Below are 72,089 nucleotides of genomic sequence, written 5' to 3'. Positions count from 1 at the left end.
TGCCTAATCATGATTTGGTGGTAAATATTTCAGCTTTAAGTCTAACTGATGAACAACTAGATGTACTCTCTAAGGGGCTTTCTTTTTGCCCTGTGGAGAGTGTAGACTGGTTTAGATTAGATCTGGACTTGCATAGTTTTTTCAGGAAATTGAAACTAAAAGTGTTCTTTACTGAGAATAATAGGGTTTGTACTGGTACCAATAATGCGATTGTACATGATATGTTTTGTCTAAAGGATTTTGGTCTATCAAATACTAGCACCTTTCAGCCACACATACAGAATCATTGTGTAGAAGCATACATTCAGCTTGTACAGAAGGAAATTGAGGATCTTAGACATTCTGAACAGAGGGGCATGATACGGCATAATTTGACACTTAATGAGAGGAAGGTGTTGGACGATCTAGCAAAAGATGAGCGTGTCACTATTAAGCCCGCCGACAAAGGCGGGGCTTTAGTAGTGATGGATTCGGAAGCATACAAGAATGAGGTCTATAGACAGGTCTATGATCAGGAGGTGTACGTTAGGCTGTCTGGCAATCCCACAGACGCCTTTCAGAAGGAGCTGGTGGGATTGGTGACACGGGCTAAAGAAGCTGAGTTGATTGACGAGAAGTTGGCAGATTTTTTGATAGCCGACCACCCGATAGTTCCTGTCATTTATATGTTGCCCAAAATTCACAAATCTCTTATGTCACCACCAGGTCGTCCAATAGTATCTGGCCGAGGATCGATTTTTGCCAACACAGCGATCTTCTTGGATCGTGCACTACGCCCTTTTGCTATTAATGCCCGCTCTTATGTAAAGGATACAGCTGATTTTTTATCTAAAATTGCCAATATTTCTCTGACGGACACTTGTATGTTGGTTTCATTTGATGTGGTTTCACTGTACACATCGATTTCACATGACAGGGGCTTGGAGGCCATCAGACGTACCTTGGCCGGCTCCGATCTGTCTCCTCTGCGTGCCGACTTCCTCCTGACGCTGCTGGAGTTCATCCTACGCAGGAATTATTTTGCGTTTGGTGATGAATTTTTCCTGCAGCGTCGCGGGACCGCCATGGGGTCCAATGTGGCCCCTACGTATGCCAACATCTATATGGCGGCCCTGGAGGAGGAGGTCGTATATACATCCACGCATTGGAGACATGTTCGGAGCCTACTAAGGTACATCGATGACATTTTTTTGATTTGGGATGGGACCGTTGACGAGTTGCAGTTTTTCCTGACAGAACTTAACACAGTACATGATGACCTGAAATTTACTATGGTCTGGTCATTTGAACAGATCCAGTTTTTGGACACCAGTATTAGCATTAGGCATGGGGGCTTGGAATCAGATCTTTATGTTAAGCCCACTGATAAAAATAACATATTGCATTATCAGTCTAATCACCCAAAACGGATGGTGGATTCGCTTCCGTGGAGTCAGCTATTACGAGTACGGCGGGTGGTGGCTAATGAAGAATTAGTTGATGCTAGGTTAGATGAAATGTGTAAAAAATTTATTGAACGTGGTTACCCAGTGAAATTGGTGGATGCCCACTGTGAGAAAGTTAAACAGACTGATAGGAGCACATTGTTTACACGTAAGCACAGAGCAGAGTCCCCGCGTATTCCATTTGTCTCCACATATGGTCCATTAAGCATGCGTGTTGGTTCCATATTGAGGAGACATTGGAATATTTTGAGTAAAGGCTGTCCTAAAGTGGTTGAATTTAATTCTCCACCAATCATGTCCTACAAACGTACCCGCAATATTAGAGACAGACTAGTGAGATCGGACATAGGTGTCACTAAGGGCCCCATACAATCTACACTTAGGGCTGTAAGAAATGGTTGCTTTCCATGCCTAAATTGTTCATGTTGTAGTGGCCTATTGAAAGGAGACAAGTTCTGTCATCCACACACTGCAGAAGAGTATAGGATAAGACAGAGGTTTACATGTAGATCTAGCTATGTGGTGTATATTATAGTCTGTCCGTGTGGACTATATTACGTGGGAGAGACAACGCAGGAGGTGAGACTGAGGATACAACAACATAAAAGTACCATCAGAACTCAGAAAGTAGACCTTCCTATACCACGCCACTTTACAGATGCAAGACATTCAGTCAGTCAATTAAGATTTCGGGTCATTGACCATGTGCCACCTTTAATTAGGGGGGGAAACAGAGAACTAAGATTAAAAAAGTTGGAACTGAAATGGATCTTTGTGCTCGATACACTGAGTCCTAAGGGCCTCAATATGGAGTACAAAGTCCTACCGGGTATGTGATGGTCCGAATCTGTATTTTATTGATATGGTTTTAATGGGGTATGAACTTAAGTGAATGATTTTAATTTTATATTTTTCTTATTTTTTCAGATCCTCTGGATGTGTGCACTCCATGGCTTTCCTTGAGACTTTTGATTGGTCACCGGCAACGGAGGAGGCAGTGGTAGCAATCTTGTTCATTGTGTTTTTATTTTTTAAGTATATATATGATGGCTATGGACTTGATTTGAGCATTTTTTCTGAACATTTTTTCAAAACCATGATGATGAATCTATTGCATGATAAATTTACAAGAACACTGTGCTAACATCCACAGGAGATTGGAATTTCAGCGTGATGTGTTGACATTATCTCATGGACAGATCTATACTATAACTGCATTGTCAGACTGCCATATGGCCCCACTAGCTGATGGAGTGAGATATAAGGTGGTGTGGATACAACTTTGCTTCTACTACGTCTGAGTGGAAAGTCCCTAGAGCCGCGACGAGTGATGAAGGTCCGGAATGGATCGGTGTTCGGTTCGGGACTAAGACGTAACTTTGCCCATACGTGATGGAACTGTGAATGTGATACACCACACCAGTGTGATATCGGAAGAATGGATGTCGCCCGCGTGACCAGCAGTGGCAGATGTACTATGCGGGTGACATGACATCTTGGGAGTGGAGGCCACTTCTATGAGCGGCAGAGACTGATGGACAATGCGGTATCTGAAATTTATACAGGACAGGTCTGCTACTACGGTGATGAGATTGTTGAGCGGTATTTCTGCTCCGCTGAGAGATCGCCTATGTGCACATGGATTGGAACTCATTTCATGCACTGTCATAGATGGACTGGACTTGTTAACATATCATGCTCGCAATCTTTATAACAACTTGATTATCATTATTACATTAAGTACAGTGATCTATAATGTAGTTGTCTTTTTTATAGATGATGTAGTCTTTTTTCTTTTTTTTCATTTGATTGCTTTTTTAGATTGCTCCCGCCTCCTCCCTTGCCGGTCTTTGGCGTTCTGGTTGCCATGACGGCGGTCACATGACCGCCGCCGTGTCAGCTGATTGCCAGTTGATTGGGTGGACCTTGCGCTTGCGCACAGACATCGGGAAGACGCCGATGGAGGTGCACGTGTGTCTCGCATTTAGCCGGGAGGACGCAATATCTGGTATTGGATCTGAGTTCTGGTTTTATATGTTTAATATCTTTTTTCACTATGTTGGTGTAAAGAGGGTTAATAAATGATTAAGGGGTGGATACTTTGTAATTGGACATACTATTGTGATTGGTTACTGATGATATATATATATACCCTGCTATATGCCATGTTAAATCAGCTTGAAAAAGACCATGTAGGTCGAAACGTCGCTGTTACTGTTTGTATGTACCATGAGGTAATAAAAAGCACTTTTTTGCTATTTGCACATTGAAACCGCCTGGATGCTGTTACTTTTTCTTTTTTCTATTGACTGTATTGTTTTTATACATTTAAATAAGTGCTGCGGAATTTGTTGGCGCTATACAAGTAAATATTATTATTATTATTATTATTATTATTATTATTATTATTATTATTATTATTATTATTATTATTATATCTTCTATACAGGGGGGCAGTGGGATCAAACTACCACATAAGGGCACAGAGGGATTATCTCTGTATGGTATAGAGAGCCATAATTTCTATATGGAGGCATGCCTACTGTATTGATACACAGATGGGCCAAAGTAAGGCACTGGAGGAAGGAGAGGTCTATCTTCTAGTGATGATTAAAGAGTAAAATGTTCGATTTCGAGCCTAACCTCGAACAGTAGTGAAGATCGGTTCGACTCAAACCCCATTAAAGTCAATGGGAGATGTTGGGGTTAATTTTGACACCTATATGTAGTAGGAGAAACTGTAATTATCATCCAGAAGAGTAAACTGGAAACATGGAACAACTTATAGCCTGAAATTTGGCTTTAACCCCTTAACTATGCATGACGGGTATACCCGTCATGCCGCTGTTAAGGGAGATCAGAGAGGGCTCCCGACGTGGGCCCTTTCTGCAGCCCGCGGTCCCCTGTTGCTATGTGCCGGCTATTGCCGATTACCGCGGCCGGCAAATTAACTATTCAAATGCAGCTGTCAAAGCTGACAGCTGCATTTGATTAGTATCTGTGTTCCCTGTCCCTGGTGTCTAGTGGGGGATCTCCCCCCGCAATGCGATTGCGGAGGGGAGATCCGTTTTAATGAGCCGGCCGGGGCTCAGCGTCGGAATGACGCTGATCCCGGCTCGGCAATCCATTCAGATGGTCTGCAGCAGACCATTATAATAGAGCCATGATCTGATGGATCAATGGGAGATCAGTCCTGTGTATATAGAAGTCCCCCAGGGAGATCAGTGCTGTGTATATAGAAGTCCCCCAGGGGGATCAGTGCTGTGTTTATAGAAGTCCCCCAGGGGGATCAGTGCTGTGTTTATAGAAGTCCCCCAGGGGGCTTCATATTACTGTAAGTGAAAACAAAATAAAGTGTTTTTATTAATAAATAACCCCCTCCCCTAATAAAAGTCCAAATCACCCCCCTTTTTCCTTTTTATAAATAAAGATAAATAAATAAACAAACATGTTTGCTATCGCTGCGTGTGTAATCGCCCAAAATAATAATTAATCACATTCCTGATCTCGCACGGTAAACGGCGTAAGCGCAAAAAAATCCCAAAGTGCAAAATTGCGCATTTTTGGTCGCATCAAATCCAGAAAAATTGTAATAAAAAGAGAACAAAAAGTCGCATATGTGCAACCAAGGTACCGATAGAAAAATCACATCATGGCGCAAAAAATTACACCTCACACAGCCCCATATACTAAAGGATTAAAGCGCTATAATCATAGGAATGGAGCGATTTTAAGGAACGTTTATTTTCTGTAAAAGGTTTTATTTTTTTACGAGCCATCAGTTAATATAAAAGTTATACATGTTACATATCGTTTTAATCGTACTGACTTGAGGAACGTATATAACATGTAATTTTTTTCATAGTACACACGGCGTAAAAACGAAGCCCCCCCAAAGAAAATGAATTGCGTTTTTTTTTTTTTTTTTTCAATTTCACTGCGCATATAATTTTTTTCTTGTTTTACAGCATATTTTATGCAAAAATTCAGCCTGTCATTGCAAAGTACAATTAGTGACGCAAAGAATAAGAGCTTATGTGGCTCCCTAGGTGTAAAAATGTAACTGCTATGGCCTTATATACACAAGGAGGAAAAAACGAAAACTCAAAAATAAAAATTAGCCAATACTGCGAGAGATAAGCGAACAGTGAAATATTTGATAATCCAAAATTCGATTCGAATAGCTCCCGATATTCGGATGTATTTGAACAAATATCGAATCCCATTATAGTCTATGGTAGAAAAATACTTGGGAACTCCTCTGTACGAAACATCGATACATCACCAGATGAAGAGATTGATTATTTTTAAAGGGTTTATCCAGCGCTACAAAAACATGGCCAATTTCCCCCTACTGTTGTCTCCAGATTTGGTGGGGTTTTGAAACTCAGTTCTATTGAAGTAAATGGAGCTTAATTGCAAACCACACCTGACCTGGAGACAACAGTAGGGGGAAAAGTGGCCATGTTTTTGTAGCGCTGGGTAACCCCTTTAAAATTATTCAGCAATGTAAACAGACCAAAATGGGCTTTTTACCCACGCAGGAAAAATTTGACCACCAACTCTTCTGTACCAAAGATTGATTTATCTAACAGACTATTATATTCCAGACTATCGGACTGATATTAAATACTACATGATTGATGTTCCAGACTACAGGACTCATTTTCCACACTATCAGACTGATATGCCAGACTACAGGAGTCATATTCCAGACCATTGGACTGATATTTCAGACTACAGGACTGATATTCCAGACTATAGGACACTAGTGATGAGCGAGCATGCTCGTCCGAGCTTGGTACTCGTTTCAGTATTAAGGTACACGATGGTACTTGTTACTCGGACGAGCATCTTGCGATACTCGAGAAAATCTCATCATCCGTTTCCTGTAAGTTTGGGCGCTATTTCTCATATATCTAATTGGGTTTTCTGTGGAATTCGCGCTATTTCTCAGCCAATAAACATGCAGGAGACTCTTTGGTACATCCTGCGATCACGTGGGACCCATACATGTCGATAGCAGAGATTGGTTGGCCAGATCAGATGACCCTGCCATATGACGTATGCTGGAAGAGATTAGGGACAGAGCTGCTGCTGGTCAGGGAGAGCGTTAGGAAGGGAATTAGTGTTCCAGTAGGCAGGGAATACTAGAGAAACAACCAAACAGCCCTTGTAAGGGCTTCAAATCGTTATTTAATAGTATTACTACAGATTGCTGGCTGGGACTTGCAGTGCAGCGACCACGATTTCAGCAGCACACTGTGGTGACCGGCTAGTGGCAGAAAGGGGACATTAGGTGTTGCATACAGACCCCTAAGAGGTGCTCAGTACTATTTTATGATTTTGTGGCTGGTGGTGCTGCTGTACTACATTGTATTGCTGTGATTTGTAGTACACCTGCATAGAAGTTCACTGTTTCACTGCTCATTGTAAGGGGGTGTCACAGAGTGTATTGGTGCAGCCATCACCAGATTGTATCTCACAGCCCCCCAAAAACTAGTAGGACCACTAGTATATTTCCAGATTTCTGTCTTTCTTTCTCAAGCCATATTTAAGTTCACTACTTCTTGCAGAGTGTAAAGGGGGTGACAAAGAGTGTGTATACTGTAGGTGCAGCCACCAACAAATTGATTCCCACAGCCCCCCAAAAACTAGTGGGACCACTAGTATATATTTTTTTTATTTCTGTATTTCTTACTAAAGGTCTATAGAAAGGCTAGAGCTTGTTTAGTGCAGGTGTAGGGACCATCTTGGAGGCCTTGTCCAATATAGAACTGTACTTTGCTGGGATTAGGGTGAAGAATAGTGGAGTAGTTGAAGAAGAACAATGTACAGATAGTTGTCTATCTGACCGCCTTCTGCCCATCCAGATCAGTGCCATGTTGGGTAATACTAACTATCAACACTAAGCAACAACCTTTTCATTTTCTCCATCCGTCCTGACCCCCCTCCCCCTGCCCATCTATTTGCTGCACGCTGGAACGCATGCTATGTCTGCAATAAACTTACATTCGTACACTATCTCTTTATTTACCACAACCTCTTCTTTTAGGCCTAACTGAGACATGGCTGTCCCCAACTGACACTGCTTCCCCAGCTGCATCTTCCTTTTTCTCCTCCCGCTTTGTAAAGCTCATCGTGGACAAAACAGAACTAATCGTCTGTTCCCCATATTTGTTACCCCTATCGCTTGTATAGTACTCTGGAATTAAGGGCACTTTATAAATAAATGAATAGATAAAATAATAATAATAATAATAATAATAATAATAATAATAGTGAAGAAGGATGCCTAGCATGGACACGGTGTTCCCTAGAGGACAGTACCCCTCCTGTGGGTTTAGCACAGTATCATAAGGAAAGCCTCTCTTATAAGAAGAAGATCTTTCTTGGCTGTGTCTCTAGTCCCTGACAAGGTCCCTGTCCTGGGCCAGCCCCGGCTTTACTGCAGGAGGAACTCTCTCTTGCCTGACAAAAGACCGCCCGCCAGGGACTACCTGAGCTTAAGAAGGGATATCTGGGTCTAACCTCCTATTGGTGGAGAGATAAGAAGTGGAGTTGGCTGTTAGCCATGCATGGCACCTGCACCTGTAATTGGCCTAAACAGTAGTCAAAACAGTGTAACAATTAACCCTTCACCTACAGCTGTGCTTGTGCAGGCAGTTTAGGAAAGAGTGAGACATCTAGTGCTGAAAGTGCAAACAACATCTTCATCCACTTTGTCTGACACCAGACAAATATAATTTACCCAGGTGGTATAAAACTTAGAGGACCACCAGCACCCGGACACTACAATAAGATTTTAACATACTAGCCTATATACCCATCTGTGTGTGTATACCCCCACCTGCATACATTTTTTTTCTAGAGTTTACCTTAAGCAACAGAGGGGCTTGATTCACCTCTGTTAACATATGTGAGTTATTGAGTATTAACCCATTAAGGACCGAGCCAACTTTCCTTTTTTCCTCCTCATGTTTAAAAGATCAAAAAATCTTCAGTTTCGATGTTCACAAATTTTTGCATCACAATTTGCAAACGTCTCGAACCAAACTTCTAAAATCTTACATGTCCGTGTTCCCCGGTGTCCTCTTCTGTATGTTCAGATACCTTCCGCCTGCCCAGGCAATCCATGACTGAGGGACAGAGCCATGGCCAGTGACTGGCTAAGGGGGACAGCCAACTCAGCCAATCACTGGCAAGGGTGCTGTCCCCTCTCAGTCAGTCAACGATTAGCTTAGCGGGCTATCACTCTCCGATCACTGCCAATCACTGACTTATTGAGAATGGACAGCGTCATGGCCAGTGATTGACTGGGTGTGCTATCACTCTTGTTTCTTGAGAGTGACAGCCTGCTCAGATAATCCCTGGCCTTGTCCCTTCTCAGTCAGTCGGTGATTGGCTGAGTTGGCTGTTACTCTCCATTCAGCCATTCACTGATTGACTGAGATGGGACAGCGCTGAGGCCAGTGATTGGCTGAATGGGAGGACACCAGGGGAGCGCAGACAGGTGAATAAACTTTTGTTTTGTCAAATTTTGTTAGCAAATTTAGCAAAAATTCACTTCATCATCAAAGCAAATTTTTGCTAAACTCCCTGCAAACACAGCTTTACTGGATTCACTTCCCTCTTCTCTCATTCTAACTTCATGCTTATAGATCAGTTATAGAGCACAGAATCCTCTTCTCAGCAACAGAAATCTATATCCAAACTTTTTTCGAACTCTCCAGAACTATGAGGCACATAATTTAGCAACTGCAAAGTTAGTGAAAAGTTTTGGATGGAACTGGGTCGGAATTATAACCTCAGCCGATGACCCAGGAGAACGAGAAGCTGAACATCTGAACCAAACTCTCGGTAAATATGGGATTTGTACTGAATTTACACAAAAAATTTCTGCAACAAATTTCCAAGATATAAAATCTTCATTTTGTGAGATTTTTATTATTTGTGGAACATCAGCAGTCAATTTTATGAAGTCTGTTGTTTCTATAGCAGATATTCTGAAGGAAAGAACAATTATCCTCCCGACATCATGGGCAGGTGCTGTAGAAATCCTACACCCTGAGCATAATGGTATGTTTGATCGTAGTTTGGTGTTTACTCCCCCATCACTTTACATTCCTGAATTACAGGAACGTTTATCTACTTTTCGTCCATCCAACCGACCAGATGATAAGATACTGGAGGACATCTGGATTTACTGGCATTCCTGCCTCTCAGAAAATATTGAAAAAAATAAACTCTTTTTTTTCATTTCATCATTCACCCCTTCAAAACTGTACTGGGAGGGAGACATATTCACTGCCCTCAAAATACTCTGGAGAACCAGTGACCTACAAAGTCTACATGTCAGTTATAAGTATGGCATATGCTCTCCATGATTTACTTACCTTCTTTAAGATAACTGGAGCAAAACAATCCAAAGCATTTAAGTTTCAACGTAAAGTAAGTAAAAATCCAAATCTAGAAGTAAGCCAAAAAACAAACCAAGGTCAGATTCTATTGAAAAAACACTCAGGGGGATACAGAGAACAAACAGTAGTGATGAAGCTAAGGACTCACAATAAAGGGCATCTATGGGACATTAGCTGCCCGCGTAGCTTTCCCACCAGATGTCACTCCAGGTCACAGGTCCACATGTGATTTACTGATGCTTCAGAGCTCCTCATGGGCCACCGGCTACCACATCACTTGGCCCGTCCAGCCTAGTACTCCCCTTAGTACTGACTGGATGCCAGGCCAACGTTCGAGATGTTTTCATGTTTGCAGTCAATTTCCATACAGGTCCGACAGAAAACAAATGTAGACATGCACTAGCTGCTGCCATATCCCATGGTTCTGTTTTTTTCCCTATTGTAAAAATAGCAAGGAGTAAAAAAAAAATTAGCATTAGACCAATAGAATTAACTAAGTTTAGCTTGCATTTTCTTGTTTTTTAAGCTGAGAACCTTTTTAACTAAAGTCAAATTTCATGATGAGTACAATGACGACATTACCTTCAATGAGAAGGGAGAAATGCCTGAAAACCTAAGGATCATAAACTGGGTAAAAGAAGATGAAAAACTCAACAATAATACATATAGCATCCTTTGGAATCTAGTGGGCATCCTTAATCTATCGCTAATAGGAGATGAACAGCTGACTATATTCCCAGAGAAGATAACATGGAGACACGGAAAGGTGAGCAGAAAATTCCAAACATCCCACCTATAGTAGATATTTACAATGAACATTTCCATCAAGAGACTCAAAAACAAATGTGCACTTTTTTTTACACTTAGCATACCATAAAACAACTTGCCCACAGATTCTGCGGTGATATATGTACCAGCTGCAGAATGCTCTCTGCTTTAAAGAGGTTGTCCGGGAAAAATCAACTTTTCTTCTATCCACAAGTTAGGGATAAGGTAAAAATTGCAAAGAAATTGCTGGGCCCCCAGCTTCTTTGAATAGAGCCATGGGTATGGCATGTGACCTGCGCCTCTATTCATTCCTATGGAGTCACCAGAGAAAGCCGAGTATGGAAAGAGAAAAAGTAAATTTTCCCCGGACAACCTGTTTAACTGTACTTAGGGCCCTATTCCACAGGACGATTATCGTTCAGATTATCGTTAAATCGTTCGAATCTAAACGATAATCGTTCGGTTGAAATGCAGTTAACGATTAACGACCGAACGAGAAATCGTTATTCGCTTTATAAGACCTGGACCTATTTTTATTGTTGCTCGTTCGCAAAACGTTCGCAAATTGTTCGCATTGAATAAGACATCGTTCGGTCGTTCGCAATAGATACGAACGCAATAGCGAAGAAATACGGAAGAAGAAACGATCGCAATTACGACCATAAGTAACGATTATCGTTCCATGGAAATGACTGAACGTTTTCAGGTCTTTCGCAATAGCGGTCGTTTGAGATCGTTAATCGTTAACGATTATGCTAACTATAATCGTCTGGTGGAATAGGGCCCTTAGGCTACATCAACACAGCAATTTCCAATCGAAGGACCAGAAACCTCTGTGTTGTACTGGCTGGTCACGCAACCCCGTCACTTGCATTGCAACCCAGAGGCCACTGCAACTCTGCAATTACACAAAAAAAAAAAAAAGAGGACCTTATTTACTTGTATGAGCGAAGGGGTCAGGTTATCACGACATTACGACACAGAGGTTCCTGGTCATGCTGCGGGAAATTGCTGTGTTTTCTTAGCCCAACTGCGGTTCAAGCGGTTCTTCAGAGATCTGCATATTTTCTGTTGTTCGCTAGTCACTGTCCATCCCAGAGATCTCCCCCTGACACCTGCTATCTCTTTTATGCCTCCTGTCAAGAACTGATCTTTGCAAAGCATTATGGACTACTCTGAGGGCATGAGATCCATCCTCCACCACCCCCACCTGAGGTTTAGGTTCATACCAAACCAAACTTTTAGCAAAGAATGTTCCTCATCTAACCTCTAGAATTTGTGCCTTCCTGTTAGGAATGTGACTTTGCGCTCCTCAGTCCATGTCGGGCGGCCAAGGAAGCGCTGAGTTTATGTCTGCTGTTGCACTGGTTTTGTGTCTGAATTGTGTTTCACTTCTCAGCCACACCTGCCTGGCCTGTCAGACTTCTGGCAGTGTAGGGGTTACTGCACTGCTAGGTCTGTTCAGCTGAGCTTGATGCTGGGATCTGGGCTGCTCCAATCAGCTGCTGGACCTGGTCTTTTTTCCTGGATAAAAAGCAGTCAGATCCTCTGTTCCATGCTGGTTATTAGTTGTTACTAGTCCCAGCTCCCCTACTCCTTTCCCAGCGTTCCCTGTCCTAATCCCCTTGCTATTGCTCTGCCCGTGTTCTGACCTCTTGCTTGACTTTTGACTATCCGCTCTCCTTCTGATTTTGTACTGCGTTGTCTGTTTGGTTTTGACCCTGCTAGTTGACTATCCTCCATTGTGTTTTGTTTGTCTTTCTACGTTTTGTGTATCCACCTACGCAGTGTAGGGACCGACTCCGTGGTTGTCCGCGACCGTTTAGGGTCGACTGAGGCAAGTAGGCAGGTGACAGTGGGTGGGTTCAGATCTAGGGCCCACTGTCTTTTGTCTTGTCTACGCCTGCCAGTCCTGACAGAATAACCAGCCATACCATTTGGGATTTTTTTTTCCCCATGGATCCAATGAAAGCGCTGATGGAACAGATGCAAAACCTGAACACTTTGGTTCAGGGACTTGCTGAGCGGGTTCAAGAACAAGAGGCTACACCCCGTCAGGTGACCATGACAACCCCCACACCTCCAGAACCACCTGTTCAGCTCCCTAAAAAATTCAAGGGAGATAGGAAGGATTTCCGATCCTTCAGAGAGGGGTGTAGACTATTTTTTCGGCTCCGTCCTCGCTCTTCTGGGGATGAGAGCCAAAAAGTGGGAATTATCATGTCCCTTCTGCAAGGCCCACCGCAGGAATGGGCATTCTCCTTACCTCCCAATGCAATTGAGTTGACTTCAGTTGATTATTTTTTTTCAGCCCTAGGGCTGTTGTATGATGACCCTGACCGGACTGCGGTGGCCGAACGCCAACTGACCTCCTTACGTCAGGGTAAGAGACCAGTAGAAGACTACTGCGCAGAGTTCCGGCAGTGGTGTATCCCGTCCACCTGGAATGATTCTGCCTTGCGGTATCAGTTTCGGCTGGGTCTTGCGGACCAGTTGAAGGACTTGCTAGTGGCCTACCCCCCTCCAGAGACCTTGGAGGAAACCATGACCTTAGCTATAAGGGTTGATAGACGTATGCGGGACAGACGCAGGGAAAAGGGAACCTCTGACTCGTTCAAAGCCCCATCATCTGTTGCTTCCTTCTCTAAGTCTTCTTCTCCCCTGTCACTATCTCAAGAAGAACCTATGCAAATTGGAGCGACAGATGCTAAGACCCGACGGGCCTATCGACTACAGCACAATCTGTGCCTATACTGTGGCAAGGCCGGACATCGTGTACAGGAATGTACATCCAGACCTGGATCACCGCCGGAAAACTCCAGCGCCTGAATGATTGTCGAGGGGGTCATTCAGGCGCACAGGTACCGCTCGATATGAAAAATAAATTAATGGTGCCCATTTCACTATTTTTAGGTGAAAAATGTATTTCTGGGTTTGCCCATGTGGATTCTGGGGCATCTGCTAATTTTATTAATTCTGGGTTCTGGTCCTCTCTGGGGGTATGTCCGCTTCAGCTTAAGTGCCCGCTGAGTATTACTGGAGCGGATTTTACCCCATTGGCTCAGGGTAAGGTGAAATATATAACTCCCTCTCTTGATGTAAGGGTGGGTTCTATTCACTTCGAGTCATTGGAATTTTTAGTTATGGATAATTTGTCTTCAGACATTATTCTGGGGTTACCTTGGTTGGCACAACACAACCCAACATTTGATTGGTCCACCAGGGAATTGGTCAAATGGGGATCTAACTGTGCTTCGCATTGTGTTGCGCTGAATGTTGCAGATTGTTCTCCGGTTGAAGGAGAGATCCCTGAGTTTTTGTCAGATTTTGCAGATGTGTTTGATGAAAAAGCAGTAGATGTCTTACCGCCACATCGCCCATATGATTGTGCTGTTGATTTGGTTCCAGGGTCCAGGTATCCGAGGGGAAGAATTTTTAATTTGTCTAGGCCTGAGAGAGAGGCAATGCGTGAATACATCAAAGATAGTTTACGTAAAGGCCACATTCGCCCTTCTTCTTCTCCTATGGGTGCGGGATTTTTCTTTGTGGGGAAAAAAGATGGGGGCCTGCGCCCCTGTATTGACTATCGTGAGCTAAATAAAATTACAGTGAAAAACCAGCACCCTCTTCCTCTTATTCCTGATTTGTTTAATCAGATTGTTGGGGCTAAGTGGTTCTCCAAAATTGACCTGCGAGGGGCCTACAATCTGATCAGGATAAGAGAGGGTGATGAGTGGAAGACCGCTTTTAATACTCCCGAGGGGCACTTCGAGTACCTTGTTATGCCCTTCGGATTATGCAATGCGCCCGCGGTCTTTCAACACTTGGTAAATGATGTATTTCGTGAATACCTAGGACGATTTGTAGTGGTGTATTTGGATGACATATTGATTTTCTCTCCTGACTGGTCCTCACACATTTGTCATGTCCGTAAGGTTATGGAACTTTTAAGACAAAATCATTTATTTGCAAAATTGTCAAAGTGCCTGTTCGGCGTTCAGGAGGTTTCATTTTTGGGGTACAGAATCACACCCAATTCTTTTTGTATGGACCCTCTAAAAGTGTCAGCTATTGAAAAATGGGAGCGCCCTAATTGTCTTAAAGCATTACAGAGATTCTTGGGGTTCGCTAACTATTATAGAAAATTTATCAAGGGTTTTTCTGTAATTGCTAAACCCCTAACTGATCTAACTAGGAAAGGGGCTGATTTGGTACACTGGACTCCTGAAGCCGTTCAGGCATTTGACAAGCTTAAAGGATGTTTTTCGGTGGCTCCGGTCTTGACTCAACCTGACTTCGAAAAACCTTTTGTGATTGAAGTGGATGCCTCGGAGGTGGGGGTGGGAGCTGTTCTTTCACAGGGTCCAGAGACACTCACCAATCTCAGACCTATTGCTTACTTCTCTAGGAAATTCTCCAAAACTGAATGCAACTACGACATAGGCAACCGGGAGCTCCTTGCCATAAAATGGGCATTTGATGAATGGAGACATTTTCTAGAGGGGGCTAAGCACAAAATCAAGGTCCTAACTGATCACAAAAATCTGGTGTATCTAGACAAGGCTAAGCGTCTTACTCCTCGCCAGGCTAGATGGGCTCTCTTCTTCACACGTTTTGATTTTGAAATAACTTTCAGACCTGGTTCCAAAAACGTAAGAGCTGACGCCTTGTCCCGTAGCTTTGAGACCAGCAATGTCCCTAGTGGGGAATCAGAGACTATTTTAGCTCCCGGGGTTGTGGTAGCCATTCTACAGCCCGATCTTGCTGCCCAAGTGGTAGAGTCTCAGTCCCTGGCCCCTAAGAACACCCCTGAGAATAAGCTCTTTGTTCCTCCTAACCTTCGTTTAAGAGTACTGGAGGAGACACATTGCTCAGTGTTGGCAGGTCATCCGGGCATAGCTGGCACTCAGTATCTGTTATCACGACATTATTGGTGGCCCTCGTGGGCTCGGGATACTAAGTTGTTTGTAGAAGCCTGTGAGACCTGTGCCAGGTCCAAGGTACCTCGCAGACTCCCCGAGGGTCTGCTTCAACCCTTACCACTGCCTGCGAGACCTTGGACTCATGTCTCTATGGATTTCATCACCGATTTGCCCCCTTCCAGGGGGAAAACGGTGATTTGGGTCGTCATTGACAGATTTTCCAAGATGTGTCACCTCATTCCTCTTAGTAAACTCCCTAACGCTCGTACCCTAGCTTCCCTGTTTATTAACCATATCTTGCGTCTGCATGGGGTCCCTGAAAATATTGTATCCGATAGGGGCGTACAATTCGTATCGAAATTCTGGAAGGAATTCTGTGGTCGCTTAGGTATAACTTTGTCTTTTTCCTCCGCCTTTCATCCGCAATCCAATGGTCAAACCGAGAGGGTCAACCAATCACTGGAACAATTTTTAAGATGTTTTGTTGCAGGGTCACAAGACAAGTGGAAAGAGTACTTGCCTCTAGCTGAGTTTGCACTTAATAACCGAGAAAGTCAATCCCTCAAGATGTCGCCATTCTTTTGTAATTTTGGGTTTAATCCTAGATGTTCTTCAGTACATGCTGCCGAATCTGTTAACCCTTCTGCTGAAAAAATCTACAATAAACTGTGCACAGTTTGGGCCCAGGCTCTTCAGAACCTGGTTAAAGCCCAAGAAAGTTTTAAAAAACAATCTGATAAAAAACGTATATCTGGCCCAGAATATATGGTGGGGGATAAGGTATGGCTCTCCACTAGAAACTTAAGGTTAAAAGCCCCGTCTGGTAAACTTTCTCCAAAATACATTGGTCCTTATGTAATTATGAAAATCATTAACCCTGTGTCTTATCAGTTACAATTACCTAAGAGTTGGAAAATACATGATGTCTTTCATAAATCACTGTTAAAGAAATATGTTAACCCTGTGTTGCCGTCTACTTCCCCTGCTCCCTTGGTCGTCCAAGGTGAACTGGAGTACGAGGTGGAGAGAATTCTGGATTCTCGTTGGGTCCAGAGTTCTCTACAATATCTTGTACACTGGAAGGGATTTGGTCCGGAAGAACGGACTTGGGTGGCGAGCAAAGACATGCATGCACCTCGTCTGGTTAGACTATACCACATGCGTAACCCTTCTAGGCCGGGTCCTTTGGGTGAGGGTCCTGAGGCCCCTCATAAGAGGGGGGGTACTGTTAGGAATGTGACTTTGCGCTCCTCAGTCCATGTCGGGCGGCCAAGGAAGCGCTGAGTTTATGTCTGCTGTTGCACTGGTTTTGTGTCTGAATTGTGTTTCACTTCTCAGCCACACCTGCCTGGCCTGTCAGACTTCTGGCAGTGTAGGGGTTACTGCACTGCTAGGTCTGTTCAGCTGAGCTTGATGCTGGGATCTGGGCTGCTCCAATCAGCTGCTGGACCTGGTCTTTTTTCCTGGATAAAAAGCAGTCAGATCCTCTGTTCCATGCTGGTTATTAGTTGTTACTAGTCCCAGCTCCCCTGCTCCTTTCCCAGCGTTCCCTGTCCTAATCCCCTTGCTATTGCTCTGCCCGTGTTCTGACCTCTTGCTTGACTTTTGACTATCCGCTCTCCTTCTGATTTTGTACTGCGTTGTCTGTTTGGTTTTGACCCTGCTAGTTGACTATCCTCCATTGTGTTTTGTTTGTCTGTCTACGTTTTGTGTATCCACCTACGCAGTGTAGGGACCGACTCCGTGGTTGTCCGCGACCGTTTAGGGTCGACTGAGGCAAGTAGGCAGGTGACAGTGGGTGGGTTCAGATCTAGGGCCCACTGTCTTTTGTCTTGTCTACGCCTGCCAGTCCTGACACTTCCCTCCCGTGGAATGCTAGATGAGCACCTACCTTCACCTGCCTTTCATTTCAGCCCTGCCCACAGCAAAACCCCTCCCCCCAATTTTCTTTGCCTTAAAAATAGGGCCCAAATGCAAATGTATTAGTTCACTATGCATTGGTACTAACCCATCAAGATTCTAGTCTAGGTATTTCTATTGCTGCTGCTATGCTCATCTTCCCGTCCCCCATCCCCCAATTTTTAATGCAAACACTTAATTTTTGATGGGGATATGACAGGTGCCAATCGTTTGGGGTTATAGTAACTGCAAAATTTCATTTACATTAAAACCCTTTTTTATTTGTAACTTCACTTTTATATAAACTTTTTTAAGGGTATAAACCCACACATCGTATATGCAGCGTATTTACTGCTGCGATACGCAGCAAACTCACAGCAAAATCGCAGCAAAATCGCAGCAGATTAGATCTAAATAACTGAACACAGCATCAAATCTGTACCAACAAATCTGCTGCGTATTTGTTGCATATCTGCTGCATATACTGTGTGTGGGTTTATACCCTAAGGGTTTTCTGGAATTAAAAATAATAAAATACTATTAATATTATACTGCTGGAGCCCTGAAAAAAAAAAAACTCATACTAATCTACCCTCTTCCCTTGTTAGTCCCACATTTGTCCTTACAGCTCCTACTCATTGGATTCTGAGATGAGACACCACTACAACCAGCTGCTCAGCTGAGAAGGCCGGTCATCTAAGGTCATCTTGAAATTGTGTGAAGCAACAAATTAAGGCCTATGTATATATTTTTTCCTAGATTCCAAAAGGTTTATGCTCAAAAGCTTGCTCGCCAGGAACTCGACGATCTCCAAAGGAAACCTATCACACCTGCTGCCATGACTGTATTCCATGTCCAGAAGGACACATGTCCAATGTATCCGGTAAACCTCTCTTATGTCAGACTTACCTGCCATGTGATGTTTGTTTTTCTTTGAACCTTTGTTCAACCATTATTCTCCTTTATCATACTTTCTTGATGTTCAGGTACTGTAAGCTGATAACTGGTCGATAAAGCTGTTTTTTTCAGTGAATTATGTAAGGGGGGGGGGGCATCTAAACATTATGGTTTAAACAAAGTGTTAGGAATTTATTTAATTATTTATTCCAATAACATTTAACCATGTTGGACTGTAAAACTAGGCTTCTCCTATAACAGTCCCCTTTTCTTGGTCATAATAATAGCTACCAGTACTTAGATACCCACAGGGCTTTCTGTAGATTACAATAAGATGACCAGCAATGTTAGAAAAAACAAGAACAAACAGCCTACTAGTGAATGACTGGAACTACTGATACCAAGCAGAAGCGCAGCAGAACCTTAATCCAATCATGTGTTAAAAAGCATATGGATCAGAAAAAGGCCCATTATGACCGCCATGAAAGAGTATTGGTGGTCACAAAAGCACTGAGCTGTGCACTTTTAAGACCAGTGTTCGAGTACACTTTCCCATTGTGTTTCAAATTGCGCCCTTTCAATTATATTCTATACAATAGTTATATTTTATAATCATCAGCATTAAACTAAATGATGTCATGTTTTGAGGAATATGAAATTTATGTTACATTCATTTCTGATTTAGTATTTTATTTCTAGACAGTGAAAATTGCCAGAAGTGTCCTGATGACCAATGGTCTAATAAGAGAAAAGACCAATGTTTTCCAAAAATAATAGATTTTCTATCCTATAATGAGGACACAATGGCTGCCATGTTCTCCTCCATATCTGGACTATTTCTTATCATAACCGTCTCTGTATCCGGGATCTTCATCTCATTCCTGGACTCTCCGATAGTAAAAGCCAATAATCGCAGCATCAGCTTCATTCTTCTTCTATCCCTGAAGCTGAGTTTATTCTGTGTCTTCCTGTTCATTGGTCGCCCAGATGATATAACCTGCATGCTACGACAAATCTCCACCGGAGTCACCTTCACTGTTGCCGTGTCTTCCATCCTGGCCAAGACCATTATGGTTTCCATCGCTTTCAAAGCCACCAGACCTGGAAGCTCCTGGAGGAAATGGATGGGGGTAAAGCTGCCCAATTCTGTAGTATTGATCTGCTCCTCTCTTCAGCTCCTGAATGGAGTTATTTGGTTGGGGGTTTCTCCTCCATCTCAGGAGCAGGACATGGACTCTTATCCTGGAAAGATCATCATTCAGTGTAATGAAGGTTCTGTTGTGGCCTTTTATTTCATGTTGGGGTATTTGGGGTTTCTGGCAGCGGTGAGTTTTGTTCTGGCCTTTATGGTGAGGACATTACCTGATATCTATAATGAAGCCAAGTACATCACCTTCAGCATGCTGGTGTTCTGCAGTGTGTGGGTCTGCGCCATCCCAGCCTATCTGAGCAGTAAGGGGAAGAACATGGTCATGGTGGAGATATTTGCTATATTGGCTTCAGAGATTGGGATTCTGAGCTGTATATTCTTCCCTAAATGCTACAATATTATTAGGAGGCCGGAGATGAACAGTAGGAGGCAGTTCCTGGGATAATAATAACACTGGGGAACAATTTTTATCATTTCTGTTGATTTTCCAGATCGCGTCCTCCTCTGCTATTGCTTACCCTGATTTGTTTTGTTATCTTTTGCAGTTTCACCATTCCCAGTGAAAGAAACGGATGTGGACACAGGGGATACAGAAATAAACACATGATAACTATATGAGAAATTGCCATTTGGTATACCAATGGTTTGGCAAGAGCCTAGAGATCATTGAAGTGGCTGGTACTTTTTTATAGTGAAAACATAAGGACGTAAGAAAAATAAATGTACAATAGAATATCCTAGTCTCCCATTAGCCATACACCCAGTGCCCCATTCAGCAGAAATCCCAGTACCAGTTTTCATTGAAAAAGGACATTGAACTCTAGGAAAAGCTATAAAGGTAAATTTTTACCTTAAAGGAGTTGTTCACAATTTTTTTGGGGGGGAGTGAACTACCCCTTTTATTATGTATGTTTGGTAGCAGGACTTTCTACTTGTACACAATTGTACTTACAGTAATAATATGTAATAACATGTAATAAAATAACTCCAAATAAAAAGTATATTCAGGTATTTTTTTCTTTATTTTCCCTTGTACAGTATGTACATTTTTGTATGTATTTTGGGACAATGGGAGGGTATCCTGTACATTAACAAGTTGACGTGATAAAGAAAAACTGGGGTCATTTTTTGGATTCAGATGGCAAATGTTAATTAAAAACAAGAACAAGTGTCAACAAAAATTGTGTTTCTCAGTGAATCCATGGACTGATAATACTTAGTACATTGGTAATAACATGGATTGTCCATCTTATACTGTACAAATACAGGAATCATAAAGAGCAGAACCCCCAATATCTCTAGAAAGCAGTGGACCCTCTAAATGCTGAGGGTTGGGGAGAGTTGGAAAAACATATTAGAGAACATATTAGTGAATGAGTTACATAAGAATTAGAAACAATGGTGGACTTAAGTACTGGCCGGATGATCTGTCTGGCCGCAGAGCTCTGATGCAGGCACATCAGCGTGCGCCCGCATCAGAGCTTCCCAATGCACACTATGGAGCGAGCGACCGGAGCCGCTCGCTTCATAGTGTGCACTGACAGGGTTTCCTACGGCCGCAATTCATTGAATTGCAGGCCGCAGAAAACTGACATGTCAGTTTTTTGCGGCCCCGTACAGGATCCTGGCCGGAGCGCATACGATGTGTATACGCTCTGGTCAGAATCCCATTGAAAGTAAGGCATTGTTCCACCGCACCAAAAGTACTTTTACGTAGTGTGAACATAACCTAACTCAGTAATAACTAGAACGTGTGGCTGCCACTCCCAGCATAGCCCAAGGCCTTTACATAGCTACCTCACCACAGACTCGAAACACGACTTGGCCACCTGGAAACTAAGGGAAGAGTGTCTTTATGCCTCATAAATGATGAAGAAGAAACAAGACTTGGACCATATGCATCATAAGGCTCATCACCTCTGTCCAGAAATGCTGGACTTGCGAGCACTCCCAAAAAACATGCAAGAGTGTTCCCTCACTAGTTACACACCTTCAATGGGTAGGGACCACCTGGGGTATGAGCTCAAGCAACTAAGAGAGTACCCTGTTTTCCGTATGGACGCTTGCAATCCCGGCTGGAGCGTATACAATGTGTATACACTCCAGCCGGGATTCCATTAATTTTCAATGCAAAGTATCTTTTGAAATAATAACGGCTGTTATATGTTGTATGATCTTAGCCTAAAAATGTGTCAGTGAGCCTTCATACTGAGCAGTGGAGGTAAAGATGTGAATGTCGCAGCTGTGTCACCTTCCAAGGACCTAAGGGGCAGGGATCAGTGAATTCTTCTCTCTATAGAGAGCCATTTCTTGTCTCCTACAAAGTGTTGTGCCCTAAACATCTCAGCCACAATCCCGTCCCAAAACTCTTTATCATTCAAGCTGGGGCTAAAGTCAGGACTCCCCAAAATATGCGTTGTCACGTACACACTTACCAGCACGTGACGTGGATGCCACTGCAAGGGGTTAATCTATTTCCACTCACTTAATCTTGCACTCACCTTCCCTTCAGCTGGCAAACTGAGCATAAATCACACCCCAACCCAGTCCAAGCACCTCAACACACACGCTGCCACCACCTTTCAAATTAAGTGTGAAAGGACTCTGTCACCCCACAACACTGCTCACTGGCACTCACAGGGTTAAAACACTACATCCAAAGGCTATGGATTCTTAGAGCATACAAGGACCAAACTTATTAAAGTTTTAAGCTTTAATGGACAAGAGGTACAGTGCTCACAAAAATAAAGGTACAATAGGATGCCATACATACATACACATACAGTATATACATACATACATACATACATACATACATACAAGCAATAACAGTCATAAAATAAAAGGGAGAACTAAGCAGAAACACAATAGTTATTGCCTTCCCAGGGGGTAGGAGAATCCATGGATCGCAGCTCAGTCAGACTGACGCCCTGCACTGCCACCAGGTTTTGCTTTTGCCGCCATATTTTATACCATCAAAACTCAGCTTAGATTAGGTGATTAGGATAATGAGTTGTCCCCCATTGGCCGTCCATCAGGTCATTAGTATAATGAGTTGTCCCTGATTGGCCGCCCATCAGGTCATTAGTATAATGAGTTGTCTCTGATTGGCCGCCCATCAGGTGATTAGGATAATGAGTTGTCCCTGATTGGATGCCCATCAGGTCATTAGGATAATGAGTTGTCCCTGATTGGCCGCCCATCAGGTGATTAGGATAATGAGTTGTCCATGATTGGCCGCCCATCAGGTGAATAGGATAATGAGTTGTCCATGATTGGCCGCCCATCAGGTGATTAGGATAATGAGTTGTCCCTGATTGGCCGCCCATCAGGTGATTAGGATAATGAGTTGTCCATGATTGGCCGCCCATCAGGTGAATAGGATAATGAGTTGTCCATGATTGGCCGCCAATCAGGTGATTAGGATAAAGAGTTGTCCCTGATTGGCTTATTAGGTGATAATGGGGAAGGACCAGGGACACCTCATTGCATATGTCCTCTAATTGAACCATTGCCCTATGGTTGGGGGGGGGGGGGGGGGGGGTTGTTGTGCTTGAGTGGATCTGTCCATTCTTTGAAGTAGAAAAAAACTTCAGGTTTTCTGAGACCCTCAATAAACCAGGCCTGGTGTTTCCTGACCAGAGACCCTCAATAAACTGCTCAGAGTTTATGATGTTTGGACAAGCTAAGGTATAGGGAGTGGAATACACATAACGGTCTGTAGTGTCTGAATAAGCAAAACACTTTCATAGCCACATATAATATAACTGTACACACAATAAGGACAGGGCTGTCCATATTCCTCACATGTGTTATTCCTGAGGTGAGCGGTACAGAATGTTGTCATATCACCTTATCCGACCACGCAGCTAACATTGGGCCAATAGTGGGATGGTACTTAATCTCCCTGATATGTTTACTCACCATCCAAGCAATCCCTCATAGTGGCACACCAATATAAGATTGCTCTATAGCCACCCAAGGTTTCCTGCTGCTGTTTCTGCACCAATCCACTATACAGTATGTTAGAGCTGGGTAGCCTAGTAGTATTTTTTAATATCTGGCAAGCCTTGGGTCATGTAAGGAACACTTTCCATATGCGTGCTGGCTTGTCGCCCCATAAGAAGCGCATCTGCACCAAAGACATGCAAAGAAAAAACGCCACAGGGACACGGATTGATAGGCATTGGAAAAGGAATAAAATTTTGGGCAGATGAGCTTAATGTTGAAGCTTTGATATTGTTCAGCAATGTAGTTACACTGATAGAAGGTACAAAGGTGAATCTCGAAATATTTGATTGAGTCAGGGGCTCAGGTGAAACTAAAAGACAAGTACAGATGGTTTACCAGAGTACTCGATAATGAGACATTCATGCGCCAGGCACATGGCAGTGAGCTCTGCCCCCTCTCCTCTTTCCCCTGCCGCAATTTTGTGACAGCAGCAGGGGACAGAGGAGAAGGGGCAGACACAGGGACATCAGCTTATGGGATCATTATGATCCCATAAGCTGATGCCCAAAAACACCTGGACATTGAGGCATCAATGACCCCAGGTCGTGAAAGGGTTAATCACTACTAACATGGTGGTGGGGGGAATACCAAAAGATCCACCAAGGGCAATGAAGCTAAATGAAAACCTCTATGTGAATTTATTCTATATTTATTGCCAAGGCTGGTAATATTTTCATGTATAATGTTCATCAGTAATAACTACCAGAGATGAGCACAACTTGAGCATTCCAGTGACTGAAGAAGTTGGATGCAGCCCTAATGTCAGGAATGTGCAGTAGCCTGGTGTGAACTGGGCCTGGTTTGTTGTGACACACCCGATTGCTTTTCATCCAGCAATGCAGGAGTTAACCTGAGGATTTATGCTTCAGCTAAACTTAGTGCTGGGTAGGGATGAGCGAACTTTTGAAAAGTTCGGTTCGGTTCGATCTGGCAAACTTTCGTGAATTTCGGATCGGTCCGAACCGAACCGAAAACGAACCTTGCTCTAACGGCTGAATAATTGCAGCTACAATAGTGGGAGTGTGATAGGGTGTAGTTTCGTTTAGTTGCAGTTGCTATTACAATGAAAAAAGTGGGAAAATAAAATTTCCAAAAATAATGAAAAAAAAAAATAATAATAGGAATAAAATTAATAAAATATAGTGAATAAAAGTGCAAAAATAGTGAAAAAAAATATTGGAAAAACAAGTTTACAAGGAGGATGCGGCAGCACTTGATTGCACCCAGGCCAGTATTGTTGAGAAGAGACAAGTTGAGCAACAGGAGGAGGCAGCAGTTGATTGATTCCAGTCCGGTATTATTGAGGAGAGGCTACTTGAGGAGGAAGCAGCAGTTGATCGATTCCAGGCCAGTATTATGGAGGATAAGCTACTTGAGGAAGATGAGGCAGCAGTTGATCGATTCCAGGCCAGTATTATTGAGGAGAGGCTACCTGAGGAGGATGAGGCAGCAGTTTATCGATTACAGGCCAGTATTATTGAGGAGAGGCTACTTGAGGAGGATGAGGCAGCAGTTGATCGATTGCAGGCCAGTCTAATAAAAAAGAGACTACTAGAAGAGCAGGAAGAGGCAGCAGTTGATTGATTCCAGGCCAGTATTATCGAGGAGAGGAGGTTGCGGGTGGCTAGAGGGGTTTGACGGCAACCAGCAGAGCACAAACGGACAGCGTTTGTGGGGCGCTGACTTCGCCTCAAATAGAACAGCTGATCACAAACAAACAAACTTTTTAGTTTTTTTTTTTTTTAAAGTTTTTTTTTTTTTACTTTTTTGGTTGCTGGTGGCAAGAGGGGTTTGACGGCAACCAGCAGAGCACAAACGGACATCTTTTGTGAGGCGCTGACTTAGCGTCACCTACAACAAACAAACAGACGTCTAGCGTCTCCTCTCTATCACGGAACAGTAGCTGGTTCAATGCTATGTGTCCTGAGTGACTCTTCTCACTTTTCTCTCCCTATTTCTTTTTTTTATCTCCCTATCTCTCCCTAGATATCATGATTTTTGAGTTAGATGCCTATCTCTCCCTCTCTCTACCTAACTCTTGATTTCTCAGCCTCTTTCACTATGTATGGGCTTATCAAGCTTTCCCTGGATCTTGCAATTTTTTTTTTTATCTTCCTCTCTCCTGCTTCTCTCACAAACAATATATACTCCTTCTCTATCTCTCCCTGTACTTATCCAGTTGTTTGGATATGTAATCTATGTGTTTTCCCTCTCTGCCTAACGTACACCTCCTCTCTCTCTGCAGTCTAGACACACAATGAGAAAGAGCATGGACGCTCAGGCACTTCCTGTTCCTGTAGTGACGTCACACACCTTGATATTCACATAATAACAGGATACAAAGGATTATAGGAGTAATAATCCCTTGTAGCCTGTTCTATTCTCTGATTAAAGTACAGTTGCGATTTTAACGAACTTCGTCACAAACCTTTTGAAAGTTCGGTTCGGTACCGAACCGAGATTTTTGCAAAGTTCGTAACGAATCTGATTCGTAACGGTTCGGTTCGCTCATCCTTAGTGCTGGCATCACGGCTGGTCCAATCAGCTGCGGGACCTAGCCTCTGATCCTGGATAGCCTTCTATGCTGGCTATTTCGGTTCATACCTGGATCCCAGCTTCCCTGTGTTTATTCCTGAGAACCCCTCTCCTAATCCCTCCCTGACTATTTGACGATCACTTTGCCTAGTGATTTTGTACTGAGCTGCCTGTTTGGATTTGAACCGGCTTGTTTACTATTCTTTTATGTTTGTTCGTCCGTCTCGTTCTGTGTGCACTTTATCAGTGTAGGGAATGTCTACGTGGTTGTCCACGGCCGCCTAGGGCCGATCGAGGCAAGTAGGCAGGGACAGTGGGTGGGTTCAGACCTAGGGCCTACTGTCTTGTCGTGTCTGTATCACCCGATCCTGACACCTAAGAAGCCTATGGCTATGTTTTCCTGAACTCCCTAGGGCTGCATGCAACTTCTTCAGCTCCCTATATTCAAATGTCAAAAGATCAGACTCGAGCATGCACTACTAATTGAGGACTGGGGGTAATACTTCCCAGTCATTTCTTCCTTTTTCCCAGCAGGTTGGTTTTTCTATTCATTTCAGATCTAAATAAAATGATAAAACATTTGGGGATAAACACACATCCTAACAGTCCAGCACTGGACGCCATCACTGCAAAGACCTCCACAGCCACCATGTTCTTGCCTCTGGTCGTCAGATAAGCCGGGATCATGGTGATCCAGACACTGCAGAACACCAGCATGCTGAAGGTGATGTACTTGGCCTCATTGAAAGTGTCTGGTAATGTCCTCACCATGAAAGCCAGAACAAAGCTCACCGCTGCCAGGAACCCCAGATACCCCAACATGGAGAAGAACCAGATATCTGACCCTGCATTACACTGAATGAGGATCTTCCCGGGATAAGACTGAGTGTCCAGGTCCTGGAATGGAGGAGAGATAGACAACCAGATAACACAGATTATAACCTGAATAGATGAACACAACAACACTATGGTATAGGGCACCTTCACACTCAGCCATTTCCTCCAGGGGCTTCCAGGTTTGGTGGACTTAAAAGCAACACAAACCATCACAGTCTTGGCGAGAAGTGAAGAGATGGCAACTGAGAAGAAGACTCCAAAACTGGTTTCCCGTAATCTACAAGTGACATCACTGGGACGACCAAGAAACAAGAAGACAGAGAGGAAGCTGAGGATGATGGAGACCAGGAGGAGATAACTCAGGTTCCGGTTATTAGCCCTAACAATAGGAGTGTCCCGGTAGGAGATAAATATTCCCAATATGGAGCCGGTCACAAGACATCCGAAGAGCGAGACACAGGAGAATACAGAAGCCATTGTGTCATTGTGGTAAGAGATGAAGTCCAGGACTTTGGGCAGACATCCGTCTCTCTTCTCATTCGGCCATTCATCAATTGGACATTTCATACAGTTTTCAGAATCTGCACAAATAATTCATATTTTACAAGTCATATTATCAAGTCTATCTATCTATCTATCTATCTATCTATCTATCTATCTATCTATCTATCTCCTATCTATCTATCTATCTATCTATCTATCTATCTATCTATCTATCTATCTCCTATCTATCTATCTATCTATCTATCTATCTATCTATCTATTCATCTAATTTCTGATGTAGTGCTGACTTCAATAACAAATAATAAAACACACATGACATTACCATAACTATTAGTAAAGTCAGATGATTCAATGGATTGAAAGGTAAACAATTATTTTTCTCAACCAGTGTTTGGAAGTGGGAGATAACAGCTTAGCCTTCTCCTGCTCCAGTTTCAGGAATATCTGTGAATCCTGATATGCCAGTGATGCATTGATTTTACTTCTATTCCAAATTTTGCAATATTACTTTTATTGTGCAATACAGCATGCAATAACGTTGATCAACTCCAAGGTTTTCTAAAGTTGGAATGTATTTACAATATACGGCTAGGTTCACACTATGTAACTGTGCGGCTGTATTTGCGGCTGTAATTGTGCTTCGGTATTTTTGGTGGTTCATGCGTACGCTGGAAAGTATAGGATATACGGCTGCACAGTGCACACTATGTCTGAATCTACGGCCCTATCGTAAACGGACCCGTAAAAATGAACAAGACCATTGTTTGCGGCTGGAAACGCGGCCGTGGATTGACAGGTGGTCCGTACGGAGTACTTAAAAAATAGCCGGCAATGATGCCGAATGCCGATGCCTTTAATAGTTAATATATTAAATTAATAAAACACATTTTCTTTTTAATAAAGTCCCTTTCGTTGGTCAATAATTTAATTCTAACGAATCCATCATTTTGCAATTAAATATACTGTTAAAATAAATATATATATAAATAAATGTATATTTATATATATATATTTATTTTTTGACAGTATATTAAATTGCACAATGATGGATTCGTTAGAATTAAATTTTTGAACAACTAAACTGATTTTATTTTAGAGAAAATGTGTTTTATTAACCTCTTAAGGACATATGACGTACCGGTACGTCATATGTCCTCATTAGCACTTCAAAGCGGGGCCGCGCTGCGACCCCGCTTTGAAGCGCCGCGGTCCCGGGTGCCGCGTGTAGCCCAGGACCGCCGCTATTAGCGGGCACAGTCTGATCGCCGTGCCCGCTAATTAGCTAATCGGAGGCAGCTGTCAAAGTTGACAGCTGCCTCCGATTACCGGAGGCAACCGTTCCCTGGTGTCTAGTGGGGGAGATCGCTCCTCCAGGACGTTGTCCCGGAGGAGCGATCTCCGTTACAGATGCCGGCTGGGGACTCATTCAAGATGGCGCCGTCCCCGACTCGGCACTCGTTTATTTACGGCTACAGCAGCCGGAAGTAAACGAGTGCCTATCTCATGGATCTCTGCAGCATATCTATGCTGCAGAGATCTCTATGAGAGATCAATGCACTTATACTAGAAGTCCCCCAGGGGGAATAACCCTAACCCCAGGGGGAATAACCCTAACCCCAGGGGGGGAATAACCCTAACCCCAGGGGGAATAACCCTAACCCCAGGGGGGCTTTTAGTATAAGTGTAAAAAAAAAAAAAGTGTTGTTTATAGTAAAAAGCCCCTTCCCCCAATAAAAGTCTGAATCACCCCCCTTTTCCCAGATTTTAAATAAAAGTAAACAAATAAATAAACATGTTAGGTATCGCCGCGTGCGTAATCGCCCGAACTATTAATTAAGCACATTCATGACCTCGCACGATAAACGGCGTCAGCGCAAAAAAATCCCAAAGTGCAAAATTGTGCATTTTTGGTCGCATCAAATCCAGAAAAAAAATGTAATAAAAAGCGATCAAAAAGTCGTATATGCGCAATCAAGGTACCGATAGAAAGAACACATCATGGCGCAAAGAATGACACCTGACACATCCCCATAGACCAAAGGATAAAAGCGCTATAAGCCTGGGAATGGAGCGATTGTAAGTGACATATATTTGTTGACAATGGTTTGAATTTTTTATAGGCCATCAGATACAATATAAGTTAAACATGTTATATATCGTTGTAATCGTAACGACTTGAGGAACATGCATAACAAGTCAGTTTTACCCCAGGGCAAATGGCGTAAAAACACAGTTCCCCCAAATAAAAGAAATGTGTTTTTTTTTTTTCAATTTCACCACACTTTGAATTTTTTTCTGGTTTCGTAGTGTACCAAATGCAAAAATTCACCATGTCATTGCAAAGTGCAATTAGTGAGGCAAAAAATAAGGGGTCATATGGGTTTCTAGGTGGAAAAATGCAAGTGCTATGGTCTTTTAAACACAAGGAGGAAATATTAATTAGTACAGGAAGCTCCATAAGCCGTTAATTCATATGCCGGCAATAGAGCATTCTGTACTAATAATCACTTTACTTTAATTAAAACATCAAATGTTTCTTCTAATTATGTTATCACAATAGCATTATTAGAAGAAACATTTAGAATTATATGTGCGCTTAGCTGATTGGCTGATCGGCTCAGCGCACGTATAATTAGCGGGTCCGCAGCACAGTGACTTCATTGTGCTGCCGACCAGCGAAGAGGACACATCGGGGTGAGTATAGAGCTCTCCCCACCCCCTCCCCAGCACTGCAACCCTCCCAGCAAGGAAGGGGGGTTACTTAACCCCTTCCTTGCTGGGATGGGTGCAGTCTGACATCAGTCTGGCCCCCACGTGGTTAAGGGGGATGCAATACATCCTCCCTTAACCCCTTGGGGACCAGACTGTAAGCAGCGATCTGTAAAGATGCTGCATACTGTAAGGAGCACAACACCGCTCACAATGATGGGTGTTGTGCTCCTGTTTGTGTGTTTTTTGTGTGTTTCTCCCTTTTTGTTTTTCAGATATCAGTATCCTGGGGATTACGTCGGATTCCGTGGACTACGTCGATGACCAGCGGTTGTTTGTTGTTGTTTTTTTTTTATAAAATGGTCAATGAGGGGTGTGGGGGTGTTTTTATTTGAATAAAAATTTTTTTTAACTTGTGTCTTGTCTTTATTTCTTTACTTTTTAGACTTAGTAGTGGAAGCCGTCTAATAGACAGAATCCATTACTAAGTTGGGGCCTAGTGTTAGCCGGTATAAAATGGCTAACCCCCCCATTATTACCCCAGTACCCAATGCCACCAGGGCTACTGGGAAGAGCCGGGTGCCAGTGGTCCCGGAGCGTCAAAATTGGCGTTCCTGGAACGGGCGGCAGCAGGCTGGTAAGATTTAGGCTGGGGAGGGCCTAAACCAATGGCTCTTCCCACCCTGGTGTTACCAGGCTGCTGTTGCTTGGTTTTTAACCCGGCTGGTTATAAAAATAGGGGGGACCCTATGCGTTTTTTTTAAATTATTTATTTATTTAAAAAAAAAACCGCATAGGGTCCCCCCTATTTTTATAACCAACCGGGTTAAAAACCAAACGACAGCAGCCTGGTAACACCAGGGTGGGAAGAGCCATTGGTTTAGGCCCTCCCCAGCCTAAATCTTACCAGCCTGCTGCCGCCCGGTCCAGGAGCGCCAATTTTGACGCTCCGGGACCACTGGCACCCGGCTCTTCCCAGTACCCCTGGTGGCATTGGGTACTGGGGTAATAATAGGGGGTTAGTGTTAGCCATTTTATACCGGCTAACACTAGGCCCCAACTTAGTAATGGATTCCGTCTATTAGACGGCTTCCACTACTAAGTCTATAAAGTAAAGAAATAAAGACAAGACACAAGTTAAAATTTTTTTTTATTCAAATAAAAACACCCCCACACCCCTCATTGACCATTTTATTAAAAAAAAACAACAACAAACAACCGCTGGTCATCGACGTAGTCCACGGAATCCGACGTAATCCCCAGGATACCGATATCTGAAAAACAAAAAGGGAGAAACACACAAAAAACACACAAACAGGAGCACAACATCCATCATTGTGAGCGGTGTTGTGCTCCTTACAGTATGCAGCATCTTTACAGATCGCTGCTCACAGTCTGGCCCCCAAGGGGTTAAGGGAGGATGTATTGTATCCCCCTTAACCCCTTGGGGGCCAGACTGATGTCAGACTGCACCCATCCCAGCAAGGAAGGGGTTAAATGACCCCCCTTCCTTGCTGGGAGGGGTGCAGTGCTGGGGAGGGGGTGGGGAGAGCTCTATACTCACCCCGATGTTGTCTCTTCGCTGGTCCGCAGCACAATGAAGTCACTGTGCTGCGGACCCGCTAATTATATGTGCGCTCAGCCGAACAGCCAATCAGCTGAGCGCACATATAATTCTAAATGTTTCTTCTAATAATGCTATTGTGATAACATAATTAGAAGAAACATTTGATGTTGTAATTAAAGTAAAGTGATGATTAGTACAGAAAGCTCTATTGCCGGCAATATGAATTAACGGCTTAATGGAGCTTCCTGTACTAATTAATATTTAATTAATAAAACACATTTTTGTTGAAATAAAATCAGTTTCGTTGTTCAATAATTTAATTTAAACGAATCCATCATTGTGCAATTAAATATACTGTCAAAAAATAAATGTATATATAAATATACATTTATTTATATATATATATTTATTTTAACAGTATATTTAATTGCAAAATGATGGAATCGTTTAAATTTAATTATTGAACAATGAAAGGGACTTTATTACAACGAAAATGTGTTTTATTAATTTAATAGATTAACCATGAGAGACATCGGCATACTGCAGAGGATCGCAAACCCCGGTAATAGCGATTCCTGTAAACTGTTTCCCTGCTTTCCCAGATGCATCCAGAGGTGTTTGCATCACTTTCTTAAGATTTTATTTGTTATTTTTAGTTGAACCAGATTTCCAAGTAAATGACCGTATGTTTTCAGCCGCATGTCTATTTTTTCCCACGGCCGGAGTTTCATCCGCACATTTACAGCCGCATAAAAAATACAGCCGCACAGTTACATAGTGTGAACCTAGCCTACAGGTGTATATGCAGTGTCCCACTGTATGTTCTTCATGTTGTTAGAGAGAAATGTTACCACTTGCAGTTTCCGCTGATGGTATACCCTGCATTGACCATGTCTATTTTAATGTCTTTCTTCACTGTGAGTATTACTGCTATCTACTGATGATCTTGTAATATTAATAGAGTAAGGGACTTGCGCGCGCGCACGCACGCACGCACACACACACACACACACACCACCTATAGGCATATATTAGGTGGGACATTATCTGTTCAGTTCCATTTTTAGTTTAGTATCTAGACCCCTACATGCAGTTCCTAGAAGTTCCCAAGGGCCTTGTACATCTTATCCCCTAAACTAAAAAAGAGATGATAAAGAAGCCCAAGTTTACTCGGCTGCCAAACATACTCAAGTCCATCCACTTGGGTTCCTAAACTGAGGATTCTCACTGTCTGTAGAAATGCAGGCCGAATGTGAATGTGGAAAGCGCACCTGATAAACTCTCTCCCACGGTCTCTCTTAGTCTCACCTCCAGCTCTCCTCCTTTGGCTCCTCAGCTTTTACTGCAACAGTCTCTCTTTATATCCCTCTTTCAGCAGCTTCTATACTTTTTCTTAAAGGGGTATTCCAGGAAAAATGAACTTTTCCACAGGTTATGGGAAAAGTAGGAGATCGCGGGGGGGTCCGACCTCTGTACTCCCGCCAATCTCCTTATTGGGCTGTATTATGAATAGATCCGCTGGTATGGCACATGAATGGTGTTTTTAATTATTCCTATGGAGCGATGGAAACAGCTGAGTACGCTGGTGATATCGCCAGTCAGTGTGCAGGTGTGATGGGATAAAGGCAAACTATGTGCAACTCTAGATCTGGTGGTAGGGGACAATGGGCATTGTGGCAGGCAACGCCCTGCACATTTACAAGTAACGTCCTTGGAAGGGAACATTGGGGTTGGTGGCAGGTGATGGTCTTCATGTCTTGCATGCAGCTGTTCTGCAAGAGACTAGAGATGAGCGAATACGATTCGATCGAGTAGGTATTTGATCGAATATTGCGGTACTCGAAAGATTCGAATACAATCGAGTAATGTGTTGAATACGCGGCAAACATTTGAAAGCCCTCCCATCGCACTTGGCTTTTTTTTTAAATCCAATCACTATGCAGAGAGGCCGTGAGGGACCCTGGGAGTACGCACGCAGCGCGAAAATGGCGTATACCCTCATTGGATGGCTGAACCACATGACCTCAAATCTTAAAAAAAAAATTCCCGCCTCTCGACCGCAGATGCGCTTTCAACCTAGTCAGGGACAGTTCCTCGAGCAGGAAGAGATAGGTTTTAATAGCATTTTGGCTAGGCAGGCTTACTACAGAACCCAAAAGTCCTTTTCAGGGCTAATATCCAGTGAAAAAGTAATCTCTGCATCCAAAGAAATAGATTGCAGCAGCAGCAGCAGCAGCATTAGCATCAGCTGTATTCATTCCAGTTACCCAGTAAAAGGCACGTGATACCCACTAGTGTGCCAGTACCCAGTAAAAGGCACGTGATATCCAGTGTGCCAGTTGCCCAGTTAACCCCTTAAGGACGGGGCCCATTTTCGTTTTTGCGTTTTCGGTTTTTCCTCCTTGTGTTTAAAAGGCCATAGCACTTGCATTTTTCCACCTAGAAACCCACATGAGCCCTTATTTTTTGCGTCACTAATTGTACTTTGCAATGACAGGCTGAAGTTTTGCATTTGGTACACTACGAAACCAGAAAAAAATTCAAAGTGTGGTGAAATTGAAAAAAAACCTGCATTTCTTTTATTTGGGGGAACTGTGTTTTTACGCCATTCGCCCTGGGGTAAAACTGACTTGTTATGCATGTTCCTCAAGTCGTTACGATTACAACGATATATAACATGTATAACTTTTATATTATCTGATGGCCTGTAAAAAAGTCAAACCATTGTTAACAAATATACATTCCTTAAAATCGCTCCATTCCCAGGCATATAACGCTTTTATCCTTTGGTCTATGGGGCTGTGTGAGGAGTCATTTTTTGCGCCATGATATGTTCTTTCTATCGGTACCTTGATTGCGCATATATGACTTTTTGATCGCTTTTTATTAAATTTTTTCTGGATTTGATGCGACCAAAAATGCGCAATTTTGCATTTTGGGATTTTTTTGCGCTGACGCCGTTTACCGTGCGAGATCAGGAATGTGATTAATTAATGGTTCGGGCGATTACGCACGCGGCGATACCAAACATGTTTATTTATTTATTTATTTGTTTACTTTTATTTAAAACCTGGGAAAAGGGGGGTGATTCAGACTTTTATTAGGGGAGGGGGCTTTTTACTATAAACAACACTTTTTTTTTTTTTTGTACACATATACTAGAAGCCCCCCTGGGGTTAGGGTTATTCCCCCTGGGGTTGGGGTTATTCCCCCTAGGGGACTTCTAGTATATATACTTTGATCTCTCATTGAGATCTCTGCAGCATAGATATGCTGCAGAGATCAATGAGATAGGCACTCGTTTACTTCCAGCTGCTGCAGCCGGAAGTAAACGAGTGCTGAGACGGGGACGGCGCCATCTTGGACGAGTCCCCAGCCGGCATCAGTAACGGAGATCGCTCCTCCGGGACAACGTCTCGCCCACTAGATCTCCCCCACTAGACACCAGGGAGCGGTTGCCTCCGGTAATCGGAGGCAGCTGTCAACTTTGACAGCTGCCTCCGATTAGCTAATTAGTGGGCACGGCGATCAGACCGTGCCCGCTAATAGCGGCGGTCCCGGGCTACATGCAGCACCCGGGACCGCGGCGCTTCAAAGCGGGGTCGCCACGCGGCCCCGCTTTGAAGTGCTAATGCGGACATATGACGTACGGGTATGTCATATGTCCTTAAGAGGCATGTGATACCCAATAGTGTGCCAGTTGCCCAGTTAAAGGCACTTGATAACTAGTGTGGCAGTTACCCAGTAAAAGGCTAAAATGAAGAAACGAAGTACCGTGGACGCGAAAGAGGCGGTTCAAACACAAGTCGATTGCAATCACCTGGACAATCAACCGCTGCTGCTGAGGGGCAGCCAGGTTTACGTGCTTCCAAGATCCCTCAGTTCATGAACCGGCTAACGATAGGGCAGAGTACATGACTGTTAAGGCCAGACCGACAGGTGGAGGGAACATATGATATATGTGGGCCTATGTGTTGGCAATAGGATGGCGGTTTTGTGGGTACAAAGTAAAAGAGTGGTGAAAGTGCCCAGTATATCACACACCCCAATAGCAGATCCCAGTATATTACATATTACACTCTCAGGAATCCAGTATATCACACGTCAGTATCACGACTCCCATATATTACACATCCCACGATCAGGCTCACAGCATATTACTCACCGTGCCGTATCTCTGCAAGTTTCCGGGGACTCTTATATTTTAGGTCCGACACTTTTTTGGGGATTTGGGTGGGGGTCCTTCTCTTGTTGAGATCCTGCTGGAGGGCACGTACCACCTTTCTTATTATCCCCCTTTTACTGGTATTGTGGTTAGTGATAGGAACACGTTCTAGCCCATAGTCCATTTGGTCCATGATTTGGACCCTGAGCTTCAGCTCTTCATCGCCAAAAGGGGACGATCTCCTGGACATTTTTCTCTCTCCTAATCTCTGTTCTGCTGCGGCCTAGCGTTCGTACAGCATAATGCGTGATATGCGTGAATAAAAACGCTCTACGGACGCACATTGGGATCATGTCATGTATGTAATGCTGCGCAAGAAATACGAAGGAAATCTGTGAACATTGCCCTAAACGTTTGTAAAGTGTTTGCAAGGATTTTTTATTCGCAGCTGCGGAGAGTGGCATTATACTGCAATTTTGGGGTGTTGGGTGCACCCAGGCATGCTCCCCCTGATGTCACGTGTCATTCCAGAGGTGTTGGCATCGTTTAGGGAGGTTTCATGGGGGACTTGGTGACCTCCAAGTGGTCGGATTTGTATTTCCAAGTGCTGAGAATCTTTTTCCCATAGACTATAATGTGATTGAATATTCGTTCGAATAGTCGAATCTCGGAGCCTATTCGATTCGAATTCTCGAAAGTCGAATATTTCACTACTTGCTCATCTCTACAAGAGACGGTAAAGGTAGGGGACACCGCCTGCAGGCTAAAAAGTGTCACAGCTGCAAGCCCTGGTGTTCTGTTCAGTTGACTAGGACTTTCGGGGGAGGCCTTATATTTAGCAAATCAGCAAAACCTCTACTAGGTCTTTTTTTCAGGGGATGTCTTCTTTTAAGGGAAATAGGGTATCTAGAGGAGTGTGTGTGTGTGTGTGGGGGGGCATTAAAACTTGTGGCTATTCCGGAATTTGTCTGCTATTACTTAACCCCTTTTATGTATATGATCTATGTCAGTTTCATAACTTCGGGATGCTTTTACCTATCTGTCTGATTCTGAGAATGTTTTCTCGTGAGATATTGTACTTCACATTTCTGGTAAATTGGAGTCCATACTGTATGAAAAAAAATAATAATAAAATAACGTGAAAAATTGTGAAAAATCGCATTTTTCAACTTTGAAACTTTACTGCTTGTACAGAAAATGGTTATGTCACATAAATTATATACTAAATAGCATTAGCAATATGTCTACTTTATGTTGGTGGCACTTTTCCAAATTTTCCAAAATTTCACTAAAATTTCAAAATCAGATTTTTTTAAGGACCTATTCAGGTGGGGGCTGCGTTCACACTATGTATATTTCAGTCAGTATATGTATGTTTCAGTCAGTATATTTCAGTCAGTATTGAAATATACATATACTAACTGAAATATACGTAGTGTGAACATCGCCTTAGGCTGAACAACGGCTGTTATATTGAAATAATGGCAGTTATTTACTGTTATATGGCGGCCATCCACTCAATTTCACCATTGTGTGATCAGATCCTTTCTGTGTTTTTAATCCACTCCTGGTTTTGGTTGAGGACCACAATACTGACTGAAATATACGTAGTGTGAACGCAGCCCTCAAGTGTATTTGAGGGGACTATATGTTAGAAAGCCCCACAAAGCACCCCATTTCAGAAACTGCACCCCCCACACTCTGCAAAAGCACATCCAAAATTTTTTAACATTTTTAGAAATTTTATTGTAATCCAATATATTTCATAATTATAAACCTATTACCAGAGAAATGCACCCCAATATTTATTGGCCCATTTCTGCAGTTTATAGAAGTACCCCATATGTGGCCCTATTGCGCTATTTGATGCAACCACAAGCCTCAGGTATAAAGGAGCGCCTAGTGAATTTCAACGCCTCCGTTATATTTAGTCATTTCTGACTGTACCACTTCAGGTTGGCAGAGGCTCTGGGGTGCCAAAACATAAAAAAACACCATTTAGAAAACTACACCCCTCGAGGACTGTAACATGGTGCTCTGTGAGCATTTGGACCCCACAGGTGTTTCACAGATTTTCAGAACAATGTGGCATGAAAAACGAAAATTTTTATTATTTACACTAAAACGTTGTTCTAGCCTTCAATTTTTTATTTTTACAAGGGGATAAAAGAAAAAAAAGGGCCATGTCGTATTTACAAAACACCCATACAGCCAAAACAGTGGGAACCGCCCCCCCCACACACACACACTCACACACACACCAAGTCACCTCATTTTAGAAACTAAAACCCCTCAAGGAATCTAACAAAGGGTCCAGTGACCAAATGCGGAACAATGTGACATGTAAGTGAAAAATTTCATTTTTTCACTTTCACAGAACAAATGTTCCCATCATCAAGGGGTCCATATCCTCACTGCACCCCCTGTTAGATTCCTTGAGGGGTGTAGTTTCCAGAATGGGGTCACTTGTGGGGGGTTTTCAATGTCTTAGCAGCACGAGGGCTTTGCAAATGCGACATGGCATTAACCATCCATTCTGGCCAAGTGCAGCCTCCAAAATCCAAATGGCGCTCCTTCCCTTCGGAGGCTTGCCCTACACCGACATGGTGCTTTATGTCCACATGTGGGGTATTTACGGACTCAGGGGAAATTGCTCTACACATTTTGTGTGTTTTTTTCTCTTTTAACCCCTTGTGAAAATGAAAAATTCAAGGCTAGACTAACATTATAGTGCAAAAAATTGAATATTTCATTTTCACGCCACATTGTTCCACATATGTGCCAGTCACCAGTGGGGTCCATATGCTCACTACACCCCTTGTTACATTCCCTGAGGGGTGCAGTTTCCATATTGGGGCCACTTGTGGGAGGGTTTAACTGTCTTGGCAAAACAGGAGTCTTTTAAATGCAACATGGCCCTCAAAATCCGTTCCAGCCAAATCCAGCTTCCAAAAGCCAAATGGCGCTCCCTCCCTTTGGAGGCTTACCCTGTACCCGCATGGCGCTTTATGTCCACATGTGGGGCATTTCCGGGGGAATAGCTCTACACGTTTTGTTTTGTCTCTTTTAACCCCTTGTGCAAATGAAAAATGTGAAGACTAGATCAATGATGTTGTGTAAAAATAAAATTTTTTACACTTTAACATTGGCCTAGCCATGAATTTGTCATTTTTAAGAGAAAAAATAAACAGAAAATGTGTAGAGCAGTTTGTCCCAAGTATGAAAATATCCCACATGTGCACACAAAGCACCATGTGGCTGCAAGACGAGCCTCCAAAAGGAAGAACCGCCATTTGGCTTTTGAAGGCTTTTGGAATGGATTTTGTGGGCTATGTCACATTTACAAGGCCCCTGTGTTGTCAAGACAGTGAAAAATCCGCACAAGTGACCCCATTCTGGAAGCTACACCCCTCAAGGAATCTAACAAGGGGTGCAGTGACCATATGGACCCCACTGGTGACGGGCACAAATGTGGAACAATGTATCGTGAAAGTAAAAATTTTAATTTTTCACTTTCATGTGCCCTTCATATGCTCACTGAACCCCTTGTTACATTCCTTGAGGGGTGTAGTTTCACTTGTGTGGGTTTTCTTCTGTCTTGGCAACCCAGGGGCTTTGTAAATGCGACATGGCATTCACCATCCATTCTAGCCAATTGGCGCTCCTTCCCTTTGGAGGTTTACCCTGCAACCACATGGCGCCTTATTTCCACAAGTGGGGTATTTACGTACTAAGGGGAAATTGCTATACACATGTTGAATTTTTTTTAAAATCTTTTAACCCCTTGTAAAAATAAAAAAAATCAAGACTAGATCAATGATTTAGTGTAAAATTTTAATTTTGTTTACACTAAATGTTGGTCTAGCCTTGATTTTTTTTCATTTCCACAAGGGGTTAAAAGAGAAAAAAAAAACACAAAACGCGTAGGCTAATTTCCCCTGGGTACGAAAATACCCCACATGTGGACATAATGTGCCATATGGGCATAGTGCAAGCCACCAAAGGGACAGAGCGCCATTTAGAGGCTGAAATGGAGGGTGGAGGCCATGTCGCAATTACAAAGCCCCTATGCTGCCATGACAATGGAAACCACCCATAAGTGATCCCATTCTGGAAACTACACCCCTCAAGGAATCTAACAAGGGGTGCAGTGATCATATTGGTGAGGGGCACATATGTAGAACATGTGCTGTGAAAATGAAAAATACACATTTTTTTCAATTTCACGGCACAAATGTGCCCATCATCAAACGATCCATATCCCTGCTGCCCCCTTGTTAGATTCCTTAAAGGGGTTGGCCACTTTATAGTAAAATAGTTCAGTGTACAGTATTAGTAAGTGTGCTCACTGTATATACTGACAGCAGCTCCCTGTGTACTCACTGTATATACTGACAGCAGCTCCCTGTGTACTCACTGTATATACTGACAGCAGCTCCCTGTGTACCTCATAGAGCTACAATCAGCCTCCCCTCCTTCAGGCTGGGCTGCCTGCTCTGTGGTGTTTTGCTCCATAAGATTGCTTACATGGAGGAGCATGTGACCAGACCCCGCCCCCCAGTGTTTACCACACAGCCTGTATATGTCTATGGAGGACACAGTGGACAGGGCCTGGTCACATGCTCCTCCATGTCTGCCATTTTATGGACTGAAACAAAACAGAGCAGGGCACCACAGCATGGTGAAGGGGAGTCTGATTTAAGCTCTATGAGATACACAGGGAGCTGCTGTCAGTATATACAGTGAGTACAGTTACTAATACTTTGTACTGACCTATTTTACCATAAAGTGGCCAACCCCTTTAAGGGGTATAGTTTCCAGAATAAGGTCACTTGTCAGAGGGTTTCACTGTCTTAGCAGCACAGCGGCTTTGTAAATGCAACATGGCAAGCCTCTAATGGGAATGGGGCCATACCTATTTAGTTGGGGAAAAAGGACAATTTTAATTTATTTGTGGGTATTATGCCAATTATTAGTTTATCAGGTTGAAAATAAGGTTGAAAATGACAGGTGTCCATCAAATTCCACCTGTGTTGATCCAGAGGAAGGCAAAAAACCCTTGTGAGGCAGACGACAGTAGCCTCATCACTGGGAAAAAATTCCTTCCCAACTCCATAACGGCAATCAGAATAATCCCCGGACCAAGGTGACCCCTGAAATAGGAATAAGGGACAGAATATAAAAAATTTAGAACTCCAACGACTTGTGATGGCTTTTAAATTATGGAATTCAAGGTATTTCCCCAAATGGCCGGCACATCGGTACAGCACAAAAGCGTTGTACATTGCTGTTTGGACCAGATATATGGCCACTAGTGAGAAACGAGCATGCTCGTCCGAGCTTGGTACACATTTGAGTATTAGGGTACTTGATGGTGCTTGTTACTCGGACGAGCATCTCGCGATACTCGAGAAAATGGCATCATCCATTTCCTGTAAGTTTGGGGGCAATTTCTCAGCCAATCAACATGCAGGAGACTCTTTGGTACATCCTGCGATCACGTGGGACCCATACATGTCGATAGCAGCGATTGGTTGACCAGATCAGATGACCATGGAATATAAAAAGTTGTGCCGGCGGCGCTCGTCTCACATGCATGCTGGAAGAGATTAGGGACAGAGCTACTGCTTGTCGGGGAGAGTGTTAGGGAGGGAATTAGTGTTCCAGTAGGCAGGGATACTATAGAAAGAACCCAACAGTCCCTTCAAGGGCTTATTTTTTTTTTTATTAATCCAGATTGCTAACAGAAAGGGGACAGCAGGTGTTGCATACAGACCCCTAAGAAGTGCTCAGTACTATTATATTTTTTGTGGCTGGTGCTGCTGCTGTACATTGTATTGCTGTGATTTGTAGTACAGCAGCATAGAACCTCACTGCCCATTGTCCTGTGTAACAGGTGCCATACACCATATACCACCACTTACACACAGATTATACAACAACCTCCAAAAACTAGTGTGAGCAGTATATTTTCCTATTTCTTCATTTCTTTTTGCAGTCATATCCAGGCTCACTGGTAATTGCCCTGTGTATGAGGGTGGCATACACCATATAGCACCACAGACTCTATACGACTACCTCCAAAAGTAGTCTGAGCCACAGGACCAGTTGGAAGAAGAAGAGAGGTGGGCAGAAGGAGAAGCAGGGCTAGAGCAAGTAGATCAGCAACTGTTTTACGGAGTCAAACTCCCGTGGCCAGGGCTAGATGTTTGCAAGTCTGGAAGTTCTTTAAAGAAACTGTGGATGACCGACGGTCTGTAGTATGCAACCTGTGCCACGCCAGGATCAGCAGGGGAGCCACCACTACCAGCCTAACCACTACCAGCATGCACAGGCATATGAGTGCTAAACACCCCACTCAGTGGAACTAAGGCCGTTCAGTTACTGCAAGTCACACCTCTGCTCCTTCCCCTGTGTCATGTGCTGGCTCTGTCAGTCCCCCCGCCCAGGCACCAGCGCCTCCTGCCCTACACCCACCCCTTCACTTCCACTATGCTCCACACCCTCCAGCAAGGTGTCCAAGTGCAGCATTCAACTGTCCCTACAACAGACCTTTGAACGGAAGCACAAATACTGAGGATTGCGGGGCCTACCTCGGTCGCGGTCTCTCATGATTTGAACATCTTTTTCTTCTCCTCCTCTTCCTCCTTCTCTCTATTACCTTCCATGAGCACGTCTCCCCCATTTGTTAGTGCTTGGTGCATCAGCACTGCGGTGCGTAAGCGCCAACAGGTGGTGTTGAAATTGCTGAGCTTAGGCAACAAGAGGCACACCACGCAGGAGCTGTTGCAGGGCATCACGGCGCAGACCAACCTTTGGCTCGCGCCGCGGAACCTCAAACCAGGCATGGTTGTGAGTGACAACGGGCGGAACCTGGTGGCGGCTCTGCAACTCGGCAGCCTCACACATGTGCCATGCCTGGCCCACATGTTCATCCTAGTGGTGCAGCGGTTCCTTAAAACCTACCCGAATTTGGCTGACTTGCTTACCAAGGTGCAGCGCATCTGTGCACATTATAATAATAATAATAATTTTTATTTATATAGCGCCAACAGATTCCGCAGCACTTTACAATTCTGGAGGTACATACATAGACAAAAAAAAAAATCGACATTACAGAGATACATATAATTATCCATACATGAGGAGTGAGGTCCCTGCTCGCATGCATGAGCTTACACACTATCAGGAGGGGGTGCGAGACAAAATGGCAGAGGGGCAAAGTGCATCGTTGTTCTTATGGTCCAGCCATCTTTTTAAGGCAGTGCGGGTAAGGGGGGGTGAACCTGTCACCAGCCAATGCCTGCATGCACAGGTCTAAGTGCTTAAATGCTTGGTGTCCATACAACTACTGGGTTGCAAAGCTGGATTTCAGCAAGTCAACCACAGATGCTGCCACCCTTAGGGCAGTGCAAAGGCGCTTGCAACTGCCAGCTCACCGACTGCTGTGCGATGTGCCCACGCGGTGGAATTCCACCTTGCAGATGGTAGCCAGGGTTTACCAGCAACACAGCGCCATTGTTGAATGTCAGATGTCAAACTTGGCAAGAAGCGGTTGTCAGGTCAGTCAGCTTCCTCAAATGTACAATGAGGAGTTGACGTGGATGTCTGCTATCTGTCAGGTACTGGGCCCCTTTGAGGAATCAACACAGATGGTCAGCGGCAATGCTGCCATCATCTGCCTCACCATCCCACTGCTGTGTCTGCTTCAAACCTTCCTGCTCAGCCTTATGTCTAAGACTTTGCCTTCGCACATTGCTGACTTTATGTTAGGCTGTGTTTCCTGTGACCCTTGGGTTAAAAATGTCATTCCTGCCGAGGAACGCAGTATGAGAGTGAATCAATATCAGCAGGCCCTGGTACTTGAAAATGTACTTCCCATCTGACACCACTAGGGCCAGAGGACGTAGTTCTGTGGTCTAAAGAGCGGAGGAGAGGAGGGGTGGAGCAGGCAGCTTGTCAAGGGGCAGAGGAACACTCTCCAAGGTCTTTGACAGTTTCATGGCACCCCAGCAAGACTATGTCAACCGTCCCCAGTCTAGACAGAGTAGGGGGCAAGCCTTCGGAAAGATGATGAGGGAGTACCTTGCAGGGGATACTAACGTCCTTCCCGATCACTCTGCTCCATACAACTACTGGGTTGCAAAGCTGGATATGTGGCCCAAACTGGCGTTTTACGCCTTGGAGGTGCTGTGCTGCCCTGCCGCTAGCGTGTTGTCAGAGCAGGTCTTTAGTGCAGCTGGTGGCATCATCACTGATAAGCACACCTGCCTGTCAACTGACAGCGCTGACAGGCTAACGTTTATAAAAAAATGAACAAAGCCTGGATTTCACCTGAATTCAACTGTCCACCAGGGGAAAGCAGCTCACCATGAGGATTCTTCGTATATACTCTCCTCCTCCTTCAATTTTCAGCCAACAGCCAAATCTGTTTTAATGGTTCCTTGTGTTCTCACTGCCATGCTGTGTCAGGCTAAATTTTGGGGTGGTTCATAAGCTACCTCTGTATTAATGGTTCACTGTGTGATCACTGCCATGCTATTGCCCCAAATTTGGCATAATGGTGTGATTAGGCAGCCTCAGAGGCGTCCATGCATGCTTCCCCAGCTGTTTCCTGTCCATTTCCGTGGTGTTTCCATCATTTTCTGAGGTTGACACGTTTTCACACAACCTTCCCTGTGCTGAGCTTGGGTCCCCTGCAAAACTGCTTGAGTGTCCCATTGACTTTACTCGTTACTCGAAACGAGCACCTGAGTTTCGGGAAATATTTGTCTCGAGTAACGAGCACCCGAGCATTTTAGTAACGTACACCTTTTTTATTTACCACATTCTGGTCTTTCTTGTGGCGTTATATGGTTTGAGGTCTTGATCTGATTCCATATACTGATTATAGTCTAGAACACAGTACGGTTTGTGCACCACGTTTGTGGTACCTCACACAGGGACATGGGTGGTGCTAATCTTCGTGAATTCTGATCAAATTAAGTGCATCACGTTTGTCCTTATAGTTGACCAACAACATATTTTCAGAGGCAAAGCCCCTGTTCTCACCCCTTGGCATCGCTTTTCTTACCAGATGACTTGGGAGGCCTCTTTGATTTTTTCGGATCATGTCGCAAGCTACAGTAGCTCGGGCAGCGAGGGACTGGAAGAGGGGGATGCTGGTATAAAAGTTATCAACGTACAGGTGATAACCTTTATCCAGCAATGGGAAGATCAGTTCCCAAACAATCTTCCCACTAACTCCGAGGGGGGGGGGGGGGCTCTCTGGGGGATTTGGATTCGGGTGTCCTTACCCTCATATACTCTAAGCTTCAAAGGATAACTCCATTTCTGCCAGTACTTTCCCAATAAGAGATCGCGGTATGGCGTGAAATTCTACAGACTCTGTGAGAGTACCTCAGGGTACACTTACAGATAAAGGCTATGTTCACACTGCGTATGATTCCGTCCGTAGTGCGAACCGCGAATATACGCACTTAGTTTTGAGGTTGATGCGTTCGCTGGGAAGTATACGATATACGCCCGCACAATGCATACTACGTATGAGCTTACGGCCGGATCGTATACGGTGCCATGAAAAATGAACAAGACCAATGTTTGAGGACGGAAATATTGAAACTCACGGCCGTGGATTTCAGTGCAGTCCCGTACGAAGTACTTATTTCAGCCAAATTGAACTTGATTTTTCGATCCAAAAGGTTCTGTGATTTTTTTGGGGCTGGGCGAAGATTTCCAAGTAAATGACCAGCCTCAGATCGCTTCGAATCAAGCTAGGGAAGCAGAACTGTACTACGGGCGTATGTTCGCGGTTCTTACGCATCCGGCCGCATGTCGATTTTTCCAACGCCCGTAGTTTCAGCCGCACATGTACGGCGGCGTACGAACTACGGACGGAATCATACGCAGTGTGAACATAGCCTTTATCTGTAAGAGTACCCTGAGGTACTCTCACAGAGTTTGTAGAATTTCACGCCATACCGCGATCTGTTATTGGGAAAGTACTGGCGGAAATGGAGTTTTCCTTTGAAGCTGAGGAGGGACTCATATACTGAGATGTATTTCTCTGGGATATACATCTCAGAATTTTTGCAGGGCTTTGAATCGAAACCATGCCATGGCCATACTGAAAGTGCGGTATTATATAGAATAGCCCATGTGCAGCAGGATCCCCCAATTTTTTTTTTATTTTGGCTGCATCAACAGCTGTCCACGCCATGGGCCTAGCAAAAGAAAAGGAGGGGTTGTGGGCTAGAAATTGGTGCGCGTTCAAGTTTATAAGGTCATCTGAGAAAGAGAGCTTGAAAAAGTCTATTTCTGTGAAGCCTGAGAGGTCAATTTGAATTCCTGCTCGTGCTACAAAGCCAGGAATCTGGGGTTCGTAATTTGGGGGGGCTGGGGTCCAGATGGGGTCACCTCTCTTGGTGGCGGGGGGACAAGATTGGGTCACCTGTCTGGGGTGTGGGGGAGAGATGGGATGGCATGTCTAGGGGGCAGCCCGAGGCGTCCTCCTGGGATGCCTACGTGGGTATTCATCATAACTGGATGAGGATGAAGAGGAATGGAGGAAAAAAGGATCCCCCCATTCATCCTCACTGGCTGTTTCGGTGTCAGAGGCAATAAGATCGTATGTTTCCTGCGCCGAAAGCATCCTGTGGGCCATTTTTAGATGGGGTATGTAAATGTGTAGTGTAGTGGTGTAGTGTAGTGTAAAACTTTATTTCAAGTAGTGTAATGTAGGCTAGTGAAGTGTAATGTAGTGTTTTTCAGTGTTTTTCAACACTAAGAAAAAAAAATACTACACCAAAAAAGGAGTTGCTGGTAATTACCGTACTTATGTGCGGTACTTATCAGCAGACAGTGGTGGTAGGATAAAGAAAAAAAAAACTACGTCAAAAAGGAGGGGTTGCTGATTAGCGGCGCACTTACGTACAACGATGATCAGCACTCAGCGTCGGAAGGGCGGGAGAAAGAAAAAAAGCTACTGATCAATGTACAATATATAGTGATCAGCCACTAGGGGGCAGTAGCAGCACGAACCTGGACAGAAACTGCCGAAGATAGACGTCAGGGAGATCAGCTGCAGCTCCGGGATCTTCACTCAGGACGCCGGGATCAGGTGAGTATGGTGCACCTACACCACACACACCTCTGCTAACTAACTGAGGGGTGCAGACCAAAGAAAAATATTAGTTGCCAGCAGAGAGCAGAGAACAAAGGTTTACACAGCATGGAACTGTGGGAAAGCCTTATTCAGGGGTCAGAGAGGTCAGAGCTGATGTCAGAGGAGATAGCCCTGAGATGTAGCTGTAAATTAACTCTTTGTTTTCCTGTTTTGATGTCTCATCTCCCTTCACAACTCTCCTCTCCATAGAGAACCATGAAGACAGGGGGGAGAGCCTCAAACTGCTTTTTTATGTAAAATGCATTTTTGGGCTAATAAACCCAATTACAAAGTTTCCTAACCCCTTCAAGACAGAGCCCTTTGTTGCACAAAAGTCTGGGTCAAATTAATGCAATTTTCCTCCCCGCCTTCTAAGAGACATAGGGCCACATGTATCATCCTGCGAACGGACGATTTTCGGCGGAAAGTGCCGATTTGCGTATTTTTTTATACGCAAATGGCCGATCTGTGAATAAAATATTTGCAAATCGTCACTTTCCGCCGAGTACGCCAGGGGGGGCGGAAAGGGGGCGTGTAGTGGGCGGAACGGAGGGCGCGGACTCAGAGTCCGCGCGATTTACCATCCGTTCCGCCCAAATATACGCCGAAAACCTACTCCAGTCCTCAGCTGGCGTAGGTTTTCGGCGGTGCACACCGGCGCGCACAGGATTTATGTAGAGGCAGTCCGCCTCTACATAAATCTCCGTAGCGCCGGAGCTGCGGGGGCACTTTTAAGTCCGGCGTAAAAAACGCCGGACTTAATAAATGCCCCCCATAGTGTGTTTATTTTTCCACCTACAGGGCTAATTGGGGTGTCATTCTTTGCGCCATGATCTCTAGGTTTTATTAATATCATATTGGTGTAGCAGAAAAATTTTAATCGCTTTTTATTAATTTTTTTCTGATATATAATTTTAAAAAATCAGCAATCCTGGTGTGTTTTTTCTTTTTTTTTTTGTTTACGCCGTTCACCCAGTGGGAAGAAAAATGTAGTATCTTAATAGATCAGACAATTTCGCACGCTACGATATGTAATATGTAGAGATGAGCAAATAGTGAAATATTCGAATATTCGATATTCGTACGAATATCTCCCCGATATTCGATCGAATATTCAATCCCATTAAAGTCTATGGGAACAAGTATTCGATTATTGAAAAACATCTATTCGACCACTTGGAGGTTCACCAAGTCAAAAGGGAGAGGGAAGGGGGATTTGAACGCTTATCGAATATTTATCAAATATTCAGCTTACTATTCGAAAATATTCGATACTATCGAATACCTTACTATTCGATCGAATATCTATTCGATCAAACAGTATTCGCTCATCACTATTAATATGTTTATTTATTTATTTTTAAATATTTTTATTTTCATAATGGGCAAGGAGGTATTTTAAACTTTTAGTGTGTGTGTGTGTGTGTGTGGGGGAGGGGTATAAGGTTTTTTTTTTAACACTTTTTTAACAGTAAAACCTGCAATCATTAGATTGCATGTACTAATCTATGTTTTGCCATAACACAGTATGGATCAGTGTTATCAGCGATCTATGCATAGAGCCTGCCTGAGAGCAAACTCTATACATGGATGGCCGATCCGACATAACGGAGGTAAGAGGCTTACCCCGCCTGTTGGTACATTAGATCAGGGGTCCCGATCACTCAGTGACAGATGCTTGTTCTGTCACTGAGTATCTTAAATACCGCAATCGCTATAGATTGCGGCGTTTAAGGGGTTAATGAGATGCAGCTGCTGAATCGCAGCTGCCACTCATTGCCCTCAGCTCCCCAGACACTGATGTGTGCAGGGCCGCTCTCACTGCAGAGGTCCCGCACACATCAATCCCCTTCACAGTCAGAAACGTATATCTACGTATTGCTGATGGGAAGGGCTTAAAATCGCCTGTACTATTGTTTTTTGCAAAAAAAAAATTAAACAATATTTTACTAAAACATATTGTGTGCAAGATATTTGCTGTTACCTGTAATGGATAAGTGAAGTGTCCTGTACATGAGCATTTCCACCCTCCTCAGTTACTTTCCTATTGTGTAGGAGTCATACGTTATCCTGAATAGACCCTGTAATGGTGAGTTTCCTGCATAGACCCTGTAATGGTGAGTTTCCTGCATAGACCCTGTAATGGTGAGTTTCCTACATAGACCCTGTAATGGTGAGTTTCCTGCATAGACCCTGTAATGGTGAGTTTCCTGCATAGACCCTGTAATGATGAATATTGAAGTCTAAAAAAAAAAAAAATAGACTTTGAGATATTGAAAAGATAATGATGTTACTGACATAAAGAGCCCTAAATTCAACCAAATATACTACCCCTGTATCATATAGATGCTTTAAACTATGAAATCTGAAGAAATACGAAACCCGGTAGAATCGAACTTCTTAAAGAAATCTGGAAGTCCGGTCGGAACAAACTTTTGAAAAGTTTGCTCATCTCTAGTCATAACCCCCATGTATGAAGTGATCGTATTATGGATCTGATTTGTGTTGTCTATTATCTTTCATAAATGGGAAACTGTAAATTATTATTAAACTATTTTCAAAGAAGTTTTTCGTTTTCCCATCTTGAGTTGCACTTCTCATGTCTCCATAGCTGGGTATTGGGTTGTGTGTACACCGTGTGGATCGTCAATGTCACTATCCCCCCTGGTAGGACAATGCTACTACCGGTCTTATTGGATATCTCTCCTTTTGAACACGGGACGCAGTCATAGCAGCAGGTATGGATTGTTCGTCTCGCCATTTTCCTACTTCCAGGTAGACATGGATCTGAGCAGCGGGATACTGGAACCTGAAGGAAAACACAAGAACCTTTATCAAATGACAAAAGCTAAATGTCCCTATATGATGAAATGAGGGAAATATTGTTACATCAATACAAACAATTCTGTTTCATCGACCCTCTAAGGTCGGGATCTGCGTGACGGTGATTCCAGATTTTACACTATATCCTAAAGTCCCTTATCCCATATCAGTCCAATATGAGTTTTCGACCAAGTTCTCATTTTATGTGGTCAGATGTGGACAGGTGTGGACAGCCGGCTTACACACAGCGTAGGGCGGAGAAATAGGAGGGTGTTGGTAATTAATGTAAATAGTTTTTTCACTTCCTGATCTTGGAGCTGCCGTCTCCCCCTCATATGTGTATCGGTGTGTACATTTCCTCTTCCGGACTATCTCGCTCCCTGTCCCACATTGGGACGGCAGCTGATTTGAATGCACTGCAAGAGTGCTGTCATATTGACTGACTGCCCCAAATTTCAAGTTTGTTTATTGTGTACACGGAAGCAGGGTTTGCTCCAGGTTTTTGCCGGCCCTTCATTCATCCATACTGACACACATTACTGACTGACACACATTACTGACACACACACACACACGACTGATGCACACTTACTGACTGACACACAATACATACTGACACACATTACTGACTGACACACATTATTGACTGACTCACATTACTGACTGATGCGCACACACACACACACACACACACACACACACACACACACACTGATTGGCACACATTTCTGACTGACACACACACATTACTGGCTGACACACACACACACACACATACACAGGGCCGGCATTAGGGTAGATGGCGCCCTGTGCGAAACCTTTTTTGCGGAGCCCCCCCTTAAGGTAACATAAAGCTCCTTCAGCCTCCCCCACCTCCAGACAACACCCATCACCCCCCCAGCCATTCACACAACTACCACCCCCAGCCCCCCAAACTACCACCCCCAGCCCCCCACACAACTACAGCTCCCACCCGACTTCAGCTCCCCACACAACTACCAACCCCATCCCCCAAAACAATTAGAGCCCCCCACACAACTACCACCCCCATCCCCCAACACAACTACCACCCCCATCCCCCAACACAACTACCACCCCCAGCTCCCCACACAACTACCACCCCAGCCCCCAAAACAACTACAGCTCCCCACACAACTACCACCCCAGCCCCCAAAACAGCTACAGCTCCCCACACAACTACCACCCCAAGCCCCCAACACAACTACCACCCCCAGCCCCCAACACAACTACAGCCCCCCACACAACTACCACCCCCATCCCCCAACACAACTAGCACCCCCAGCCCCCAACACAACTACTACACCCAGCTCCCCACACAACGACCACGCCCAGCCCCCAAAACAACTACAGCTCCCCACAAAACTACCACCCCAGCCCCCAAAACAGCTACAGCTCCCCACACAACTACCACCCCCAGCCCCCAACACAACTACCACCCCCAGCCCCCAACACAACTACCACCCCCAGCCCCCAACACAACTACAACCCCCATCTCCCAACACAACTACCACCCCCAGCCCCCAACACAACTACTACACCCAGCTCCCCACACAACGACCACCCCCAGCCCCCCAAAACAACTACAGCTCCCCCCACAACTACCACCCCCAGCTCCCCCCACAACTACCACCCCCAACACAACTAACACCCTCAGCTCCCCTGTGTAGCAGGGAAAAAAAAAAAAGGCTACTCACCTCTCACATAGCTCTTCAGCAGCAGCTTTCTACTCCTGAGGCTCTGGTCCCAGTAGTGGCTATTTCCACATACAGGGAGCTTCTAGCCAGCCTCACAAAGAGCTCCCAGCCCCAAAGCTCCTATCTCGAGCTCTGCGGCACCTGCACTCTCTTCTCTCCTGCCTGTCCCTGACATGTGACGTCAGCAGCAGCGTTGAGAAGATAACAGGAGAGAAGAGAGGGCAGACGCTGACAATGTCAGATGGATTCAGTTGCAGTCATTAGTGGATTATAATAGGTCCTTTTCGGGCGGTAGCCTGAGCTCCTGGGGGGGCCCATGACCACCCAAAAAGAATTGTACGTTCAGTGGTATATTGTCTCCTGGCTACACTTCTGCCATGATTTGCAAAAATCGCTGCTTTTTTATCACAGTTTTGCACAAATCAGGGCATCATGATATTATCTATCCTGTACTATGAACACCACGCTAGTGCCGCCATAGTTACAGTGGTGTTGGGGGGCCCAAGCTTGGTCAACAGCCCAGGGCCTATGGTGACGTTAATTCGCCCCTGGTTGCAGTCCTGGAGCGCCCCCCAGCTTGCCAGGAGCTAGACGCTCTGGGCAAGCGCACAGGTCGCACACCCCAAAGGCCGGCCCTGCACACACACACACACACACACACACACACACACACACACACACACACACACACACACTACAGAGTGACACACATTACTGACACACATTACTTAGTGACACACTTTGCTGACTGACACACACACACATTAATGACTAACACACACACATTACCAACTGACACACACACATTACTGACTGACACACAAACACATTATTGACTGACACACATTACTGATTGACACATACATTAGTGACTGTCAAACACATACACACATTACTGACACACACCTTTTCCCTCTTCCTCTCTGCTGGGCTGATCTCCACACTGTAGTATTGAGATCAGTTCCTTCATCCCCCCCCCCCTCTCTCTCTCTCTCTCTGCAGGATGCTCACAGGTCCTGCTCTCTGTCTTCTGATGTTCAGCGCTCACCAGGGGCGGAGCTAAAGGCTGATTGGCCCTGGTGCAAAATATTAGCTTCACCCCCCCTTCCTTCTCCATACTTTCCGATCAGGCACAGTCAGAGGCCAAAAGAAACTTATATTCAATTACTTTAAGGTGACGCGCCACCTAATGTGCCGCCGTGTCCAAATGAACTGTCACTGTCCGCCTCATGTACTGTGCCATTGCCTTCACCTCTTGTACTGTGCCGCTGTGTGTAGTAGTTCTGAAATCTGGAGAGCCACAGGCTGTAAAACTACAACTCCTATCATGAACTGTCAGCAGGGCAAGATGGGTGTTTTAGTTCTGCAACCTAGAGAGCCACATGCTGCAGACGAACAACTCCTATCCTGAACTGTCAGGAGAACAGACAACCTCTGTGATTAGCCATACACAGAACACCCATACACAGATCACCCCATCCGTACACAGATCACCCCATCCGTACACAGATCACCCAATCCGTACACAGATCACCCCATCCGTACACAGATAACCAACACACACACAGATCACCCATACACAGATAACCCCCATCCATACACAGATCACCCATACATACACATATAACCCCCCTGCATACACAGATCACCCCCCATACACAGATCACACACCCTCCATACACAGATCACCCCATCCATACATAGATCACCCATACACAGATAACCCCCATCCATACACAGATCACCCATACATACACATATAACCCCCCTCCATACACAGATCACCCCCCATACACAGATCACACACCCTCCATACACAGATCACCCATACCCCCCACAGGCTAGGAGGAATGCTGTCTGGGGAAAAGCTCTTCTCCTCATGGATGGTGCAGCCCTGGGCACATGGAAGGTAACTATAATGCACTGTGACCCCGCCTGGGGGAGGGGCCTTGGTCCTGCAGACGGCAGCTAGAGTGTCCCGGCACTATAGTGAGCGATACAGTAGTGGGCAGACAGACACTGAGGACGGGCCCCGCCTGGTCCGGCACTTACAGTTTAGCTGCAGCCTGCATCCACATGTCTGTGTGACCCGTGGATGCAGGCAGTTAGGCTGCACAACATAGGGACACAGTTAAGTGGCAAGGGAGGCCATGCCGGGCCCCCCGAACCTGGCGGGCTTGGTCGCAGGTGCGACCCCTGCGACCACTGTAGCTACGCCACTGGTGCTCACCCTGCACTACAGTAAGTGGGCTGAACATTAAAACACCAGGCCCCTTCCTCTCTCTCTCTCTCTGGGCCCCTGGAGGTGCTGGGGCACCAGTACTTGCCCGGGTAAACCCTGTGCAGAATGATCACACAATTATGGTCTCATTAATTTAACCCCTTAAAAACGATGACGTACCCATTTACGCTTATGCAGTTTATCGTGAGAGATAAGGATTGTGATCATTTATTAGTTCGGACGCTTCTGCACTAGTGATGAGCGAACATCCCAATGTTTGGTTCGGATCCTGAACACGAACATAAAAAAAGTTATTGTGATTGGTTCGTGTTCGTCAAACATTCGCGAACAAATAATGAATGTACAGTAGAAGAGTACATTATGGTCTACACACATGTGTACAGATCATCAGGTGCAAAGCGTACCTTGGCAAGTTCCAAAATAACCATCATAATAACCATTCTGATCATCGAACAAATTGCTCGGGATCGGCGAACACAATTAGCGTCACGTTCGTACAAACATATGAACTTTTACGAACGTGTTTGCTCATCACTATTCAAATGGCAACACCAACTATGTTTATTTTTTTATAAATAATTGCATGCCTTTGCACTAGGATAATAGGGGCTCACTTGCTGAGATGACAAGGCTACTAGCCAACAACACCACTTAAAAAATAATGATGTTACATGTTCACTTGTACATTGTATCAGCACTCAGCTATTTGTATAGCGATCATACTATAATGTAATCTTGTCGGAGGGGCTCTAAATTTGGGCAAGTGCCCTTGCTTAGCCATCACGCCATCAGGGCCACCATCTTGGCTTACTGGTCCTGGACCTGAACCGCTCCTCGCTGACTCCGCAACTGTAGATAGTTAGATAGACACTGACCTAAAGCACCCCAGAATAAGTCTCCCTTAGGAGAAATTATCGCATTGGACTCATGAACCCCGACATGGACCTTCCTGACATCTCTTTCACTTGGTGATATATTTACTCCATGGCGGCATGTTATTTTTTTCCTTAACACACATTACAAAGTTATAAAACTTTGTAGTGTGTGTTAATTAGCTATCTGGCCCTACCACCCCAAACACCCCCCCCCCCCCCCTAAAATGGGAAGCTCCATTTTGTGTCTGTGAGCGTCATACCTCCTGTTTATATTTCCAGGTTATGGACTGGGTATTCACATAAAGCTCCGGACCACTGACGTCCCATGGTGTATACTTTCCTACTTTGACGATATGTGTCAAGCTATCTCTATGTACCCAGTTTATTATCCTATATGGATGTACAGCTTCTCCTTGGTCATTGAAGTAATATGAAGGTCTCATTGGATCCGGTGAGGACTTCAGCCTCTGTATGTAGCGCTGTAACCTCTGTGTATAGTGTATGAGACCAGGGATTGAATTTTCTTGATATTTGTCTTTTATATATAAGAACATTTCATGTAGAGATTTTCCCAGGATTTCTACAGCGTGATACAAGTTTGGAGCGACCCCAGAAGAGAGATGGGTTATCAGATTTGGCAGTGAGAACTTTATATTGTAATCATCCTCTTCATTGGTTTTGTTTACTAAAATGAAAGAGTCTTTTTCCGCATTTCCTCCGATTTCATCTAATGATGACCAAAGTTCCTCATCATCATTAGTCTTAAATATATTGGGGAGTTTCCTGTAGTTTCTCATAAAATCTTCCACTCCTGGAAAATCTTGTGATGAAAAGTCTACGGCTAGACTTCCATTCAGTATTGAAAGTTGTTGTTGTGTAATGATATCACCGAAAGCCCAGGATGGGGGGAGGATGAGGGTTATATTTGAAAACATAGATCTTAAACAATGAAGCGTCTCAGATCCACTACGAGAGTAGGTGCCACATATTACAATAATATTGACTTGTAAATTATGTATACTCTCTAAAATGTCAAATATCTCTGTAGAAAGTTTCCATGTAAGTTTTATGATGAAGGCGGCACAGATCCCGTCCTCTCTCATGTACTTTGTCAGTATCCGCAGCTCATTCTCTCCGACATCATCATCCGATACTAAAATCCCAACCCAGGTCCAGCCAAAGTGCTTCACCAGTTTGGTTATTACCATATTGTGGACGAGGTGACTCTGGACGGTGCGGAAAACATGTGGATAGAGGCGTCTATCAGATAGTGAGGGGTCAGTGGCTCCATAGCTGATCTGTAATACACAGGAGGAAACAAAAAAAACATGTTGTCTCTCCCATAGCTAAGCTTCCAACTGGCATATTTCAGCTGGATAATATCCACCCACAATTAGCAAGAGTGTCTCAGTAATGCCTCCAGACTATATTATTTCCTTGGCTGGTAACCACATTTATCACCAATTGAGCATATTGTATATATTGTATGTATATTGTATTGTATATTGTATGTATATTGTATATTGAGCACCAATTTGAGCTGTCTACCTCCCTGGCTCCAGTGCTGGGGTCTGCTGTCCTCCCCTATCCTCTGCTCCAGTTCCTGGTCTCTTGGCCACTTTTTGGTCTGAGTGACGACCCGTCATGAGGTGTCAGCCCTGCCCAGCCAGTCAGAGGCCATAGCAGGGTCCCACCTCGGCCACTGACCAACTAAGCAGGGCTGACACATCCAGACTCAGGTCCCAGCTCAGACCAGGAAGTGGCTGGGGACCAAGAACCAGAGGAGCCAACAGCAGCATTGCCCAGAAAAAGATGTACCAGTGCTAAGAGTCTGTGTATTGTCAGTCAACAACAGACAATTAAAACACTTAAAAAGTGGCCAAACATGGTCCACATATAAACTGGTGGGTTCCCATGATAGTTAGACCACTACCATACACCAAATATTACTAAGGAAAAAAAGACCTTAAGGGTACATTTACACGTACCGGATCCGCAGCGGATTTCACGCTGCAAGTTAGCAGTGAAATTCGCTGCGGATCCAGTAGTGTGAAGGTGAATGGATCCCATACATGCAGCGGATCCGCTGCGTGTATGGGACCCGGCCCCTTTAACCCCACTGCCGCCGTCCGCCCGCCTGCAACCCCCAGCCCCGCCCACTTTACTTTATGTGCACATGACATTGGAGTTATTACGTACAAATTAGCTTCAGCTATTACTCAGACATACCTCTTCAATCATACTAAGTACTGGAAGACAAAGTCTGGAATATCTATTACCTGAGGATATCCATATAGTCCAAGGATCTGTGCTACAGGAATAGTTGTATATGAGTGGTAGTCGCCAATGACACCGGCCAGCTGGCCTCCAGTACGGCTCCTACAAGAGTAATTTGGTATATTTTTATCTGGGCCAGACAGAAGATGTAAAATGCGTTGTACAGCCACTCGCTCATCTAAGCAGGAGTCGTATATATGATATCCCAGGGTGATGTTGGGTAAAATGTCAGGATTCCGGTTAATTTTATAAATGGCAAATAGAAAAATCAGACTATGAATGATCCCCTCAAAATGTGCCCTGTAAATACAAATATATATATAGAGAGAGAGAGAGAAAGAGAGAGAGGAGTTACTATACATCTAGGATCCATTTATTCACTACACTGTCATGGTTATGTACTTTTATTAGAATTACAACATATATTGTAACATGAGACATTCCTGTTGACTTTTTATCAGCTGAAACTTGACAATCATTTGAAAAAGTATATGCCCCAACTCTTATTTCCCCCAAACTAGTTTACTGCGCAGGATAAGCATACCTGTCCTGATGACGTCAACCATGTATGGAGCCAGGGGCAGATCCAGAACCAAAGGGCTCTGACCAACTTGGGAGTGATGATAGAAAAATACCTGCATACATCGTGATGAATATCCGCCTTCGCTATCTTGTGGGAATTGAGAGACACATGATCAGGGATGCAGGCCCCAAAGCTGGGGGGACCCTTCAGCAATAATAGTGACTAGCAGCAGAGTCTTGGCTTAAATGGTGCACTTAGCTAACTGCTGGCTTGACTTAACTGTCTCTTAGGCAATCCTCCTTCTTACTCTTCTGATAGACCAACAAAACACAGTGATCACTGAACTCAAGGAGATCAGTGAAAAAAATTCCAATAAAGTACTCAATTTAGAGTCTCCACTGAGTCTGTGGAGCCTCGGTTGCGAGTCTCAAAACACGGGATAGCCAGATATCTATAGCCTGTTGCCACGAAGTGGCTTCATGATGGGGAGAGCACCACCCCACCCTGATAGATAACCCCTTAAGTCCCACTGGGTTGCGAGTATTGGAACATAAATAGGTAAACACCAGGGTGGCCCCTTTTTGTCAATGTCTAACTCAAGGTGCGAGTATTGCGATTATGACAAGATCTTGCCAAGGCAGGCTTCCACCCACAGACGGCCGTTTCGGGGTATTTGCCCCTTGTCAGTGTGGAGCAGGATTCTGGCTAGTTGGGGCAATGACAAATCAACCAACAAAACCCAGTGATCACTGAACTCAAGGAGATCAGTGAAAAAAATTCCAATGAAGCACTCAACTAAGAGTCTCCACTGATGCCCCCAAAAATTTAAATATGCAAAACAAGAGTCCATGGAGCCTCCATTGCGAGTCTCAAAACACGGGATAGCCAGATATCTCTAGCCTATTGCCACCATGATGGGGAGAGCACCACACCACCCTGATAGATAACCCCTTAAGTCCCACTCGGTTGCGAGTATTGGAACATAAATAGGGATAGCCCATCTATGTGGATAAAGTTATTCCCCATCTCTTTCAATCCACTGAGGTTGTTTTATACTAGATAACTTACCAACTGGAGCCTCTCTAGTCTACACTATTTCCACAGCCTAGGCAGTTTTGACTGACTGAAACTGCAACTTACTTTACCCCATATTCCCAGGGACCTCTAGGATTGGGGGAAACCCACCCTGTGACAGGATCTAAAGCCTCTGATAGACTGGGATTGAGGGGAGGGTGTTGAGTGAGGTACACTCAACAGGGATTGGATCTCAGACAGAAAACACATAATCCAAAAGAGTTAACCCTTATGTAGTTTAGCTTCAGCTGATCCTACAGCTAGGAAAACAAAGAGAAGCACCGGGGGTTGCACATAGTGTACTTTGCAGACAATAGGCATCACAATTGATTGTAGAATGAATGAGCTGCTCACCAAGTGCGGCACCGCACATCGTACTAAGATGGTCAGCCATCCGCAGCCTTCCGATTTACTGGATAACCAGAGAAGAAGAAAGCAGCATGTGGACAGCAGCAGAGGTCCACTGATGTCACTTTCTTCGGATATATTTGGCGCTGGCACGGCACAGGTCAGATACTCACAAAGCAAGGAAGATAAAGTGAAACATTATCATTAAATGGTTTTAATATTCTACAACTCTCATCATCTTACTTTCTATGTGAGTACCTGACCTGTGCCGTGCTAGCGCCAGTTATATCCGAACAAAGTGACATCAATGGACCTCTGCTTTTGTCCATATGCTGCATACTACAGACTTAAGTCTCAGTCTCATTGGAGTGTATGTGTGTCCCCTGAGTGTGTGTCTGTGTCAGTGGAGGTTTTTTTCCCTATATTTTGCCACATTCTGATGTTTAATGCTATGATCATCCAGCACATGATCTCTGTACTGGGAGGTATCTTCGCATATCCTTTTCATTCTTGCTGTTTTTATGCTGTATAATTCCACATAAGGCCCACTTGCAAAGATGTTCTGCAGCAGATGGTAGTAATGCTGTACTTTGTAATTATTAATCACAAGGGTCCCCCATAAATACTGTCCCTTCCAGCTCAAAGGGAACAGTGGACCAGATGCACTGCTAAGCCCAAAGGTGGGGTGCCTATAACTTGGGTTAAAGGGGTTATCCAGTGCTACAAAAACATGGCCACATTCTTTTAAAGACAACACAAATCTTGTCTCCAGTTCAGGTGCGGTTTGCAGTTAAGCTCCATTCACTTCAATGGAACTGCACAGAAAAACCCTGCCCCCCAAGCTGGAGACAAGAGTTGAACTGTCTCAGGAGAAAGTGGCCATGTTTTTGTAGCGCTTGATAACCCCTGCAACCTTGCCTATGCCTGGGAACCTTCTTATTTAGTCAGGACAATCCGAAAAGTCAAGGAATTGATCCTCAGTTGGACAAAGAGCCTAAGCTGAAGTATCCTTCTCGTAACTGCTTGACTTCCTTGGGAAATCTTGAGGAGTTAGCTTCGCCCTGTTGTTTAAGCCTGGGACTCATGCCACCAATCCTAACAGTTGCTGGGCTGGTTCGGCAAAAGCAGTCTTCCACCTAGTTCTTTCTTTTAACAATGAGTACAAGGATTCTCTACAAAAAACACTTAGTCATGCTCTACACTACCCCTGCAGAGTATACTTCTACCTAGGCAAGGTCCTTAAGGCAAGCCCTATACCTCTCCACAGCCAAGAACACAAGCCGCAGCTCCAACTTAGACTCCAACTCCAGCTCCTTCATAAATGGACAATTAGACACCAGAGGAGTGTTCTATCACACTAGTTTAAAGTAGAACTGACTCAACAGCTTCTTCTAATGTTCTACATGATCCTGGGGCGACTTCTGAGTGAATAAGGCAAAGGTATAAAAGAAACTCTCCTTTTTGTGTTTATGTGCAGTAGATAGAGCCAGTCTCCAGCCACCATGTCCAGAAGAACTCAAAACTAGACTAGATAGAACAGGTGGTGTTTCCTGCTGATAATCTACTATGTTTCTAACTAAATATTCAACATACACAAAGAAGAACTGCTAAAAATGCCAAATATATATATACTGTATATATATATATATATATATATATATATATATATATATATATATATATATATACAGCCTGCTGCATTCATAGTTTACATACACACACACACACACGCACAAACACACAGCTGCAGCCATAGCACACTGAAGAAAAATACACAATCTTCTCCTAGATCGAAAACACCACATTTAGGACAGAGGTTACTTTTACACAACTTATGGCCTCGCCTCCTCTTCCTTCTTCTCTATATTTCACAGGATATCTTTATATTACACTGCTGCTTATCCAGGAAGAGAACAGCACAGATCTCCCTCCACATAATGGACTCTTCCAGCTCAGAAACAAACTGCCAAATAGTGACCGACAACTTTTCCCTGACCACCCTCATCTAATAGGGCCAGTGTCCTATTACAGATATATGGAGGAAACTAAATGTATGTGAGAAAGTGTTTTTCTGGTTTTAATAAATAAGGTCCTTAGATTAATAGAACATAAAATATATTGATGAGGAACATCTCTAAAATTCAGATAAAACCTAAATAGGGATGGTCCGAACCTGCCGAGGTTCAGGTTCGTACAAACCCGAACTCTCGGCAATGATTCCCGCTGTCTGCCCGCTCCGTGGAGAGGGTGGATACAGCAGGAGGACCGCCAGAAAACTGGGATACAGCCATAGCCATAGGCTGTATCCCAGTTTTCCAGGCGGTCCTCCCGATGTATCCACCCGCTGCACGGAGCAGGCAGACAGCGGGAATCTGATGCCGAGCATTCGGCAGGTTCAGACCATCCTTAAACCTAAATTATAAAATTCTGGAAGATTTTTTTTTTAAGCTAGAATTGTTTCTTCAAATAATCTGTAACTTTTATCATGGTGAGATCACAAGCATCTTACATTAAGAGAAGCCATAGAAACATCAATATAATCATCCATCCTTGAGTTATACAGATATATTTAGTTCCATATCCACAGCCCTGTACACAGATTCTCATCATTCACATTAACCCAGTAAGTGTCCAGTAAGGCTTACAATCTAATATACACTAAACACTGGGGCTGATTCCATAGGAGTCATGTTCTGGAATTCAGGAGGAAACTGAAGAACCCAAAGATGTAAATATCTCCTAGACATTGAGTCTCTAAGATGATGTTGGACGGGCTCTTTTGTTGTCCTGTGGCAGTTAGCCGTGTAGGCAAACATGGTCTCCTCCATGGCAGCTATAAAAATACGATGTTGAAGAGTGGAGGATACATTGCTCACTGGGAGTCTGACAGTTCACAGTCAGCCCTTCACAATGCTTATGGTTCTTAGAGATGAGGGCTACTTGACTATGCTGGAAACCGATCGTTCGGCATTTGAATACCAGCGGCTGACATTGTTGGATGAAGCCCTAGGAAGTCCTGGAAAACATGGATACAGCCACAGGGATGCAACAAACTATGCCAGCCACTAATATTCAAATGCCAAACGAATGGTCTCGAGTATGGTCAAGAAGCCCTCATCTTGCAAGGTTATCCTTGTAGGTTATTTGATACTATGCTATAAGTATAAGCCTTGCCTCGGGCCAGACCCGCCTATCACTGTAGCAGGAATTCTCTCTCTTGGTGTTTGTCTCTCTTCAATCCACTAACCAAAGACAAAAGACTTCCCATCAGGAACTCACCAATCTTAAATAGGGGTGACCAGGTCTAACCTCTTATTGGTGAAGATGTGTAAAGAAAGAAGAAAGGATAAATGTAGATAGCTGTGGTGTATCTGAGGCACCTGTACCTGTGATTGGTCAGAACAATGAACATGAAGAGAAAATAGTTAACCCTTTTTCTTAAGCTGTGATCTTACAAAACACATGAGGGAGTGTGAGACACCAAGTGGTGAAAGTGCTAAAGGCAGCTATCATCCCCTAGTGTGACACCTGAGTTTACCCGAGGGACATAAGATTTAGTGGCCCACCTGTACCGGGACACTACATAACCACGTAGGTGGAGATAAAATTGCTGTTGTGGGGAATGAATGATAGGTCCAATAGTATAGGCCCCAGTTAAGGGTGAGCCAGCCATTGAGGAAGCCCTTTAGGTCCAAGCAGGGTAAATCGGCATAGTTGCTCTTTGCCAATTCGCTGGCTGAGATTCCTGGAGAAGATGGAGGTAGTCCCTCAGGGTGTATAGGATACAGTCTGACATGGCTATTATGCAGGGACACTTATGCATAAACTTGTGGAAACCAGCATCACGGCTCCAGCCAGATGGCCATGCCCTGGGAGGGCACTAAGCAGGAACCACTTATACTTTCACTAACTAGAATTCAGACTAAAGAACTAATCTGAGCACCTGGCCCACTTAACCATTAATATAAGCTTTCTGCTAGTTTCCTATTAGTGGAGAAGAACGTGGAGAGACAGAAGAGTATATTTTTCAGTGACCTTTGCATGGATTGGTCAACTCGCCAACTTTCAGCTGGTGGAAGAAAGGAGGAACATGTGTTTCAACCCCTATATTCCTTCCTCAGCAACAGGGAGGATTTCATAGCCTATTGACTCTGTGATTATCCTGACTTACTTTCCATCGTAGAGAGCCAAATCAGCAGTACAAAAATGGTCAGAAACATATCTGAGAGTTAAATAGGAAGGAGAACAACAACAGAGACAATCAGAGACAAGTTCAATACCATAGTCAAGTAAGGGTCAACTCATGGGATCATGCAGTACCACGTAACAATTCAAGGGCAGAATAATGAAGGAGCAAAACAGGTGTAGCGGATGGACCAGGCACAAGGAGGTGGATCTCCTGGATCACCAAGGAGGGCTGATGTATCTTCTCCAAGGAGCGGAGTCTAAGGAGGTTCTTTTACCAGAACCTGCCATAGGGCAGGATGGGCTTCGCTGCGGAAAACGTCCAGGTCACAACCCTCAGAGAAGGTTTCTGGAGCTCAAAAGTAGATGTTCTTCTTCCACAGTCAAACTGCAATGTTTCAATGTGATGGCGTTGACTAGAGTGGAACTGAACAGAGAGCCAGAGATTGAACGAAAGATCCAAATGGATAGAAAGTTGCTGGGAAGTGAGGAAATTGGCAAGTTGCCACAGAACACAGAGATGGCTGACTGAAACATCACCAACAGCTTAGCACAGAGGGCTGGAGGTAAAGGCTGTAAATACCCTCAGGTGATCAGCCTAGAATTCAGTAAAACTTGTATGCTGAGCCTTTAATAACAGGCGTAGGCTTGCCACTAGAGGGAGCCCGATCCCCCGTGAACCCTATTTGCCACTGCTGCAGTATGTATATGTGTAGGACGCCACTAATAAAGGCGGCACTAATAAAAGCGGTCTTCATTCAGAGTCAAAAGGTAATCTGTGGATGAAGGTTGCTTTAAACGGCATTTGTATATGCACTTAACTGTGTTCCATTCAGCTACAGCAAGTACATGCTGAAGGATGTAGGGGGTTAACTGTTTATGTGGCTGAATCTTTGCCATCTACTTGACAGAGGGACTGTCAGGGAATTCCTAGGTCAGACAAACACAGTAGAGCTATTAAACCTAAAGTATCTCTCTTATTTGCATGGCCTATCACGGGCAAGACTTAGTACCTCCTCATCTGTTCTCTCCAATCCCATATCAAGTTACCCCAGGGCTCCTCCACCAATGGGAACCCACCCCTGAAGTATAGGTAAGGTGGTCAGTGTAGGCCTGTAATTTCTTCTGCATGTGTATTACTGTTTTACTGCCTAAACTCTGCCCAGTCGTATCCAGAGCATGATAGCGTTTACCACAGGGCCTGGCCCCTGGCCAGTGCCTCATCCTAAGCTGCTGTACTGATGCCTTGCTGTTCCAGTTACAGTGTTCCTTAGTGCCAAGCCATGTGGCTGCCATCTGAGGAAACAAGAACGGGTCATCTACCAGTCTTCCTACCTGTACGCCTGGATGTGCCAGTCTGTATACTCATCTCAGCTCGACAGATCAATCTTCACAATGAGTATGGGTTTTCTATTCAAACCTTTTAGATAATCATCACTGATTCCAAGGTTGTCAGGACCCCCTTCCAGTAGAGCACACTATAAATTCTGTACTGTAAGAGCGGTCACTGTACACTATGGTGTATATACTATAAGAGCGGTCACTGTACACAATGGGGTATATACTGTAAGAGCGGTCACACTATGGGGTATATACTGTAAGAGCGGTCACACTATGGTGTATATACTGTAAGAGCGGTCACACTATGGGGTATATACTGTAAGAGCGGTCACACTATGATGTATATACTATAAGATCGGTCACACTATGGGGTATATACTGTAAGAGCGGTCACACTATGGGGTATATACTGTAAGAGCGGTCACACTATGGTGTATATACTGTAAGAGCGGTCACACTATGGTGTATATACTGTAAGAGCGGTCACACTATGGTGTATATACTGTAAGAGTGGTCACACTATGGAGTATATACTGTAAGAGCGGTCACACTATGGTGTATATACTGTAAGAGCGGTCACACTATGGTGTATATACTGTAAGAGCGGTCACACTATGGTGTATATACTGTAAGAGCGGTCACACTATGGAGTATATACTGTAAGAGCGGTCACACTATGGTGTATATACTGTAAGAGCGGTCACACTATGGTGTATATACTGTAAGAGCGGTCACACTATAGAGTATATACTGTAAGAGCGGTCACACTATAGAGTATATACTGTAAGAGCGGTCACACTATGGAGTATATACTGTAAGAGCGGTCACACTATGGAGTATATACTGTAAGAGCGGTCACACTATGGAGTATATACTGTAAGAGCGGTCACACTATGGTGTACATACAGGGCCGGCTCCAGGTTTTTGTGGGCCCTTGGGCGACAGAGCCTCGGCGGGCCCCTTTGAGGAGCAAATCATGGCGATACAGGCGAGGAAAGATTTGCAGCAGAAGAAACATGCGGCTGCTGCATATCTTTCTCCTCCTGTATCTCCTGATCTCTGCAGTAGTCAGGACTCTGGAGGAGTCAGACACAGTGAAAGGATCATATATATGTATATATATATATATATATATATATACATACACACAGAGCAGGAGCTGTATACAGAACTAGCAGCTCCAGCATGTTATATATTGTAGGGATCTTCCCGGGGGATGGTGTGGTTTGACACAGTTCACAGCAGACTTGGCTTTGAAAATAATAGCTTGGCGTTTATTTGCAGCATAAACAGTCCAGTAAACAGAAATACAGCAACATCATGCTTTTAAAAACAAAACAAAAAGGTCTTGCCCATATGGGCGCTTACTAACCAACAGGTTACCTATCTGACACTTCGACCAGCAGTATGGCACGGTATAAATCAGCCCCAACAGTGGCAGTATTCTTTTGCTCCCAGGAAACACAGCATGCAGGCTGTTCACCCTGGCTGAGAGCAATCCCCTGTAGCTCTGTGGAGCTTTTGACTTGTTGCAGGCTAATCAGGGCACACCTGACTGCAACAACCGAACTGGATCGGGGGGAAGGGAATGGCAGGTCCCACTACCAACCTACCCACCATTCCAGTAAATCCGGCCCGGAAAATGTAAAGAACAACTCGGCAGCATAATACGGCTGAGTAAGAGATCTTTCCCGGATTTACCACCTCACCATATGCAGTAGCCTGGGTGAGATGTACCTCCCCTCGAACACTTTCCCAGTGACACTTCTACATATCCCCCCCCTCTTTTTCAGACCGGAGGGCTGAGCATTTTGTCCCCACAGACAGTGTACCCTTGATAGGGCGTCCGCATTTGCCTGTAACTTTCCTGGCCTGTGTTCCACCGTAAAGTTAAAGTTTTGTAGGGACAGAAACCACCTAGTCACCCTCGCATTTTTCTCCTTGTTAAGCTTCATCCATGTTAGGGGGGCATGGTCTGTCACTAACTTGAATTTTCTGCCTAGCAAGTAATAGCTGAGGGACTCTAGGGCCCACTTCACTGCCAGACATTCTCTCTCAACTATGGCGTAGTTTTTCTCGGCCGGGGATAGCTTAAGTACATCACTGGGTGCTCCTCGCCATTCACGACCTGTGAGAGGACGGCACCTAACCCTGTTTTGGAGGCATCTGTCTGTACTAGAAATTCTTGCCTAAAGTTAGGGGTAACTAGCACAGGCTGTTGACACAAGGCAGATTTAAGGCTTTGAAAAGCCTTCTCAGCCTCTGGAGTCCATGTCACCATTGCGGACTTACCTCCCTTTGTCAGGTCAGTTAGCGGGGCTGCAACTGTGGCAAAGTTTGGCACAAACCTACGGTAATAGCCCGTAATACCCAGGAAAGCTCTGACCTGTTTCTTTGTGAAGGGTTTAGGCCAATTCTGTATTGCCTCGATTTTATATAGCTGTGGTTTGATTAACCCCCTCCCAATAATGTAGCCCAAGTATTTGGCCTCCTCTAAGGCTAATGCACACTTCTCTGCATTGATGGTTAACCCCGCATCACTTATGGCATCTAACACCGCCTGGACCTTACAGAGGTGACTTTCCCAATCAGGGCTAAAAATGACCACATCATCGAGGTAGGCAGCGGAGTAATCACGATGTGGTCGCAGGATCAAGTCCATCAACCTCTGAAAAGTGGCAGGGGCTCCATGTAACCCGAATGGCATCACTACATATTGGAAGAGCCCATCAGGGGTGGAGAATGCAGTCTTCTCTCTAGCCTCAGGAGTGAGTGGGATCTGCCAGTAGCCCTTAGTGAGATCGAGGGTAGTTATGTACCTGGCATTACCCATTCTTTCAATCAACTCATCTACCCTGGGCATGGGGTAGGCATCGAACTTGGAGATCTCATTTAACTTTCTAAAATCATTACAGAACCTCCAAGTTCCATTGGGCTTTGGGATTAGCACAATCGGGCTGGACCACTCGCTCTGGGACACCTCAATAACTCCTAGGTCAAGCATACGTTTTACCTCGGCTGACACCGCCTCCCTCCGTGCTTCTGGTATCCTATAGGGCTTAAAGAGTCACTGTCGTATTTTTTTTTTTGCAGAAATCAATAGTCCAGGCGATTTTAAGAAACTTTGTAATTGGGTTTATTAGCCAAATCTTCCATTATCTGCATGTAAAAAGCCTTTTCCCAGGTCCCCCCCTCCTTCCTCTTTTTCATCCACTCTGAAAAAATCTGAAAATTGTGACTTGTTGCAGGAGACGTCCCCTGTCTGCTCTATGGAGAGGGGAGGGGGGAGGAGGGAGTTAGCCGGCAGCAGAAAGCAGATAACAGAGGATTACAGGCACGGAGCTGGGTGACAGCTGTAATCCGAGCTCAGACAGGTCACTGGTGACTGTCACTGGAGATATCCTGTGAGGGATTTGTAGATTAACTCTTTGTTGTCCTGTTTTGGTCTTTTCTTTAGCTCTCTCCATAGGAGAACAATGAAGACAGGGGGGAGAGCTTCAAACTGATTTTTCATGATAAAAATGCATTTTTCGGATAATAAACCCAATTACAAAGTTTCTTAAAATCGCCTGGACTATTGATTTCTGCAAAAAAAAAATTCACGACAGTGACACTTTAAGGTTTACTCTGCTTCTAGGCTCAGTTTCAATGTGATGGTGAATGAGATGCGTACGCCCTGGAAGGTCAGAAAACTTGTCTTTATTTTTCTGCAAAAACTCTTTAGTCTCCTGCTTCTGTGACACTGATAGAGTATTACCAATCTTGACCGGAGGGATTGGTTGTGACAAATTATTAACAGAGTTTGTCGCCACCAAGGATTCCCTGTCTTTCCAGGGCTTGATCAAGTTTATGTGATAAACTTGGAAAGGCTTTCTTCTACCTGGTTGGTGTACCTTGTAGTTCACCTCACTGACCTTCTCTACAATTTCATAGGGACCCTGCCACTTTGCTAAGAATTTGCTTTCTACCGTGGGAACAAGTATGAGTACCCGGTCACCTGGGCTAAATGTCCTGATTCTTGCAGAACGATTGTAAATTCTGCTGGCCCTCTTGCGCCCTCTGCAGGTGTTCCCTTACTAGGGGCATTACAGTGGCTATACGGTCCTGCATTTGTGCTACATGCTCTATAACACTCTTATATGGGGTGGACTCGCTTTCCCATGTCTCTTTCGCTATATCCAACAAACCCCTAGGGTGACGACCATAGACTAATTCGAAGGGAGAGAACCCTGTGGACGCTTGGGGTACTTCCCTAATAGCAAACATCAGGTAAGGTAGTAAGTGATCCCAATCCCGACCATCTTTTTCCACCACTTTCTTTAACATATGTTTCAGGGTTTTATTAAACCTCTCCACTAACCCGTCTGTCTGTGGGTGATATACAGAGGTACGTAGGTGTGAGATTTTAAACAGTTTGCATAGCTCCTTCATCACCTTTGACATAAACGGGGTACCTTGGTCGGTCAAGATTTCTTTGGGGATCCCCACCCTGGAAAACATATAAAACAACTCACGGGCAATTGTTTTAGCTGCAGTGTTTCTTAAGGGGACAGCCTCAGGATAGCGGGTTGCGTAGTCTAAGACCACCAAGATGTACTGGTGTCCCCTTGCCGACTTTACAATGGGACCCACCAAGTCCATTGCAATGCGGTCAAAAGGTACCTCTATGATGGGGAGCGAAACCAAAGGACTGCGGAAATGCGACACTGGGGGCGCTAAGCTGACATGTGGGGCACGACTCACAGTATTTTTTTATGTCAGCATAAATCGCAGGCCAATAAAATCTCTGGAGGACTCTCTCCTGCGTTTTATCCGTCCCCAAGTGGCCCCCAAGGACATGATTATGGGCCATGTCGAGTACCTGTCGCCGGTACGACTTAGGCACCAGAAGCTGTTCCACAACCTCATCATTAATTTTAGTGACTCTATAGTAGAGATCATTAGTCATAGAAAAATGTGGAAACTCTCTCTCAGCTTCTGGTTCCTGAGGTCCCATTCATAACAGTGACCTGCTCTCTCGCATTTTTGAGAGTGGGGTCCTGCAACTGTGCAGTACCAAAATTATCCCTAGACACCTCTAAGTCTGGAACATTCTGCTCAGTGGGAGGAGCCTCTTCCTCACCAGCCAGGACCTGCAAAGGAAAAGCATCATTTTCATCCTGTACATTTTTATCATTGACCGTGGGTAATGCAATAGACTTAGGGGTCTCCTCACTCCTTTCAGGGGATTGTTGTTTTCCCCATAGAGCCCAGAACAATGGAAAATCACGCCCCAATATCACATTATGCATGAGGTTTTTAACCACACCCACTTCATATTGTACAGCACCTAGTTCAGTCCCGACATTAGCCAGTACTATAGGGTAAACTTTTGTATCACCATGTATGCAGACCACACTCATATGTCTTTTTGGCACAAAGTCCCCAGTCACCAGGCTGGCATGCACCAGGGTGACAAGGCTTCCTGAGTCCAGCAACGCCTTAACAGGGAAGTCATTGACCGTAATGTTGCAGACTTGCGGTTCAGTCTCTAGTCCAGTGACTGCAACAAAAGAAGGCTCCGCAAATAGCGACTGACGGCGGCTAGCGTCACACTCCATGGGCTCATGGGTAAGAGGGCAATGGGCAGACACATGTCCCGTCTCATGGCATCTCCAGCACTGGATAGGGCCTGGTCTCCTTTGCAGGGAGACCTTTTTAGGGCCACTTAGCCACCGGGGACCACCACCAGTCTTTTGCCCCTGAGACACCTCCTGTGCGCTCTTCCCTCTATCAGCACCCCTCCACACTCCCCCAATAGATGGAAGTCTCTTACCAGCTGACGGCACAGATCTGGCACTCCGGGGAGGTGACGGTGCTGCAGGAACATCACGGAGGTAGTCCTCGGTCGCCTGGAACCTCTCCACAAGGTTGACAAGTTCGTTGGCACTCCTAGGGTCACCTTGTCTCACCCAGCGTTGTAGATCAGCAGGGAGTGCACGGAGGTAGCGATCCATCACGACCCTCTCTAGGATCTGGGCAGGAGTAGAAGTGTCTGGCTCCAACCACTTTCTTGCCAAATGGATCAGGTCGTACATCTGGGACCTCGCTGACTTGTCCCAACTGTAGCTCCAGTTGCGGACCCTCCGGGCACGGACAGCAGCAGTAACTCCTAGTCGGGCGAGTATCTCTGCTCTTAGCCGAGGATAGTCCTTGACCTCTGGCTCACTGAGGTCATAGTAGGCCTTTTGAGGTTCGCCTGTTAAATAGGGAGCAATGACTTCTGCCCACTCAGTGGAGGGTAACTTTTCTCGCTCAGCCACACGCTCAAAGACAGTTAAGTAGGCCTCAATATCATCATCAGCAGTCATCTTTTGCAGCGCACGCTGCACAGCTCTTCTCACAGACAAAGTCTCTGGCGCGGCTGCTGCCACCAGCTGGGGATTAGCACCTGCAGACGCCTCTTGCTTTGCTATCAGGTGCTCAATAAGTCTCTGTTGTTGAGCCATCGCTTGCTGGTGTGCGGCCAATGCCTGTTCATGGCGCAGGTTAGCGTCTGTCAGAGCCTGTTGTTGCTGCATATTAGCCTGCTGCTGTTGCAGACTCACTTGCATTAACTGCTTCATCATCTCCTCCATGTTGCTTGACTGTTTTTGGAGTGAAGCAGCAGCCTTCACCCAGGACATAAGCAGCTGTAGCCAAGTTGATGCACACCGTTGCCCCTAGCAACCGTTTTACCCGCTCCGCAGCACCAATTGTAGGGATCTTCCCGGGGGATGGTGTGGTTTGACACAGTTCACAGCAGACTTGGCTTTGAAAATAATAGCTTGGCGTTTATTTGCAGCATAAACAGTCCAGTAAACAGAAATACAGCAACAGCATGCTTTTAAAAACAAAACAAAAAGGTCTTGCCCATCTGGGCGCTTACTAACCAACAGGTTACCTATCTGACACTTCGACCAGCAGTATCGCACGGTATAAATCAGCCCCAACAGTGGCAGTATTCTTTTGCTCCCAGGAAACACAGCATGCAGGCTGTTCCCTCCTGGCTGAGAGCAATCCCCTGTAGCTCTGTGGAGCTTTTGACTTGTTGCAGGCTCATCAGGGCACACCTGACTGCAACAACCGAACTGGATCGGGGGGAAGGGAATGGCAGGTCCCACTACCAACCTACCCACCATTCCAGTAAATCCGGCCCGGAAAATGTAAAGAACAACTCAGCAGCATAATACTGCTGAGTAAGGCTAGGTTCACACTGCGTTTTCAGCATCCGTTTAACGGATCCGTTTTTTTTAACGTCCAGAAAAATAGGGTCAGCAACGTTTTTTTGTCCGTTTTGGTCCGTCAAAAAAAACGGATCCGTTTTTTTTTATAATGGAAGTCAATGGAAAAACGGATGCACACAAATGAATCCGTTTTTTGCAATCCGTTTTTCATGCGTTTTTTGCAAAAAACGGATGCGTTAAACGGATGCTGAAAACGCAGTGTGAACCAAGCCTAAGAGATCTTTCCCGGATTTACCACCTCACCATATGCAGTAGCCTGGGTGAGATGTACCTCCCCTCGAACACTTTCCTAGTGACACTTCTACAATATATAAAACATGCTGGAGCTGCTACTTCTGTATACAGCTCCTGCTCTGTGTGTGTATATATATATATATATATATATATATATATATATATATATATATATATAAGGGATGGGTCCGTAC

At 44.5% G+C, this 72,089-nt stretch overlaps 1 protein-coding gene across 1 annotated transcript; it reads right to left on the bottom strand.

Moving 5' to 3' along the window:
• Positions 1 to 26,557: 26,557 nt before the first annotated feature.
• LOC138796437 (vomeronasal type-2 receptor 26-like) lies at positions 26,558 to 63,048 on the bottom strand. Its single transcript, XM_069976040.1, has 8 exons — positions 63,042 to 63,048; positions 61,528 to 61,703; positions 58,877 to 59,038; positions 57,561 to 57,595; positions 56,928 to 57,225; positions 54,909 to 55,946; positions 49,679 to 49,802; positions 26,558 to 27,465 (listed from the first exon to the last, which is right to left on the bottom strand). Exons 1-8 carry the CDS (start codon positions 63,046 to 63,048, stop codon positions 26,558 to 26,560), a joined length of 2,748 nt encoding a protein of 915 aa, XP_069832141.1.
• Positions 63,049 to 72,089: the final 9,041 nt, after the last annotated feature.

This window comes from Dendropsophus ebraccatus, chromosome 7 (assembly GCF_027789765.1).
Source record: "Dendropsophus ebraccatus isolate aDenEbr1 chromosome 7, aDenEbr1.pat, whole genome shotgun sequence".
Classification (NCBI taxonomy): Eukaryota; Metazoa; Chordata; class Amphibia; order Anura; family Hylidae; genus Dendropsophus; species Dendropsophus ebraccatus.
This window is presented reverse-complemented; position numbering and strand designations above follow the sequence as displayed.

What these genes read in the sequence shown, in the direction of transcription:
- LOC138796437 (XM_069976040.1), bottom strand. An exon ending in AATCAGCCCCAGTGTTTAGT is followed by an intron (nt 59,039 to 61,527) that starts GTATATTAGATT and finishes TTGCTTTGTGAG; the next exon opens with TATCTGACCTGTGCCGTGCC. An exon ending in AGAGATATCCAATAAGACCG is followed by an intron (nt 27,466 to 49,678) that starts GTAGTAGCATTG and finishes TTATTTGTGCAG; the next exon opens with ATTCTGAAAACTGTATGAAA.